Source organism: Epinephelus lanceolatus, chromosome 5, assembly GCF_041903045.1.
Source record: "Epinephelus lanceolatus isolate andai-2023 chromosome 5, ASM4190304v1, whole genome shotgun sequence".
Classification (NCBI taxonomy): domain Eukaryota; kingdom Metazoa; phylum Chordata; class Actinopteri; order Perciformes; family Serranidae; genus Epinephelus; species Epinephelus lanceolatus.
In genome coordinates, this window is record NC_135738.1 from 18,233,103 (window position 1) to 18,287,625 (window position 54,523).

A 54,523-nucleotide genomic window follows, 5' to 3' on the forward strand; every position below is an offset into this window, starting at 1 on the left:
TGTCTGTCTTTCTGTCATATCCACTGTGAAGTCCTCCACAATCTGCTTAAACCAGTCCACTCGGCCTCTCTGTCCCATTGTGCTACTCAAAGTCAAAAAGTTCGAGCTGAATTAGGCTCAACAGTCACAAACAGCACAAAGGCTGAGCACAGTAGAATTTATTGAAGGCAGAATGTAGAAGTCACAGCTGAAGCATTTTAACATTTAGTGTTTTAGCTTGACCCAGCATGCACCTGTTCACCTGTGGATCTTGGGTGCGTTTGATTGGGTCACCCAGCATGCTCACCGGGTGGTGCTTTCAATTAGTCAACAGTGAATGTCACTGGTGGAATGGAGCCTACATTTACTGAACCATTGTACTTAAGTACAATTTTTAGGTACTTGTATTTGATTATTTCCATTTCCTTCTCCTTCATTCTTCTACTGCGCTACACTTCAGAGGCAAGTTGGCCAAACTACTCTTACTTAGGCTAATAGTCACTTTGCAGGTTCATATTATTAAAACAAAATATAAATTAACTAATTAAATAGGATGTTTTGTTATCTTTTATCATGGAAAGCTACCCTGCTGAAAATTAAGTAGCTGAGATCAGCTCAGTGGCGCAAGGAAGTTACACTATTATGACAGGCCTCAGTGCACACTATCATGCATGCACTGTCTTGACACAAATAGAGACTTGACACTGGACAACATCAACATACTACCCAGCATTCATCATTGCATATATAACAAAAATATCAAAGAAAGTAAGAAAGTAATCATTTAATTGAATTGTTTTTATTATATATTTATAGATTTTATATCTTATATAGAAAAAGCATATAATTTTGTTTATGATAGCTGCTGAATATTTTAAAAAAGCCAAAAGAAAATTACGTAAATAGGGTTCCCTTTTTGAGGACATATATAGCAAATGGCATCATCTTTAAAATAATAAAAACATTTTTTTAATCATTTATCTTATATTTCCCGGGTGGCACGGTGGTGTGGTGGTTAGCACTGTCGCCTCACAGCAAGAGGGTTGCCGGTTCGATCCCGGGTGTGGGAGCCCTTCTGTTTGCATGTTCTCCCCATGTCAGCGTGGGTTCTCCCCGGGCACTCCGGCTTCCTCCCACAGTCCAAAGGCATGCAGATTGGGGACTAGGTTAATTGATAACTCTAAGAGGCCGTTTACACGTACACGGTGATTTTGATAAACGGAGACATCTTCCTTCGTTTGTGCCCTTCGTGTACACGCAAACGGAGATTTCTCCTCTGAAAACGAGTCTTTCTAAAAACTCCGGCCAGAGTGGAGATTTTGGAAAACTCCGGTTGCGCGTTTGCATGTAAATTGAGATAAACAGAGATAAACGGAGTTATAGGCAGCCGACGTCACAGTATGCGCCGGAACTTGCGCCTGTGTCAAAAGTGCGACCTATGTTGCTATGGTGACAATGGATACATGGAAGGCTTGAGCCTCTCGTTACGCTGCCACCTACAGGTTTGGCATGCTCTTGTGTATATATACACGGGTAAGTGTAAACGAAGATCTTTTTGAAAACGGAGACGGTGAAATGTCCGTTTATGAAAATAGCCGGCAACGTGTAAACGGCCTCTAAATTGTCCATAGGTGTGAATGTGAGCGTGAATGGTTGTCTGTCTCTATGTGTCAGCCCTGCGATAGTCTGGTGACCTGTCCAGGGTGTACCCTGCCTCTCGCCCGATGTCAGCTGGGATAGGCTCCAGCCCCCCCCGCGACCCTCAAGAGGATGAAGCGGTTAGAAGATGAATGAATGAATGAATCTTATATTTCCAAGGTGGCAATCTGAATCACTTGCAAGGGCCAACTCTCTCTATGGGCCCCTCCACCCCAGGGGCACTGCTTGCACTGTCTATATTTACACCCCTGGATTACACCCCATAATGCGTGTGTTCACTTCTGCCACTTTAAGTGTATTTTGATGAAAAAACTTGCGTACTTTACTACTTGTCACAGGGTATTTACACTACACTGTTAAATATTTTACTTCTTTTACCATCACTACTTTTGAGTCTTTTTTGAAGTTTTGAAACGAGCATTTGTTTTCACTGCAGACATTAACGGTCTACTGCTACCTCATGTATTACGGTATAGAGAATTTAACGTGCGCCTCGGTGTGAGCTCAGGTCATTACGGTACAGTCCAGCTCCCTTGAATTGTTTGCTGCTCCGACTGAAAGCACGGAGCGCTGCGATGAGCCTCAGCACTATCTGCCCTGCTCAATCACTGTTATAACGGCTGAAACAAACTCCGGAGACCTCTCCGCTTCCTGCTGTAAGTTTTCTGCTTTTAAATACCTTTAATACTGTCTGTCTCGCGAAGTACAATTTTACTTTAAGGCGCTTCAAGGCGTGTTTTTGTGTCTGTTAACGTCTTCAGAGAGTTAACGTGAACGTTAGGTTAACTGCTAGCTTGAATATAAGTCATTTCGGGCTACAGTACGTGAGTGGAAGAGGTTATCGACTGTTGCTGTGAGAGGTGTTTTATTGAAGTTGTTTTGTTGTAGTTAATGTGAATTTTCTTAAAAGTGTTTTAACATATAAAAAAGCCGGGGAAGCGAAGTTGAGCGTGGCGGTGAGCTCTGTCAAATAAAACAAATTATTTCCCTTCGTGTCAATGGCATGTAACGTCAACGTCAAGTGAAATCCTTATCTTCAATAGAGGAGTAACCCCTTGATATATATATTTATTTATCTTTCAGTTAGCTCCATAACCGCATTAACGGTTGAGCTGCTACACCCCACCCAATAACTGTGGAGTTATTTAGCAGCCAGGGGTTATCATTAGCGAGTAACTAGTTAAAGCCTGATTCATTAATCAAAGTCACAGAGCTGAGCTTTTCCAGCTTTTTATTCCTATAACACATTTTACTTTTCATGTTTTGACATACAGTTTAACTCTTGAATAAATTAACTTTTCAAAAGGGGGTGGCAGAGTTAACTGCTTTACAGGTGAAAGTGGATTAACCGGTGTGGTAGGGCAGTGGGAGCCAAAATGTCTGTTTATTTTGGGGACAGAAATTGCACAATTAGGGCAGCACTAAGTATTGTGTCATGAAAAAAGCCAGTGAACTAGCTGTGTTTATCACAGGGAAGATGGGAGCACAGCTGAAATTTATTCTTTCGTCCTGATATTGTAATTGAGATTAAGTGCATTGATCAAATGTGGCTGACTGCAAAAGGAATAAGGTGTGTTGGAATAAGCTTCGGAGGGATAGATCATTCTGTGAGAGAGTTTGCTGAACACTTAATATTTCTCATCAGTGTTTGGTGTGTCAAGACTTGTCCCAAGTGGAATGAAGCAATGTTGCAGCACTGTCATGTTGTCTGTGTTTTGAACTGAGCTGTAGTTCACTGTTTAGCAGTCTGCAGGGGAAAGTCTAAACTGCATTTCCCCTTAACATTCCTCATTAGATGACTTAAATATAAGTAAGCCTTATTCCCCACCTTCAACAGCTAATCTGAGTGATTTAAAAAGGAAGACAGACATTGAACAGACACAGCTGCTCGGTGCATGCGTGTGCATTCACATGCCCACTTTTGTATTGCTTCAAACATTTCAACACACAACAAAAGCTCACCCAAGATGCTGGCTTGAGTCAAATGGAAGCCCACAACATGAGGGAAGTGACATGGTGGCTATTGCATTCCTTAACCTACATCTCAAAATGGGAAAAAAAAGTGACGTCAAATAAGGAGACAGATGAGTGATATTAAAGTGCTTACTTGGTTTGTCTTTTTGATGAATCAAGATTTTATTCCCATGGCAGCAGTCGCACAGTTTTTCTCTAATCGCCTTGTGATTAGGAATCAACATGTCATCCAGCCTCCGTGGGCGGGCGGGGGATTCTAATTGGCCGAGGAAATAGGAAAGATGAAACAGGGCTTCCTTCTCTGTTCTTTGTGCCCATGGTGACAAAGTTTTCAGCTTTGTGGAAAATGAATCAAATTAATGTGAAGTAGGCAGCAGCAGTGGATGTCTGTTTAAGATTACTGTGGCCGTGTTGCTGTAGCCATCAGCATTTTCCCTGCCTGTTCAACAGCATCTCTGTTCTTTTTAAACAATGCAATCAGACCATTAGATGGTCTCACTGTTGACACAGTAGCACCCTACTCTCTGAATTCAGAAGTGGCTCTGGTAAATGGGTCAGATCTGGCCCCATGATGACCTTTAGGATTGTTTTCTTTCTCCATGAACGCTTGTGACTGCAGGATATTGTCACCTCAGCCAACCCTCAAAGACTCTTCCATTTTTTTGCTGCAATTTTTCCTCACTAATGGCTCTAAAGCAGAACAATGGCACAGCTCTCTGTGTCATAGAGGTGGCACACGTCATCTAACAACTGTGCTTAATACCTGCCTGACCAATGGAAATATTACATTACATCATGACCATCCTATTCAGGGGCACAGATTCACAGTGGGGTTACTGTTGGTGGAAACAGTTCTATATTTACCACAAAAACAAGTGGAAAAATAATCGTTTCTCTCTGCAAGATTTGCATGGGTCCCTGTGCACCCCATTGGACATGGACATAGACAGAGTTAACCTGGTCTCAGTGGATTCGGGCTGTGAGGCTGCCTGAAAAATACCCATAGAAGGTTTAGCAGTATGTAGATGGATGTGGGTTTCTGAGTAGGTTTTGTGAAGAGGCACTGGGACAGGCAGCGCCACCGAGCACATCCCTGGGCACTCCCACAGGTCTTCACACACTCTTGGCATGCTGCATGCTGGGTAGCCAAAGCAGATGGTGACCCCTTTTTTGTTTTAACCCCTCAGTGATTAATTAACATGTATGTTCACAATACAGTCCTCCAGTTACACAACAAACTGTAATTATTATAATTTTAATGGTTATTTTGAGTGTACACGTGCAAATGTGCAGGCCATTGAAAGTGTTAGGGTAGTATTTATGCCGCCTGAGGCACTCGTCCCTGATGGATCAGATACAGCAGCACAAAGTGATCTCTCTTTAAACAGTGGCTGTAAAAGAACCTCTGCCTGAAGACTTTGTTTTTTATTACTACATTTTTGATCCAGAGAATGTAGAAAAAGCTCAGCCTTATCAGTCACAGCTCTTAACTTGGAACGCTGCTGCTCACGTTGTTTTGGTAATTGTGGCCTTAGATGCGTTCTTAAAATAGCAACAAATATAATTTACCTCAGTAAAATGGTGGTAAGCTATATTTAGTTTCATCTCTCTGACTTCTGGTCTGTCTCTAGGGACGACTGTGTGCAATATATTTCTGCCAATGAGGATGGCTTTCTTCTTGGCATCTTTGCTTTTTAATTTCCTACTGCCTGGTGTGACAGTGGGTTTGCCATAGGCTTTAATAATGAGACTACAGCAGCTGTGCCTCTGTTTATTTCCAGTGGACAAGATTAGAGAAGCTAAGACCATATGTTGCTTTTCAGACTTTGCTGTTTTATGGCAGCGATAGGCTGCTCAACTCATTGATTACATCTGGGGAAGACAGAAAAGCAATTCCTTTGTTGAGTGGTGTCAAAACACTGGACAATCTCTGTGTAGATTTCTTGGCAAGTCATTTCCCTCAGGCGTTTTCCAGCTGTCTGCATAAACTGAGGAAAATCGCATTTTGGGTTCATTATCTTTGATAATCCCATTACTTCATATTCCAGTGTTGTACAACATGTGATGCCATCCTTTGTTTGACTTTCTTGCTCTGTCTTTTGTTTACTTGAAAATATTTGTGGCTTTTATGCGACTACTCTAGTCTTTGTAATTTGCTGAAGACATATTGAAGAAAAGACTTAATTTTTAAAACATGTGCTGTAATTTTCATTCACAGGTAAACTTTAGGGGACCCTGCAGGATATTAGGAAGAGCGGAGTAGTGGAGCAGCAGCATCATCTTCTTCAACTGGGGTTAGGAGTAAGGTGCAAACTCCACATCTAACAGTATCTGTATTTGGTAAGTAAAAGTTTGGTATCTCTTCTCTGATTTAAAATAGTTTATAATAGTGATTGATTTGTCCGTGGTTAAAGATCTGCAGTCACCCGAAATGAGGACTATACCAGGCTGTGCTGGTCAGCTGTTCAGAGAGTTGCGCTGTGCAGAGTGGTTGTTTGGAGTTTGTATATATGTATTCATGCTCACAGTGGAGCATTGTGATTGTTTTGGCTGCCTGTGTGTGTGCGTGCTTTGAGTTTGTTTTTGTTTTTTGTTTTTTTTAACATGGTTTCACATTTCCCCCTTGCCATTTGGACAGTCACCTTTCAGTTCTCCTCAGCAGCACTCATGCATCTCGTCTAACATTTTCAACACTTGCATAGTACGTCTGGTCACCCACTGATTCTGTTTAACAGCAGCAGTTCATCACTGAACATGTGGTTTCCACATAACTGACAACTGTTGCTAGTGTGCTGCATTATTGATCACTTAACAAGCTGGGTTCATTGAGAGGCTGCTTCATTTAAAGTTACAATGTATAATTTATGTGGTTGTTTATTAGCAAATATCAACACTTGCTTTCATAAATATATATTTACTAAAGTGTAATGCAGTTCACATACAAATGGAAGCTTTATCATAGGCTTATAATGATTCCTCTATGTATACACAGGCAGGGCGCGGTCTGCTGGAGGCTGCCCTCTTGCATCGCCATATTTGAATACAGTGGCCGAAAGGGATATACGTGTTTCGCCTTTCACGTTTACCTAGAACTTGCCGTCACTGGAGACAGAGAAGGTGAAGCTTAATCCGGGGCGCTTCTGCGTGAACCTGCTTTGTACTTTTATGATTCTGTCGCACCTTAAATGGAGGACCACACATATGTTTTGCCCCGTAAGAGGGAAACCACGCCACCAAATGAAAGGAAAAGATCAGATAAGTGAGGACGGGACAAAATGCGAGTGAATATCGGCGTTGCTTATTCCAGGTGGAAAGAACTCCTGTGGAAGAACAGGTACCAACCTATATTTGCCGCACTGTGCCGTGACTATCACATAAAACGTGTTATTTTAGCATTACTGTGCTAACTTGAAAAACTTGTGGATGATGCCATCTCTGTCTGCGCAAGGCTTTTTGTCCTACAAGGCCACCATCACTTACCCGATGGGAGGGGTGAGTGAGTGAGCGCGAGTGAGCCATACAATCTAGAATTTGATCGCTGATGTCACTGTTACTCACCATTTTTACACACTGAGGCTTTAAGTATTTTCTCTGTGGTTGTAATAGAAAACTACTTATTTGGATAATGTCTTCATTTTGAAAAATGTGATTCTAGTAAGGAATGCAGAGCTGCAGTTGATGATTGTTTTAATTTTGATTAATAGGTTGATTATTTTATTTGGTTTTAGAAAATGTCATTTTCCCAGAGCCAAAGTTTAGATATTCACATCGCATCTTTTAGCCATTTAACATTCCAAAACCCAAATATGGTCAATTAATATCATACATCATAAATTCAGTGACAGCTGTTTTTGTCACCAGAATAGATGTCCTTGGTCCAACTTGGCTGACCTTTGTTCAACAATGTCTTTTAAGTGACTTTTCCTGTTGTGATGGTGCAGATACGGATGGGAATCTAATTCTTATGACGCAGCTGCCACATAATTGTCGTCTGGATTTTTGCCCATGTGGTACAATCATGCACTCAGACCCTTCCAGGCCAAAATGGCATAGTACAAACATAAGTGGTCAGACTGATTGCCAGTGCTCTCTCAGCCAGTGGTGCTCAGAATATGCAGGTTTCCCTCCAAGAAACAGTATCAGCTGACTTTGCTAATAATTGATTGTTCTTCCTCTCCCATTTGGACTGTGACAACCAGCCAGCAAACAATTTCATGCTGAAATTAGACCTTATCCAAACTCTTTAAGAATGTTCTAACAATACTGCATTTAAAAAGCTAAAGAAAACACAAGCACACTGGAACGACTAATAGTGTTAGTGCTGTGTAAACTGTTCTGTATGCAATTAATAGAATTCAGACACAGCAACACAATAACAGGTGCTCCTGTTTTATACCTTTTCACACCTGAAGTGCTTTGAAGCATGACGTATGCTGGTGGTTTAATACATCCATACCTCCAACACATACAGTCTGTACAAACACTACCACTTGCTGGCATTGGACTCTCCCATATTTGCATTATGTATCTATTGATAGAAGCATGCAAGATTGGCTTGATTTTAATTCACTGTAAAAGTTTTTACTTCAAACATGCTCAATTATTGCATAAATGAAGTAGTAATAAATCACACTTACTGAAGGATGAATGAATGCAAATGTATGCAAATGCATGCTAACAACTGAGCGCCCTTGTGCAAAAATTATTGAAACCCAAGGTAAAATATAATTTAGCCGTGAGGCCAACAATCGCCTGCACACAACACTCACACTCAGCCACATGTATTCACACACACACACACACACACACACACACACACACACACACACACGTGGGTGTGTTGCTTTGATAGAGCCACAATTACTTTTACTTGACATTGCTAGAAAAAAAATCCTCTTCCTGTCCTAATGTGGCACCTTTGACGCCCAACTTCCTTTGCTCAGTGTTTGAGCACAAACAGACACTGTAACACTGAAACTCTACTGTCTAAGGCCGAGTGTAATCATCAAAACATCATGCAGTGGTTATGACTCGCATATAGTACCCGATGTAACATTTCCCCCCCCACTGGCCCCCCCAGGGCCAGTAGATCAGAGTTTTACTGGCGCCTTCTATATTTTCACTGGTCTGACAAAATATTAAAATAATTAAATTTTTAATTTTTCTATAATTTTGGTGATTTATTATAAATGATATACAACAGCGAAGTTCCCCACAACTTTGGGTGTGTACCTTTAGTTGTTGATTTGTAATGTCGAGCTACAAAACTGTTCAAAACATACCACAGTCGCTGTATTCCATGTTTTCATGTCATTACAGATAACATTTAAATTTACTATAGACACAAAATGGTGTGTGCTCAATTGTAAATAAATATTACAAAAGCTTTGTGTTAACAAATGAAGATATTCTACCCACAAAAACACTAGAAGGCTTTCTTTTTGTTATTTTTTAAGATTATTTTTTAAGGCTTTTGCCTTTGTTATAGCAAAGATGAAGAGTGACAGGAAAGGAGGGAGAAAGGGGATAACACACAGCAAAGGGCCACAGGTTGGAATCAAACCTAGGACACTGCAAAGGACTTAGTCTACATGGTGGACACGCTCTACCAGGTGAGCTAGAGGTTGTCCCACGCTCTAGGTGTGGAGATAGAAATAAATATTTACATTCTTTTTCATGATTGTGACATATTCTACAAAAACAGAAATTGTAACTGTTGTTAAAGGTGTTACATTGCTGTCATCATTTGAGTAGAGGTGCTGCTGGGTCTTTGTTGTCATCACTTAAAGGTGCTTTTTGGATATTTCTGGTGTACTGTGCTGGTGTAATGTTTCTGGTATGATGACAAAATGGCCATCAACAGATCATTTTCACTGTCTATTTTTGCTGAGAACGAAGTGCGTCATGATAAAAAAAATAGGCGACGAGCTGAACCCAAAATAAGGCACAGCCAAGCTGCGCAGCTCAGTGCGGGCTGTGTTGAAATGAAAAATGAGGTTCCGGGATGTGCACATGCCGCTCAGGTAGGCGGTAGGTAGAATGCTTGCAACAATGGAGCAAAGATGCTCCATCTCTGTCACAGGCCAGTGGGTGAAGAGTGTATCCAATAATGCATTTCGCCATTCGTCCATGTGCATTTCATTGATCATGTGTTTTGAAAATAACGACATCACTCACATTGCAGACTCCATTGCGTAGGGCCAGTGGGTGGCCAATCAACTTGTTTGGCATAAGTGTTGACTGGCCCCGGGCCATTGGTTATGTCAAACCCTGCTCACATGTCCCGCAGAGTGAAAGTACTTTTTGACTAACATTTTGTCTAATGATGCTCCTAATATGTACTCACTTCCTTCAGTCTAACACAAGAACTTTGATGTGTTGTGATGCCTATTTCTGAACTTTTAAAACTGCCCCATTGAATTTTTTAATGAGTCAAATACCACTGCCTCAAGGAAAAAGTCTTCAGTACTCAGTGTAGCAGTGCTTTACAGGGTTTTCCTAAATGTTTTATTGTGAAGAAGCCACAAAAGCCACAAATCTAATGAATCCGAACCCCAATTAGTAACAGCATTTATAATAAGATAAGATAAGTATATGATTCACAGTAGGGGTGTAACGGTACACAAAAATCACGGTTCGGTACGTACCTTGGTACACAAGTCACGGTTCGTTTTTTTTCGGTACAGTAATGAAAAAAATAGACAGATAAATATCTTTTACTTATTGGTAACCTTATTAAAACATACCACCACAGCAGTTAACTCTTTTTACACAATTTTTGAATGAAACAAATATATAAAATCCTGCTTTTTCACATTGTTTGAATGAAAATAGAAATATAAAAGTGAAAAATAAAATCGTGCTGGTTTTTAACACATTTTTTGAATGAAAAATATAAATATAAATTTCTGCTTAAACAATTTTACTCAATTAAAATAAAAAGTATAGTGCAGCTGGTCAGCTTTAAAGCCTGCTCAGATTCAGTTTTACTAGGAACTTACTTAGCTTTCCCACTTTGTTAAAGTGCAGTAAACAAAACATGCTTATATCTAAAGTGCAGCTTAAATAATTTTACTCAACTCCAATGGCGTTGGTTATTTCTTTAGCGTGATGGTCAGGGAAACGCTCTTTCTTTTTAAATGATGATGATATCGTAGTTTGAACCAGATTGCTTTTTCTAGTTGTGCCGGTTAATGTTCAAACTCGGGTGGTGTCGCTTTAGATGCGTTAGCATGTTAGACGTGTTTCCAAGTACATACCCGAGTGTCGGCACACTGCTTTTGTCTTGTCAACTTGTTTATTTCGATCTTCGTATTTTACCCTGAAACCAAAGTGTTCCCAAACGGAGGACTTAAGGTTTGCGGGTGGGTCTTCAGGTTCGTTTCATCAGGCTCACTTGCCATGTTGTCAAGATGCGAGAATGCGCTGCACAAAGTGAAAGCGGAGATTTACAGTTGGACTCGGTCCGTCACTCAATTATGTCCGTCGGAAAACTAGATATTTTAAATGGTTCGGCTCGCAAAAACGGAATTAAAATAAAACAAAATAAAATAAAATAATATCCTGCGCCCAATAATTCGGTACAGGGTCGTGCCGAACCGAAAGTTGCGTACCGAACGGTTCGACACAAATACATGTACCGTTACAGCCCTAATTCTCAGTAATTAATTGGAACAGCATGTTATAATGTTGGGGATAAAAGTAAACCTTTTCGGCTTTTACAAATTTGGAAAAGTAGAGACAGACAACCCAGTTGGTCACAACCAGTTGCTGATGTTTGAGAAGAAAAACAAGAAGAAATTTTGGGGACTGGATGGTCCATCACCTATCATTTATGTGTTTGAACAAAAATGGCAGTGTTATTTGTACCTGTAGAGTGTGCATGCTGCTCTGAATGTATGTTGATGATGGTATTCTGTATGCTTACTAGCCATTATCATGGCATGTCAAAGCAGACAGACTGTAAATATATTATGTCTTCAGGACTGGACGATAAGTCAGTCTTATAGTTTATTGACTTTCAGTGGAATCATATCTTGATGTTATCATATTGTGTTGTTGTTATACAGAATTCTGTTGTCCAAATTAATGATTCTTAGCAAATTATTATTAAAGCTAATGAACCAATTTACTTAAAAGTTTCGAATTAAATTAACGCTTGATCCCAAAAGCAGTAGAAAATCATTAATTGCATTGAAATATTTTTATTTGTCCAATGTTTTTCACAGCTATATTGCCCAGCCTTAATAGTGTTTTACATCTGTTGACGTTTTATTTGGATGACTGCTGGCTCTGATAGGATTTCCGACATTAATGAGGCAGAGAAAATGAACAACTTCTCTGCTGCTGAAAAGTTTAATTTTCTTCTAAATAGATTAAAATCATGCAGTCACAAACAGGCTCTTGCCGAGGGAATAAACTGAAGCTAATAGGGCCAGGAGACGAATGCAACCTTTTTCCCCGATTAGATATTTACCTCATCATGCTTGTTCATCAGCCACCCTGTGCAGGCATTGATTTGCCACTGGCTAAGGTTGATTCCCTCATTTGTTTCTGTGTAAACTCAGCTGAGCCCTCATGGCATTTGTGGTGCTCAGTGAAAACCTGATTAGCAAGCTGCGTGGGTGTATTCACATTTACCAAGAGGTGGCTTTGGCATATGGGAAGATGAGTTAACAATATAGACTGTGACAAAAATTGGCAGTAATGGCTCTGTGGTAGAAAACCTTTTTTAAGGACAAAATATGGACATTTTTAAGTTCTAGCCGTGGAAATACTCAGAGAAAACATCAAATACATGAACACAAACATATTATTCAGCAACAGTTTTATTCACTGCCCATAGCCTTTCTTTTTATTCTGTTTTCCCCTCTGTGGAAGTGAAAAGTGATCCAATTAGCTTCAGGTCTTCACAGATTGCTGCGGCTGTTGAGCAAATTCTGCCCATGGTTTTAGTGACAAGCTGTCTGACCTTTTCTGGTAGTTTAAATATGGCTTGAATGCGTTTGGGGTAAAAGGGTGATTTTCCCTACATCAAACACCTTACACTCACACACGCAGACACACACCAGACAGAGTTTGGGAGTTGTTTTGAAGAGCAAAAAAAAATCTGCTGCAAGCTTTGGTCCAGACAAAACTAGTACCCACTGACCAACAAAGACATTACTAAGGCCTGTCTTCCTATTGGTAAAGTGGGCTCTGTCTAAAACTCCTGGTGTGCTGTGAGCCGTATCCCACCTCCTGAGCAAGTACATAACATTTCCAAGAAGTGATGTAATGACTTCTCAAATGAAATGACTGAAATTCTGTTGTGTGTCAACTGATTATTTTGCACAATTCGTCACTGTCCTTCATTAACTAAGATTAAATTATTGCTGTGTTATCTGTGCTACCTGATGTTGAATCGCATGCCTTTTAACTGAACTTTATTATTGTTTGAGAATGCCTCATATTTTGTGCAGACAAGAGGAAGGTTGAACTCCTGGTGAGGCTGTAACATGCAATGTTCCAAGTATTGATTTTCTGTCACAGAGAGCCTTTATTATTTGCACTCTGTCTGCAGCTTGGGAGAATGATGGACAAACCAATCATGGAGTCTGAATAGTAACAAGAATGGTATGTGCTCGTGTCGATTTGGATGCTGCTGTGTGTGCTGCACGGTTTGTGGAAGGTGCTCTGCTTACTGATCGGGGGGCTCTGCTTACTGATGGGGGGGTCTGTCATTGCATCAGAGTAACACAGAAACAATGACAGTCTGATGAAATGGTAAAATGAGGTTCTTTGTTTTAGACAGAGGGATAGCAGGTTTGGAGACAAGGGTTGTCTCTGATAGAGTGGGACTCATGAGAGAAGACAACCATGACCTGTGGCAACCAATTAACTTGAATGTATGTTTCTGCACAATGTGTAAAATGATTTAGCTGTCTCTTGAGTCATACTTGTGGCTGGCAGGGTATCAAACTTAAATACTTGAGCACCAGCCAAATTGTGTCTGTAATGTTATGTCTCTCTGCCCGCACCCTGTCTGTCTTAACGTGGTCAGAGACTTGTTTACTTTTCAAATATTTCCTAATTGACATGTTGTAAATAAAGACTATATTTTGTTTAGGCAGAGTTTTACATTTAGCAATGGTACACTGGTCAGTTTGGTGTATTTTAAAGTTCTTATTTTGATTTTTTATATTTATTCAAAACATGTTTGTATTCCCCAAACAAAGGCTATGAAAAATGTAGGGCTGCCCCCGGCTAAGAATTTTCCTAGTCAACCAGTAGTCGTCATTTAGGGCCATTAGTTGACTAGTCGGCTCCATGTTAACAATATTAATTTAATTATTAAATAATATATTTTGCTGTTTATTTTGCTGGGCTGTACACGTGCTAAATCTTTAATTGCCTGGAGAACACGAGGTCGGGAAGTGGCCACTGCTGTTGTGCCTTTTCTGTGCCAGCTTTCAAGAGCGTGGTTGCAGATTGCGTCCGAAGTTGCTGGGAAACCTTAACAAGCACCATATAGCCTATTTACCTGAAATCCTGAGTGCAGAGCTGATCTTCTTCCAGGTGCTGTTTATAAGTGTGTACACCTATCATCCGTGGGACAGATGTAAAGCTCTGAGTAGCCCTGCACTAGCATGATCAATCTTTCCGTGTTTATCACAGACTGAATATTTACGGGAGAAGGGAATGATATGTGTCGGCTGTGATTGGTTTGTAACTGACTCTGTCTGACTGCTGAGTGTGGCCACTTCCTGTGTCTGTCATTTCAAATTAAATTCCCACATGGTTCAGTCATGTAGGTTTTGATTTATTTTGACAAGGAGCAGCTCCTAATGGAGTTCATATTTGTGTTTTTTTTTTTCCCTGCAGCTAAGCAACCAATGATATCTTGCCGACTAATGACCTTTTTGGTCGACCATTAGGGGGAAGCCCCGTTGGCATTGATACTAACACTTATCACCTGGTACCTAGTTACAGGTATGACCATGGTTAGGCAAGGTGGCTTAGCATGTAGAATTAGTAGAGAAAAAAAGACAGCAATGTCTCATCAGTGCCGTAGAAGTGCTTCAGTTTAGCAGATTTCAGACACTGAGCAAACTGCTGTGGTGTGCAAAGTAGACAATGGCAAGAAATTAGCAGCACAACACACCTGCTGCAGCAGCTGAGACACAAACATGCAGTAGAAGCAGTGTGTGGCATTGGTACACTACTTGGTATTGGTGACAAAATGATGGCCTTTTCCACCCCTCTGTCTTGGATGATTTAGATGACCTGTCCAAAGTCGATACTAGTCTTCTGTCTGCTAAAGTCTGAGGGAGGTAGCACATCCAGGATAACTGCTGTCCCATATGTTTTCGATTTTTTCTTCATTGCTCTTGTAGTATGAGCTGCGGAACAAGGTGATTTGTCACACTGGCCAACCGGCAAATTAAATGTCAACATCATCAATCCTTGTTGTTCTTGGAACTAGTGTTGTCAAAAATATTGGTTTATTGATACATTATGATTCAGAATATTTGAAACCGTTTCAATACTCATTTTCCGCAATATCGACTAGCCCTGTCACAATGTTATCCACTTAATGAACAATATATATAGATATGACCTCAATCATTTTCCTGACTTCGATCATGCCTGTTGTGTTTAGATGTGTGTTTCATGCCAGAATAAAAAGTATATAAATAGCATGGTTTTCCTGACCATTATAGTAATTATAAGACCATTATAAGTCCCAGAAAAAATGAAACAACACTTTAAGATGACACAGCAGAGCTTACCAGTAGTCTGTAGCTACACTTATGGAGTGGAAGAAGCACATGCCAGATAGTTGTTAGGTTACCAACAGACACAAAAAGTCTATAGTTTGTGGTTTTACAACTTCATACTCAACTCCATAAATCATCAGCAAACTGATCGGCTCACAGGCCCGTCTGTTCCCAGGGGCCAACTGAAGCATACTAGCCAATTATGAGGTAACTACAGTGTTATCACACATTTCCTGCTTGTCTATTATGCACAAGAGGCAGCACCTGATTTTGTTTTTGTTGGACAAATTTTGTATGAAGTCTCAAACTAAGTCACTCTGGGCGGGGAGTAAAGAAATACTGGTGGAGATGTTTTAAGATTTTTTTAATTTGTGTTAGAGGTTAAAAAATGTAGAACATTATCATTTTATTTAAATGAGTTTAGGATGTCTTTTACCATTTAGCACAAACACTATTTCCTAACTTTATTGTTAGGGTTTACTACAGTCATCCTGCCGTCCTGCTACTAACCAAGAAAAGAGAAGTTGTTGTTTTCTTATTATAGCCTTGTTGTATTTATCTTTTTATTAAAAATTCACTTTGGATGTCCTCAATGTCACATTTTCCCTGTGGTATTGAAAATAGCACAGATTATCGATATTTTCAAGGTGTTGTATCCAAGTTAGAAATTCCTGTATCGTGGCAACGCTACTTGGAACACACAGCTTTAAAATTCTGTTAAAAAGAGTGAAAAAAGAGAGTTAAAAATCAGAGTTTGACATTGCTGTTATCGTTAATCGACCAGGTGAACAGATTGTCAGTGTTTGGTGGATCATTAACACAAGTCTAACTTGTGAAAACATGTCCCTTTCTTTCTGTGTTTGTATATGTGTCATCGCAGTAATGTTAAAATGTAAACTACAGTTTTTTTTCTGAATGCAGATACCTTGTTATGTATACACAGTCACTTATCATGTAGAGACTGAGCCCACGTTGTTGCCCAATCTTCAAGTGTGTGACAACAAGACGGACGGTGTTGTTCTTGGCCTGGTGTGCTTCTGGCCTAATATGGGAAAAGCCTGCCAGCACTGACACATACTAATGTTGATGCTGTAACTATGGGACCTTATTGTTGGCTCATTTGAAACTTTATAGGCAATGGAAGTGTGCTTATTGCTGTGCACACCCCTTATGTGTGTGTATGTGTGTGTGTTAGGGGTGTAACGGTACACAAAAATCACGGTTCGGTACGTACCTCGGTACACAAGTCACAACTATTAAATATCTTTTACTTATTGGTAACCTTATTAAAACATACCACCACAGCAGTTAACTCTTTTTACACAATTTTTGAATGAAACAAATATATAAAATCCTGCTTTTTCACATTGTTTGAATGAAAATAGAAATATAAAAGTGAAAAATAAAATCGTGCTGTTTTTTTAACACATTTTTTGAATGAAAAATATAAATATAAATTTCTGCTTAAACAGTTTTACTCAATTAAAATAAAAAGTATAGTGCAGCTGGTCAGCTTTAAAGCCTGCTCAGATTCAGTTTTACTAGGAACTTACTTAGCTTTCCCACTTTGTTAAAGTGCAGTAAACAAAACATGCTTATATCTAAAGTGCAGCTTAAACAATTTTACTCAACTCCAATGGCGTTGGTTATTTCTTTAGCGTGATGGTCAGGGAAATGCTCTTTCTTTTTAAACGACGACGATATCGTAGTTTGCACCAGATTGCTTTATCTAGTCATGCTGGTTAACGTTCAAACTCGGGTGATGTCGCTTTAGATGCGTTAGCATGTTAGACGTGTTTCCAAGTACATACCCGACTGCTGTTCTGCAGTGTCGGCACACTGCTTTTGTCTTGTCAACTTGTTTATTTCCATCTTCGTATTTTACCCTGAAACCAAAGCGTTCCCAAACGGAGGACTTAAGGTTTGCGGGTGGGTCTTCAGGTTCGTCAGGCTCACTTGCCATGTTGTCAAAATGTGAGAATGCGCTGCACAAAGTGAAGGCGGAGATTTACGGTCAGACTTGGTCTGTCACTCAATTATGTCCGTCGTGGAACTAGATATTTTAAATGATTCGGCTCGCAAAAACGGAATTAAAATAAAACAAAATAAAATAAAATAATATCCTGCGCCCAATAATTCGGAACAGGGTCGTGCCGAACCAAAAGTCGTGTACCGAATGGTTCGACACAAATACATGTACCGTTACAGCCCTAGTGTGTGTGTGTGTGTGTGTGTGTGTGTGTGTGTGTGTGCGTGTGTGTGCATCCATTACCGCTATTGTGCCTGGAATTATGAGCAAGTGATTACCGGTATATGACAAACTCTCTCAGACACCTTCAGGCGAGAAAGTCAGATGGCAGATGATAAAACTGCAAATATTTATTCACATGAACCACATGTTACTGGGTGGCAATATAAATGACAATATGTTGGACATTTTAAGGATCTGGTTTTGACCTTTACTTAGCAATTACTTCCCAGTGAAGAGATCCTTTAGTGACGCAGGTTGAGCCCTCAAATGAGTACTTGTTGTCATCCAGCAGGGCTGCCTAGCAACCAGGTAGCGCTTCAATAAGCAAGACAAGCTGTGCAAGGAGGGAAAGAGTGGAGGGCTTGAAATAGTCATATTGTCACACTTAGGAATCAATCAGCTGTGCAATTAACTTTGCTTTGTGTATTGTTAAAGGGACATCTATTGATATGGGTTAACAAAAAAGCAATTGTCCTCGGTGGCAAATATTCAAGTATTTTGCATTTGAAATACTGCGTTACTTCAAAATTCATTAACAGAGGGTATTTCCATTCTATTGCTGTTCACAGTCGGGGGGATCCAAGGGGGTGAGCAGCCAGAAAGCTGTTTAATTTGCTTTAACATTCACTTATTGACAGGGAGAGAAAGTAATTGTTCCCAGCCCTATGGGTTTCCCCAGGAACACAGAAACATGTCTGCCCCACTTTCACAAATTACAAATTATCACACTGCTTTTTTAGCTCTTTGGCACAATGGTCAACGAGATCAGAAAAGCAGAAGAATATAAACAGTAAAGATATGAAAAATGGCATATAGTTAAAAAGACAGTGAGCTTGATAGAGAACAAACAATGTTTTGCTTACATTGCTGCTCTAAATAATATGTGTAGTTCTTTGAGTCATAGTAGTGGAGTATCAATATCACCCTGGAGGCCCAAATGCACTGAAAGCATCTGACACTCGCATTTTGTAGTACAGCTATTGTTTTAAATGGCAGAATACGCACAGAAAACATTTTGAGGTGTATTAAACTGCTTTGATGACCCTACTCTGACCTGGTTTAATTCTGGAGCATCAAATGAGGCTCCAAATTCAGTGAGGCAGAGTGGAGACAGAGAGACAGAGAGGTGGTCATGCAGCGAGAGTGCACAACAGTTTCAGATAGCTGACGTTAGCGTTATTAGCTTAGCTTTAAACTTAATGAACAAGTACATTAAACAAAAACAACTACCACTGCCAACAGCTATAGCCTACTACTAAAACCCTAAACCGTTGTGTCGTCACATACTGAGAATAAGATCAATAAATCCTTGGTAGTTATGTTAGCACAACGGACCCACCCTGTGTCATCTATTATCAACATTTACTGACATCTACTGCTCATAAATCTGAACTTGCTAAATAAACCTAACAACAGCATTTGATCAACATACTATAGAGGTTTGATTGGCTGTGCTTTAAGTGACTTTCACCCAGTAAAATGTAAAGATGAAATGAGATGGCTGGTCCCCAGTGGCTTTACTGGTGTTCTCCTTACAACCAAAGCAGCAGTACGCACCCAACAGCTGTGTTCATGCTTTATTATAGGCTACTCAAAGATAGAAATATGTATAGAAAATTAATAAGGGTATCTACAGCATAGAACTTGTCCCTTGAAATTTAAAATCTGATGCCTGCAGTGCACCATAAGAGCATCAACTGATGTGCGTCCAATGAGGCATGTTGGTTATCGCTTTCAGTGGGTTTGGACCTTTAGGCCCAGATTTTAGCGTCAGAAACCCAGAGTGTGCAGTTAATCTCAACCTCTAAAAACTAATCCTACTATACACCTCTGCAGCAGATTCATGTGCAGTGCTTTATTCCTCTTAATCATTCCTGAAAAACTGAGAATATATCCACACAGTGGGTTGTAATTTCAAAAATACGCCTGACAAACTAATTGATACAATCTTCAAATGATTTTTAGTTTTGAAGCCAACATTCAAATCCTTTTAACAACTGCACTAGCCCCTGGGATTTACAAAACAATCCATTGTTTTGTTGATTATGAAACTGCATAGTGCCTATTTTTGACTTTTTTCTCCTCACTGCAGGAGAAACAATCATTACCCGTTGAAATCCATTTATTAAACAGCTCCTCAGATTTCTCACAGCTCTCACCAAAATGTAGAACAGCCCCATAATCATAGTAATAATGTTGTTATTCTTCCAAGCAAAATGCATTTCACAGGACTCTAAAAGGCTCCACCATGTGTTTCACTGTGTTCATTTAAGCAAGTTATAATTCTTATTGTTACCCACAAGCAAAACAGTGCAGCGTTCTCTCTGTTTACCATGATCTTGTAGTGAAACGTAGTTCACTGTAATCTACCAAGTGCAGAAACATGACCCTCTTTTACTGTGATGGTGTTTTGTGTGGTGGAGGGTCTGTGGTTACCCTTGAGATGCTTAAAAGTCTCCTGTAATATGCCAGGAGTCTTGAGGGGGAAATAATTGGGCGCGCATAGTTTTATCCACTAATAACCATTTATTGTGTGTCATTAAAGCCTGCCTCATTAGATCATTTAATTAGTCTTGGATAACAGTTTCCCTGGACAACACGTGTGTGACATCTGGTATTTCCAGCTACCTGTGACTCCACTCCACTTTATTTCTGCCAATTTAACTCTGCAGAGGCATGCACATTTTGCACACTCAGTTATCAGCTCATTAGGTACAAGTAGTCAAAACTTATGCAGTCTAACGCAAAAGTCCTGTAATAAATCCTACGTTCATGAATGTTACAATGTTCTGTTTTTGGTGAAACTTTTTTAGAGTGTTGTTGATTCATCTGTGTAATCATTTTGACGGTTGCATTTAGTAATGCTGCTGAATTGTGGTGAATTCAACACCACCACAAGCTACAACCTCTAAAATGATAATACAATATGAATGAATTTTTATGATCATAAAATTTCATAGCTCTCTTCAGGTTTGGCACAATTTTAAATCCTCTTTGAAAGTTTTGTTTCATTATACAATGAAAAGGAAATCCGCCTTTGCTTTCTAACCGGTGCAGTTGTAATTACTGCATATCTTGCAGGTGCTTTATGTAACTCTGGAGAAAAATAGTTAATTGTTGAGTCTCATTGCCGTCGTCAAATACGGATGCTTTGGGTTGTTAGTCAGACCGAACCACACACTCAAAGCATCTTTGTCATGTAAATGACTCTTCTTTTTCACCCTTAGACATTTGTTGTCTTCCGGTTCCACGTGAGTTTCATGACAGAAACGTCATCACCCACTCATTCGCAGTTATTCTCCGGACAGTTACCTGGTCTATCACACATGGGCCCAGTCGGATATAACATGGATTTGTGTTAGGAAACTGGCAGGACAAACGCTGGTTAATGTCTGACTCAACTGAATCGGACATTTGTGTTCTCATATACAGCTTATCGTAACGCCTAGATGATTTCAGGTTTGCAGTGCATGTGTGAAAGGGGCTTTAGATACACCATGTTTTAAATTATAGTGAGATGAGCAGAGGTGAGGAGAGCAGCAACAACCATAACTATTACGCACTGCATAACAGTAATAATGATAATTATATATTAGTTGTAATAATTACTGGTTGGGTGTTTCTCAGTGTGTCACAGCACAGAAGCAACAGTGTATTGTGTCAGCTCTGTTGGTGTATACGTTTAGAGGCCAGGCCTAATTTGCGTCCTCTTTTCTCCACGTGTGATGGATCCCTGCTGAGCTCTGATGGTTTTTCTCTGTGGAGGAGCTCATTCACCTTCCAGCTGCCTGTGTGCACTAACTGTCAGCTCTGCTTTACCTCACCATGTCTTTACTGCTTCTGCGTTGGCTTCACAGCAAGCCTGCCGTGTCAAGATGGCTCCATAGATAGAAACACCAAACAATCACTGGCACCCCCCTGCCCCTCCTCAGCTCGCCATACCATGCCCCACATGGGCCCTATGTAACAGATGGTAAAAATAACCACCTCTTTCTTTTACACACCATTAAATTATGCATTGTGTTTGTGTGTTTGAGTATGAATCAGTGTCAAGTCAAGCTACAGTCCCTCGCTGTGATTTGTTTTTGTGCTTCAAATATAAGACAATGTTTGTTTCCCTGAAAATTAAGTTTGAATAAATGGGGGTATTATATTTGAGGGCTAGACATTAATATATTCACAACACATCACTTTTAATGGAACAAGTGGCTCCTACTGCTTCTGCAGAGCGAGCCTGTTACTGGGGAGTGTCGCATTATGGGTTGTTGGTTGGTTGCCTTATTGTTATTATGCTGGTGAGTTTCTTTAATTTCATGTACAGAGTTTAGGTTAGGGTTAACACAACAGTGCTCAAACCAGCATTGAAAAAGTATTACAGTTCTTTTATTTTTTTCTTCTTCTTGTATTTGAATCATGAAGGAGTAGCTGTAGTACAAAGAGGAGGAGGGATGGAGGGCGGCCTCCACTGAGACACAGCTGGACCACTGTTATGTGAACTAAGTCATTATCCACAATCCCTACAGCTGAATTCAAAGGACAGTGCTTAAAATTGTTACTCAGAAATGCACATTCTTGAGTGATATCTCACTTTATAAGGAGGGCAGTTGTGTAGCATTCAAATCTTACAATCTTGAAACTTTTCAACAGATTTGCATTGTTAAAAACCTTACCCGAACAGATGTAGTTGTTCCATCTCATTACAGTAACAATGACCACTGGGATACTCGGCTTTGTATGTAGTTGTGACTCTAAAAGATCCCCAGTAAACACTCGAAGAACACTTCTTACATAATCACGTTAGAATAAGTCAGCCAACAGGACGGTGATTTCCCTTGCTGCAATGTGATGTAATAACTGGATATTAGGCAGGGAAACTCCAAATCCCAGGAATCATTACGACTGTTTAATTCCGTGGTAACTGTCCCCAGATGATTCAACAGTATTAATCTGTTGGACTCGGCACAATAATCCATTGATAGTAACTGAGGAGTAGTTCTCTCCGCAGACTGACTGTGTGCACAGATCTTCACTGTGTTGTATAGAGTACAGTTTCCAGGGTATGCATTGGTGGTCTGTTCTAACTCAAGATAGGAATTCACTGCCTTCGCTATTGTCCTTTGTTTATCACCAGCTGTCATAGGCACTGCTTTCTGTCCTCATTTGTTTTCTCTGCCCTTTTGCCACAACTGAACCTCATTTGTAATTTCCCCCACGTCAGAGCCAGCATCTGTTAGGCAATGAGACCATTACTTAAGGTGATTTGAAGAAATCTGGGATTTGACACCCGTGGATGACTTGATACATCTTCATATCCGTCTCTTCACCAACACAATATAATGTGCAGATTGCTGTTGCCTGTGCCTACCCTCGACTGAGCTGTACTGATGTCACGGTCAACTGGATGTGTCAAATGTGTGATTACTCAGGCCACGCGAAGAGAGGAGGCACAATTTTAGACTTGTCATGTGTCAGTAGTTTTCTTACCTCTGCACAACATGGTGTGAGAGGTTTTGTCTCCTGTGTTTTTGCTCCTGATGCTACAAGTAATCTAGCACACAGGAGGTTACCACAATATTTTGAACACCTGCACTGTTTACTGTTTATTACAGTATAATTGCAACTAATCCTAGCAGTGTTCAGTTTTTATTCTGAATGACTACATTTACATGCACATGAATATTCCACTTGAATTTGATGTGGGTCATGTAAGCAGCATATTCTGTTGGGATGTTATGAATAAGGTCTTTTTCCAAATGTAGCATTTTCTGATTAAGACTTGTAGGATATGCTGATACTATTCAGGCTTTAGGAGCATTCTTTGAACAGCACATTCAGAATATGTGTCTCAGTTGGGGATTTTACTGCAGTTTGCCATGCATCTGTCGTACACAAACCAACTTGCCAACAGTTTACTAGGCTGGGGTACAGATGCCCACATCTCCTGTCAGAAGAAGAGACACACCTACTTTTAAAAATTGTGAAAGATTCGGATGTCAGCAGGTTTTTGGATATGCACGAATATCTTAATGCTGACTTTTTCCAGAAGGAGGTTGACGGATAAAAGAGGGAGGCTGTGTCTGCATAGTTGAACAAGTGACAAATCTTGAATGCCGAACACATCGTCTAGGTGAACAATGCTTTTTCCTCATGCTGTTCCCGTTCCATCTAAGCACTTTTGACACCTTCTGTTCTGATCACAATTGCTCGTGGTGCTGCATGCTGCAGTTATCTATCCAGAAAGGATGTTGTAAACATTTCTTGGAGGTAGTGGGAATGAATCAGTTTGTCACTGTAAAGTAGATATCTGAGGTTGTTGTGGAAATGCGAAGCACTCACAGACTTCAAAGTGGAGTCCCACAGTTACCAAGCTTCTCTTGCCTTAGGGCACCAGACAGTCATGTTGGCATGCGTCAGGGAAGACTTGTGCCTCAGTTTCTCTCAGTTATTGGATGTTGTCACACATAATCAGAGATATAATGATTAGATAACATGACTACAAATAATCATCAGAAGAATTTCCCATTACTTTTGCTATCAACAACCCAACACAGGTCAAATGCAGATGCATTTTAGTCATCACATAGTACTGATGCAGGGATAATGCTGAGAATGAAAGGACCAGACATCTTAAAGGAATAAATCAGCCCCCTAATGACCATTTGTATATCAGTTCTTCACTCCACGTTACGTTGACTTTGTGTAGAAAACTTTATTAATGAATAGTCATAGGTGATCACATTTAACAACAGCAGAATATATAAAAACATCCATTTACAAACTCACACGCAACTCATGCAGTATATTCCAAGTCTTGTGTAATCCATTTATATGCTCAGTACTTACCAAACAGACAACCCTTTCTGATGGGAAACTGAGCTATAAGTGAAACTTTTCAGAACAAGACTCCAGACAAGACAGCTGCTGGTCTACCTCTGCCTCCATCAGTAGTTTGTTTGTGATATTTTGTGATCATGGTAAATCTGAACTAACCCTTTAAAACACCAAAGTCACTAGGGATGGGTACCGAGTTCGGTACTTTTATTGGTACCGACCAAATTAGGCCTGTAATCCCGAGTATTGATTCACGTAAAATCAAACGGTACCGCATTTCGGTACCTGAATGCATCCTAGGGACTTCGAGAGTGGAGGAGTGACGTTTTCACTGCCTATCATGAATGCAGCATTGTACGCACGAGAGCGTGATCACATCAGTGGCAGCTATCAACAAAGCAGCATGGCTGAGAGAAAGAGGTCGAAGGTGTGGCTCCATATCTCAAAGTTTGATGCAGACTGCGCTCGCTGCAATATTTGCGACTTAAGGCCAGCTACGGAAATATCTCAAACCTGAGGAAGCACCTGGTCAAGCACAAGGTGTTTTTAAAGGCTGACGACTGCACAGTATTTGACCCCCGTGAACAGAACAGAGCAGCATTTGTGACAAACAGAAATGACACTGATAAGTCAAACACAACATGAAAAGGAGGAGCTGGGGTGGAGGAAGTGGCTTATAGAGGAAGCAGCAACAGTAGGCAGGCCAGAGCAGTTTAAACAGGGCGCCCTGAATGAGATTTTCCAATTGGTTGCATAGAGAGGAATCATCATATCAGCTGACTCCCTTGCATCAATCAGCTGTTCCATCAGTTGACTGGGCTGTTTGACATCAGCAGATGTAACTTGGATATGAACTGAGCTTGACATTGTGTCCTGCCTGAACTAACGATATGCCCAATTTTATTTCAGTGGAGTCTGGCTTTGAAGAGACCATAGATAAGTTTCCCAATTAGTTCAGTTCCCCGTCAGAAAGAGCTGTCTGTTTGGAATGTACTCATCACATTAAAAAATCGACATGGCTGCATATGACTTTAATTCATCAAGAATTTCCTCCATTTCTGGATTCTTCGTTCACCGGATCATTGCAAGAAAAACAAAGTTTTCATCAACCTCATGGCAGCATTAAATGAAAAGTCAGAGTATCATCAGAGTCAGTATGATGCAGTGACTAGGAGCTATGAATGTCTGTGCCAATTCATCTTGTACACGAGATAATTCACTGGATATGAGAAAATCTTGACCAAACTCTCTGACTCTTGTCAAAAGGATTCATCAGAGATATATGTACCAAATTTAATGGCAATATTCAGCTCAGTAGGAGTTCTCCATATCTCCAGATTCCTCTTCTTGGTTTACAGCTCCAACCTCAGCGGCAGTGGGGGCAGCTAGGCTGTTGCATCAGTGAGACAACATAGAGAAGCACCTCAACACCATTAGGACATCTGGAATCCAATAATAGTCAACGTTACTTGTGTTTCTTTCCCATCAGATCACAGGAGACTGGATCTTCCTGTTGTCAGCTTAAAGTTTTACTGTGCTGAAGCTCCAGTATTCCTCAGGGCAATGATAAATCCATACCACCGACACTAAGTAACCATGAAAGGTAATAAATTGACTAAGGTCAGTAAATTATTCCGAGGACTCGAGAGACAGACATTTCATTGAGGATGAACTGCTCAGACTTGTTGCTTGAGTCTGTTGGGTAGAGGTGTTGTTTTGTGCGTTATCTTCTCCTGGCACTATATGATGCTGCAAGATATCCCAAACATGGTGGTGAGGGGATTTGGAGGCTACTGGGCAACTGTGTCTTATGTTATTTATGGAAAAGAGGAGGAGATGAGCAGGCTGTGGAGTCTGCTTTCTTATTTTGAGTAACACATTTGTTCACAGTTGCTCCTCCACACCCACACACTGCTTTGTTCATATGATACAATTATTTTTTACAGAACGTCTTTCTTGTCACTTACCAGAGATCTCTCAGGGAGTTCGCACATTTCCCACAATATCTTCTTTACGCCAAGCAGCTTTTCATTTCCACAGCACATGTTCTGTCACAAAACCCTGAAGACGGTACAAAGAGATTTTGTTGGTTACTCCTCCTATTGCTGATATTCCTCTGCACTTCAGGTGGACCAACCCGGCCTCTTCCCCACACACAGTGATTAATTGATATGGTCGTCTGTGATAAGACTCTGTCTCCTCTCTTTGTTTGTCCCACTGGGAGGTAAATGTATTGATATTCTGCAAAGACATGCACAATCACAGAAAGTGAAAGAAGCCTTATCTCTTTAGACTGCATCAGTAGCAGGGTTTGCAGCATACATTACTGATTCACCTTCCTCTTGAGGCTGCCTTGAGGGTATTATATGTATTTCATCATAACACATGCAATGTTTTTACGAATCTGTGGGTGTACCTGTTTTATTTTGTTGATTGGCTCCCTAACCACTCTCCTATTGCTGAAATTTGTCGAGTGGGTGTTTGCCTTTTTAATTTACCAGGTCTTTAATGTATGCCTAAAATGGGAAGTAGGATTTCCTGAATAGAAATAGCATTTCTTCATTAAACAGTTACTCCGGGAATATCTGAGTCTTCTCGAAAATGATCTCTATTATTACACAGCAGTGATTATTGAATGTTTGAGTTCCTTTATTGCTGAGATGTGAAGCGTTCTGGAGGGTTTTTTTGGATGTTGGCAAAGTTTTAAACGCTAGGTACTTTTTATATTAACGCATCTTAAGTTATGATTTCACCTGCTTTTCTTATGGTCTCATCAGTAATTTTGTTTCAATTGAATGCGTCTTAGTTGAATTGTTCCACAGAGGCAGAAACTGTAAAACTAGCAGGATTGAACATGGCTGTTTTCCCTTTCCTGGCATTTGAACACTGATTTTTATTTCAAATGAATCTAGATTTTGTAAAAGTAAAAAAAAGGCCACATATCCACATTAAACATAATTTATATTCAAAGGTAAATGAATTTAATCATAGTTGCAGTTTGAGCTTTAAGGTTTGGGGTTCACAAAAACAAAAATCCAGTGGAAATGGAAAGTGTTTCAAAGAGGCTTTGTTTACACAAAAAGTAATAAGCAGGATACCAGCAGGTACATTTTCATATCTTGCCAAATATGCCCAATGAGTGATGGAATATTGCCAGAATTAGCATTGAAACTGCATTTACACAAAATCCAAAACCCAACAGTAAACCACATACAGAGCCCAGCTATTAGCGTCGGAGCTCGACATTCATGCTTGCACGGGGCAAATAAACTACGTAATCAGGCAGGTGGAAGCCTCATGCAGTTGTTGGGTTCGTGAAAAATAAATTTGATGTCTGACTTTAATGTAATGTTATCTGAAAATAAATTGTGTACTGTATCGTTGAAGCGGAGGTTTTCCAGCTGAGCTGCATGCATCTGTCTCCCCAGAAAGCACTGAACAGGACTGATGAGAATAATCAGCCATACACTGTTGAAGTTAACTCTCAGGATGACAGTGCTATACAAGACATACATAATGTTATTAACGTGAAATATCTCAGGAATGCTACATGAGACTTGCTAATTTTTGCCCAGAAACTAACGTTAGCTGTCGTGCCGTTCCAGCGAGGTTTCTGGTGTGCTCATATTCCTTTGTGATCAGCCTTGAACTGTGGTGTCATTTTGGAGACTTTAATGATAAATCCAACACTGAACGTCTACTGTGATAAATGATCCATGTTTGAAACCGTTATTGTTGTTGTTAGCCATCCACTAGCCATCTATGATACCATGGGTTGAGTCTGTTGACCAATCAGAGGCTGTGTTTCTGACTGTGTGGGCTAAGTTTAAGTTAAAATCAACCCAACAATGTAATTGTTACCTGTATGGTTGTTTTGTATGTTAAGAAATTATAATAATTGTTCACATTCCTTTATCTTTTTAAGACATTACACTAAATGATTAGTTCTCTGTTATAAATAATATAGATACTATTAAATCCCTACATGCAGTTTTGGTTATGGCCACAATGAGTTTTGGTGAGCCCCCTGAACACTGCACCTGTGTATTTAATGCATCAAAGGCCAATTAGAAACAAAACTTTAGGGTAACATAGTGAGACCACCCTTCACCTGGATGAGCAGCATCAGCGCTCTATAATGCATAGCAACCTCCTCACTGAAGTGTTGTAGAGCACCTAATTGCTTTAACACTGCAGGGACACTTGTAATCTCACTGGGGAAAAACATATCTTCAGGTATCTGTGTAGAGATGTCAAGATTTTGTCAGTGGAGCTCTAAGCCATTTAAAACTGTACTATGATAAACAAAACCACACTTGAAGACAGCTCCTTGTCTTTTGCACACCTTTGTTTTCAATCTTTACAGCATCTCAATACACACTTTGTGCATGTTGAAATTTTACTCTGGGGTGCCTGAAAAAGGACTCAGTAGATCTGCTCTTAAATTCAGCTTTTCTTTCTTTTTACTTAATTATGTATGGCTGCTTATAACATCCAGATCAGATGTGGTTTGATTCACAGCTTAAGTAAATATGTAGCTAGAATTTTGAAGGAGTGAGGTGCGGCAGAAGTTAGTCCCTCTTCAAGTCTTTCATGCTGACAAGAAGCCACTCATTAGGAGAGTGTGTCTTTCCTCCTGTTGACTGAGCAGAGATCACAGTCTCTCAGTTAATCCTAAAATATCACCTTCGACAGCGAAGAGAGTGACGGCGTGGTCAATGGCGGTTCTCAGCAGAGACCTCATCATCAAAAGCGGTTTCAATCACGGAAGGTGCTCACAATAATTAAGAAGCTATTTGTCCATCGGCAGTTGCTAGGCAACTGCATCAGCATTACTCTGGCAAGTCAAGGAGCACTGGTAGGGAGATTCAAATGGGGGAGACATGCAATGGTATTTTAGCGTGTGGAGAGATGTGTGATTTATCAATGCAGGCGGTGAAGTGTGTCGTATTTAGGGCTTTGTCGCAAATTTTGATGGTGGTGGAGAAGATCAACATTCAGGGGGCCACAATGCCATTGATCTAGTTTTGCATCATTTGCAGCGATGCATAGTTTCTCTTTGCGCCTCAGACAAGCACCATTATGTAGCGATGGCAGCAGGGTGGGTGTTTGCTTGTTTACTTCTCTGTGAATGGGAAGGTTGTAGAATACAATTGGTCTCTTTTATGCATGAAATGTGAAAGGAATTTAAAGAAGCTAAAGAATATATTGTCTCAGTCTTATTATACAGTAGCAATATATGCAATGCCTATTCTCTTGTCACACTGAAAAGATGCAGAGTACGAAGGCAAATTGGGTAAAATTAGTTTTTTAATTACTCATCTAAAAGACAGCCGATTTCATCTGTTAATTAACATAATTTAGCCTGAAGCAAATGTCTCCTCACAATAATTCTGAGCGCACAATGACTCATTGAGCATAGAAAAACAAGCTTACATGAGTCTTGTGTATTTTCATTTCAAACTTTACATTTAGCAAAGAAGGGGAAAGATGTCTTTTGTAATTGGAGCGACCAGATTTTAAAACTGCATACTGTATATCTGGTCAAATTAGGCAACTTCTTATTTTTTCTTATCTTATTTTTTTCTACCAAGTGTCAGCCCTTGCACATCCTGTCATCAGATTCCCTGTCCCAGTTATGACAAATAGGTTTGCCCATTAGTTCCAAATTTTTGCTTCTCCTGTCTTATTTCCCTTCAGTGGTGCCTCTTCTTGCTGATAGTTGCAAAAACAGAAAGTGTAGTGCCTCATGCTCTGTGTGGGAGTCCAAGTGGAATGTTTGACAACAGAAGCCTGAACACATGCTGTGTAACCTTCACTGACCATTGCAAGCCTATGTATGCATGCCAATACAAGACAGTGCTGTTAAGCCTTGCCATATGCATCACAGACAGAAATGCACTCAGATTAACCCACTTTCAAGTTCTGGCCAAACATCATAAGGAGGAAATGAGGGGTGAGGAGAACAAAGTTTTAGAAAGACCTTAGTCCAATGGTGTCAAAGTACAGTATGGCTGCAGCATGTGTTTTATGTACATCATCAGTAAAGCTAGTTTATATTTAACTTTATCAAAACAAGATGTGAAACTGAATGAGAAGCAGCAAATCATCACATTTGAGATACTTGAACCAGCCACTGCTTTGTATTTTCTATTCGATAATTGACAAGATTGTTTAATCAACTGGAACAATTAAGAATAATTAAACTGGCAGTTAATTAAGCCACCAATTCTTTCAGGCCAAATTCCATTACAACATCCAATAAAACTGCACAGCCGTTTAATGAAAATGTTGTGAATCGACACCTCTGTGACTGGGCTATTACTGAAATGGAATATATTCCACAGAAACAGCCCCTGGGTTAATGCATCGGAGTGCTGCAACGTGTTTGGTGTTCATGATATTGTGTCCACTTGCAATCTGTTCTCCAACACAGCCTCGCTGCGCCATTTGGCCTCAGTAAGACTGTATTTGTTTATATTTACTTGATACCCATTATGTGCCTCTGACTCTGATGACACACTTTCTAATTGGTGGAATACTGAGCACTTTGTGTTGTTTCCTCGTAGCACTGTTTGTTTGTTGTTTTCCTTTCCTGGGAACAAACCTCTCTGTTCACGGCGGTGTCTTCATCCTTGAGAGTAGTTCAATAATTCCTCTTGTTTTACTCCTCTAGAGAATCGCCCCATGAAGCAGCCATCAATTTTTAGGCAGTCTGTTCCCTGTGTGCATGTGCACACATTTGTTATTGTCTTTTTGCCTCCAGTTGGACTGGTGGAGGTTACACTACTGAGTCGATGATGATCTCACTTGATTTGACTATTGCTTGTCCCCATTAAATCCACAGGCACTATTCATTAAAACTGATCAATAGAACCACTGCAGTGCATCCTGCTATCACAGTCAGCTGCCAACATATGCAGAAAATTACAAATAAATGGCTCATGAAAGAAATGATTGAATGTGCAGATCAGAAATTTTATTTGTTGATAATAATGGACAAATTGAAATATTAAAAGTCCAAGTTATTAACACTGGAAGACCATTTTGACTCAAACATATGCAGGAGAATGCATGAATCACTGTTTTATTCTTAATGTGACAAACTTTCTGACTTCTAAAGGGTATGCAGAGTTCATTTTTCACAAGTTTCTTATTTGTGAAATACATTTTTTATTACTTGGAAAAACTAACAAAGCTGTCTGTCAGCAGTGTAGCTTTAGTCTGTTTAAATCACAGCAGCATTTGGGGATAAAAATGAGTCATGCTGAGAGCTTTAAACAAAAACAAATGTGCTAAACTTTAAAAAAAAACAGAAGGAAGAAAGTAGACTGTTGGAATAGAGGTCACTGACTATTCATTAGGGCTGTACGTCAATATGAGGTAAATATGCATTAACGTTGAATATCGCAATAAGTATATTACTTGAAACAAATAAAAAGTATTGAAGTTTACTCAGTTCTGCCTTTCTTTTAATATGCTGCTAAAATACAACAAATTGCTTGTTAAATTAGAAAAATCAAAGGGAATTATGCTCAAAATTATTTTATTGAATTCATTTAACTGAGCCCAAAAGGCACCAATAATAAAAATAATTAAAATTGCAGTTTTCTATTGAAATGCTCTCCCATCTGCGGCGTCGGTGGCTTAGTGGTAGAGCAGGTGCCCCATGTACAAGGCTGTTGCCACAGCGGCCCGGGTTCGACTCCAGCCTGTGGCCCTTTGCTGCATGTCACTGCCTCTCTCTCTCCCCCTTCACACTTGTCTGTCCTGTCAAATAAAGGCTAAAAATGCCCAAAAATATCTTTAAAAAAGAAATGCTCTCCCATCTAACTCAAAACAATCCCTGAGTGCAATGTCACGGTCTTTCACACAGTGTTTATCACACAAGGTGATTAAAAACATTATATTTTGCAGCCCTATAATTCATTTTATGTGACATATAAATATATCTGTAGCGGAAATTAGGGTATATTTCTGTATAGACGATACAAGCCACCACCTTTCACCATCAGAGGACCTTTATTGATGTGGACAGCAAGACCCTCAATCCTCAGAAAGCCCAGACTCCATTTACACCTGTGTGTGTGTGTGCGTGTGCCTGTGTACCCTGTGTCAATATTAAATCCATTGGCTCTTTGAGCAGGCACCTGCATCTGTTGGCCTTCTGGCAGACCTAGAGGACATCTGGCTCTGTCTACAGTCTGACTTAAGAGGAAGGTTTTATGGGTTGCCTGTATTTGCGAGACCCGTGTTATGTAATTGTGTTGCATAAAGTCCTCGAGGGGATTATTGGTAGATTGGTAGATACCTCTTCCTGCCTGTGCCGCAGAGAGGTGTCCTCTTCGGAGTGAGGGTCACTAACAGAGGAAAAGCTTTTCTTCTCTCTCTCCTGGTCTTCCTCTATTTCATGTATTGCCTCTAACAGTACTGCCACACACACACACACACACACACTGCTTGCTGTCTTACTTCTCTAACTGTGAATCTCTCTTTTCACTTCTTTGTCAGGTGTGTGCACCATGGCGTCTAAACCTCACCCTCCTCTGATGAAGAAGCACAGTCAGACAGATCTGATAAGCCGCCTGAAGAGCCGGAAGATCCTTGGAGTCGGCGGGGAGGATGATGATGGCGAAGTGCACCGCTCAAAGGTCAGATTAAGTCACATGATTTGTCTTTTTGTTATTCAATATGGGCAGTGATGCAGGCACTTAGCCCTCGCTTAGTTATAAATGTAAGCGCATGTAAAGCCATCATCGGTCAAATGCATAATATTGCAGTTATGCACAAGTAAAAATGGCACTCAACCACAGATGCATTCATTAACACCAAGAGAAGCTATGGATTCCTTTTAAAAGCCACAATGGACTGCTAATTGGTTCATCACTCTCATTGTTTCCTGTTGTGTGCATTTGCTCCTCATGCTTCAATGAATCTGGATCACGTAATCCCATGAGCTCCCGCAACTCCACTGAGATGTGACCGGCTCCCCTGAGAGATTCCCTGCCTCTTGCATCGTGTGTATTATATCCCTGCCTCATGTATGTGCACACTCATATAGACAGTTTACAGTGATGTGTATACCAAAACACAACAGCACACACGGTTCATGCCAGGAGATGCGAAACACTTGTTTATTCATGCATGCAGAGCACAGTTGCAGATTGACAATAAAGTCTTGTTCCGTTTCAGGGGGCTCAGATATCAAGATCCTAATGATTATTTTTTATCAGATTGCATTGAAATGAGCAGAGGCAGAGCTGACTGTTCCCCACTGAAATATTAATCAGGCAAGTGGGAGAAGGGAACAGAACAGAAGGGAGCAGGCATACGGTGGTGGCTGATAGCTCATGATGAGATGTCGCCCCCCTTTTCTCAGCCCTTCTGAGTGTTTGTTTTCTCTCTCAATGTTTTAGCGAGGAGCCTAACCCAGACATCTGCCACTCAGATCCCTTTCACAAAGCCCACTGATAGAGAAAGAGAAACACTTAATGCCTCCACACCCATGCCAATAAAGCTTATTTGATCTGAGCAAGATTATTTAGGTTAGATACGGGCTGTAACACTTGAATGGTGATCCAGCAACAGTCAAGGTAAAGTACAGTAATACAATACTCTGGCTGATGTGGTCTCTTGTACGTGCTGTTCTGAAGAGCAGGTTTCCCTATTTAGCCGTGGCATTGACCCTAATTTAGAAATTAAACTGTTGCTCGTACAATGAACTGCATTGTGCTGTTACTCTTGAGTAGTTCAATTTATCCTTGCTGCAAGTGTTTGTGGTAAAGAGACCCATGGGACCTCACAGTTAGCTGAATAACAAGAGTTGGTTTGGCGGTCCCTGTAAACAAAGGAGGGAAGTGCTCCTGTAGTCCGCAGACTGTCTCTTCCTGCCTCTTTCATTGCTGAGAGATAAAAATACTGTTCCTATTACTTATACGTCAGTAAGAGATAGGCTTTGGATTTGTGCTGCCACATGCAGTGATGTTGCTGGGTATACTTCCTACATCTCTGATGCAATCAATGTGTCCAGGGGATGCATCCTTTTTTTTTTTTTCTTATAGCCCTACATTCTGAACAACAAATCCGTGACTAAAGAAATGGTGCTGTCAGAAAAACAAAACAAACAATGATTCATCAGTCACCATTTTCTCACTGTTTGTCATTATGCACAAACGAGATCCTGTGTTCATGGTCTCAGTCATCATGGGTGAGACTAAATCGCTACCTCGCTGCAACAAGACTAATCCTTGGCGCACAGAATTCAACAATTAAGGCTACAAACTTGGTGTTGGTAAATAAACTCACATAGCCACTGATTAATGTACTCACTCATGTAGATGATGACCCAGTGATGCTCTACAGTCCAAGAGACGCGTTGTGTTGAAAAATATTTTCTCTGGCAACCGCAATATTCTTACCATCTGAGCATGCATCTTGTGCAAGACGAGATCCTGTTTTGTTCATATTCTCAATGAGTAAAAGGAAGACGTTAAAACTTATCAGAACAAAAATGAATATTTCTCAAAATGTTAAACCATTAATTTATACAGTAGTTTATTTAGATTTTCATGGATTCAGTCACAATTTCAAATGTTAGCAATATCAGAGGAGAGGGAGTGGTGATGTATTAAATATCACCCTACGGTCTTGTGCCTATGACCGAATCACAGCTGTGCCGATATGCAATACAACAGCACTCTCGCTTGTGTGATATTACTAACATTTAAAAGTATGATTCAGTCCATGAGTGTGATATTGCTTTTATAAGTCCCTCCAGGATCTCGCGGCAAAAAACTCTTGAATTTGCGGCCAATTTTGTCAAAAATTTCAATAAAAATTGCGGCATTTGTTTTGCGGGAAATTACCGCAAATGACAAATATTGCAGCTGATGACAAAAGGAGAAAAAAAAAAAAATTTGCTTGCTATATAATCTCTCAAGACAGATTCTGCAATTTACATTGTAGAATCTGTCGGCAGCCCTGTGTGAAAGACAACTACGGGGGGGGGGGGGGGGTGTCCCCAGGAAATGTGTACCTACAGAAACTGCAAGCTCTGCGTCCATGGCAACCGCTCCACCCAAAATGCCGTCTCATCAACGTGAAAAACATGGACAACAGCACAACTTACAAGCGTTGTGCATCCACTAGCACACCTTCCACTCCTCACGACAGGAAAAAAGGGCATTAGCGGCAACGTTTTTACCATTGTTTGGTTCGAGTTGCAGGTAGGAGTGTAACACTGGGGGTGCCACCGGAAGTGAAGGGGGTGAGCGATCCCCGAGGCCCCTGCACTTCCGTTAGTCGAAAAACTACGGGCAGTGCCTCCAGAGGTAAAGGAAGAAAAAAGTTTTATTTATTTATGTATTTATTTATTTATTTATTTATTTTACCAATGGATTTCCAGATTGCTTGTTATAATAATCATATTGAATATTATAAAAATAGCTGCAATTTTTTTTTTATAGTTCTCTTCTTTAGTTTTATTTAATTAGTTTTAAAACATGGATTCCAATAATAAAAAATCCTGAGTGAATATTGTAGCTCTCAGACCAGACAATGTGACTGTAAAACAACATGCACATCTTCTGTAAACATAATATTTTAATAAATTCAACACAAATTGTATGCATTTAAACACTGCAGATACTTCTCAACACAGAGCGTTTCTCCATACTGCAATGTAGCGTGATTTGATGACACATCTGATGAGGTTTCAAATGACGTCGGATGCGCGACGACTTCCAGTCAGCCGAAAAATGCAGAAAATAGAGGGACTTTTGAAAAATTGCAAGCCCCCACAAATATTGCGGACTTTTGTTGAATTTGTGTTAATTATTATGATCGCGATTTTCTGGATAGACTGTTTTATACAACAGCTCTACAAGCGTCATTCATTAGTTAGCAATAATGAGCGATAGATTTGTTTTGTTTATTTAGTAATAACAGGCTCCGCCAACACAATTAGTTCTGCAACTTGACTGGGACTGGACTGTTGCCAAGCAACGTAAACATTACTGCACGCTAGTTTACTGTGTAAGCTAGGTCTTTACGTTACCACATGCCAGCTACTTTGTATCCTGTATCGTCTGTATGTTTCCATCTGTGCTATCAGTGAAATAAGAGTCTGCTGACAGTTGCTTTGGGGCATGTGTGAATTTCAATAAGTTAACAGCTTGATCAAACAGAATCGTGGAAAGTTTGTTACGATGACTGTTAATATAGGTCAACTAACAGTTAATGAACAGTTTGGAAAATTTGTAAATCTGAGTATTACATTCATAGTTAAAAGTCACAGTGCTTTTGTGTCAGCAATTGTGAAATGGCTCTTGTCCACTTGTTACTGGGGTGGAACTAACTACTGAAAAATAGTAATTGTATATACATGACAAAATTTTGATGGAAAAAAAGTTATTTTTAAATGATATGTGAATCTGATTTAGGGAAATGTGTGGTAGACTGAAAGGGGAAGCCTTTTACAATGGTTTGGGGTTGTATTTAGTACATTTTTGGATACTTTTTCAACATAGCCTACATAAATGTAACCACAGATATAACCATATTAAATCAAACACAGTGTAAAAGTTGTTTCGCAGTCATGACTAACATGTTCTCGTTCAATTGTAACAGACTTTATCGACACAGTTTAACACTACAGTTTCTAAAAAATTACAGAACAGTAATTCTATTGGGGATCCACTCAAATGACCATCTGTAGGTCTCGGGGACTCACTATTGAAAAGCCTTTCAACATCACTGCATATATGAGTGTACGTGTGCCAAGAAATATGGCCCCCCTTGCCTCTTACGTCACTGTCAGCATCTTCAGCCCACTGTTACACTACTTCAGCTCAGGTCATGAAGCAGCAACCAAGCTTGAGCCCAGGCCTTTATAGATAAGACAAACCCTAATGGTGTATGTTATGTATCCCAGAGGATTCCCACTGAGACTCATGAAAGGGTGATCATTATCTTCTTAATGTGACTGCACAAACTGACAACATCCATCAAATGAGAAGCCAAGTTTTAGTTTGGTGGATAAGAGATTGCACTTCTGCTGCTCCCGAATATTTTTCATGCTCTCTTGCTGACAAGTTGCCCTTTGTTTACTGAGTGCAGCTGACTGAGTGACTGATGACAAGGCCAGGCCATAGCAGCTGTGATTAAACGTCTCTCCACAAACAGCATTGTGTATTTCTTCCTTTTCCTGTTTCTCCCTCTCTCCCCGACTCTCTTCCGCTCTATTCCACCCCAAGCCAACCCTGTGCCATCAGTTGACGCTCATTTCCCTTCGAGTATTTCTCATGCCAGTCATGAATATTTATGTGTTCCTGTCAAAAAACAGCCCCTGAAACCATGGCACAGGAAGGCTGATTCACCTGGTCATGTGATCACAGCTGCACAGATGGATTTGTGTAAAGGCACTCCAGCCTACAGTGCAGTCTTTAACTCTTTATCTTAATATTTTTAGGAGTTCAACTTCAAGGGTGTTTTTTTCTTGAGGGCTCTGCTGTGATCTCAAAGCAGCAGCAGCCGTGGGGAAGAGGAAATGTTTAAGAAACTAAAAAAAAAAATCAGTAACACAAAGATTCTTTTTTTTTCCATTTCAGTTATGACATCATATATTACTCTTCTATTTTTGACTTAAAAAAATGCTAGTTCTGTGAAGCTATCTGAGAGGCTTTTGGTATCACTCCAGTTCTTGGAATAACAAGTAATATGGGATACAGAAATGTGCAAAACAGAAGCATGATAAGTCACATTTGATGACATGTCTTGCAAGTATCTCCTGCAAGTTTTAGGTCTCATTGATGATATTGTCATAGTTTTTTATATTAAATTCATGAGGATATTTCTCATGACGTTATTTGACGGAGCAACTACTGCAGATGGAATAGAGTTGGACATGAAAATGTTCCAGATGTAGTGCTCAGTAACACTTAAGCCAGATTTATGGTCGGCGCCCGACACTTTTGATGAGTGTGTCGCTTCACGGCAAAAGAAGAATGGTGCAACATTTTGAATTTACGCTTCTGCGAAAGGTTTCAGTCATCTCCATGGTAACCACATGCTGTCCTCTTGCTGGTGTGTTAAGTTACATCATCCTGATCAGTAGGCTATCCTTCTGACAGCTGTTTGTTTTGTATGTTTTGTACCTGTTTGCATTTTGAGGGATTTGATGAATTCAGTGAGTTGAATTGTAGAGAAAGAGATTTAACAACTGAGAAGACAATGAGAACCGCTAAAAAAGGATGTGGTCATGCATGTGTCCACTGAACCAAACAAGCGAGCTACAGGGTGAATATGTTTTGGTCTAACAAATGCCGATGCAGGACACGGATGAGGATGTGCACTTACGGTGTTTTCGAATGTCTGCCAACTGTTTTGATGATCTGGTTAATCAGATCTGGCCCTTTAAGTTGCTCATGCAGGGACACACCAAAGTCCAGTAGATGTGTCAAAAAGGCTTGTCAAGACTACCCAGTCACATTGCGCAACAATATATGGAGGTGTCTGTGACATAACAAAACTCTCCAGGTGAGCAACATGAAAGGAAAGTGTTGAATGACACTCTTTCTGTAGAAAATTATGTCATTTCCCTCAAGCAACACTCATCAAAAGTGTCAGGCGCCCTCCTATAAATCAGGCTTTACAGTACTTGGTCAGGAAAGATAGAGGGCAAAACCCTTGATTAATCTTTCTAGTATATGACACGAATCCTTTTGTTTCATTCACTCTGACATTTCACAGGCGCATCAAGCAGAAAACTACTTTCCAATAGATAGTGAGTTCCCTGTAAACACCGCTAGCCAGAAAAAAAATTCATCTTCTCCGCTTTAGTGGTTTTCACGGTTCAGTGTATTTTTAGTTTCGGTGATCCCATGTCTCACTGCAGCAGAGCAGTTTTTGAGGGTAGAGTTGTTAAATGATGAAGGAACTCATTGATGTTAGTGTAAGTAATAAGACCTGAAGGCTTCGGGTGAAGGAATTCGACTGCACAGCCAAACAACAGTTGTAATTTCTCTGTCGGTTACTGTCTGTTCAGGCAGAACACTGGGTTTATTTTTTCTCTTGCCCTCATATGGTTTTATCCGGGGCAGTTTGTTTACCCCCATGTCCTTGTATATTTTACATTTTTAAAATGAAGACCATGTGAATTTTTCAGCAATATTTCTAAACTGATATCCTCACATGCAAAAGGAATCACTGCCCCCGCTCTTTCAAAACCACCTCCTTTGTTTTTCACACATTTTAATACACATACACACAGATACACATACATTCTCTTTTTCCATCTCAGGTAATTTGCAGAGACTGCAGTGTAAACATTGCATATTTTATCGTGCTCTAGCTCCCTGATTATTGCTTGTTACCAGAGATCTTGCCCATTTGCGTCCTCTGAACAATTCTTGTCTTATCAGTTAATCTGCTATTTTTTTTGTTTATTAATCTATTCAACTTCTTAGCCGACAAAATGACGGAAAAATGTGAAAAATGTCCATCATCATTTCCCAGAGCCCAAGGTCACGTCTTCAGATTGTTTGTTTTGTCTGACTAACAGTCTGTAACACAAAGATATTCCACCTGACAGAACACACAAAAGCAGAAAATCTCTCATTTTAGAAACTGAAGCCCGCAAGTGTTTGTCATTTTGTTTGATAAATGATTTTAATTATTAATTGATTATCAGATGTGTTATTAATACTGTGTGCAGATGATGATTTAATTGACTTCAGTCAGATAACTCATGAAATGTTTATTACCACAGCAGAACATAGTTAGAGTTTGGCGTCTAGACTCCGACCTCATTACTCCCTGCACATGTGTCTACATGAGAGATTGGGGAATGATGATGCAGGTGTTTGCTGGGGTGGAGGTGGAGGTGCAGGTGGGGCTGAAGGAGCAGGCAGTAATACTGATGCAGGGCAGCGGTGGCACTGACAAGGCAGAAGGAGAGCTGGGAAATCAGCTTAGTGTGTGCTTAGTGTTTGGTGGATTATATGGAGAGTGAGGCATGTCATGTGCGTATGAATGGCTGCAGCTCGAGTTGACTGCCTGAACTCGCTCGCAGTAATTGCTTCATTTGTTGTTCTATCACCACATCATCCTAGGAATACTTTACCCACAAAATGACTACTTGTATAGCAGTTGCTCACCTCATGTTACATTGAATTCATGCAGAAAAGTGTTTTTCTTGTGTGCCTCCACAGTGAACCATGAATCTAAAAACAGAGCAAATTCTGGTCATATCAGACTGAAGGGAAATGGAGTCACGGAGTATTCTTGCTTGCTTTGTATTTGTGTTTTTCAGAGACATTTCATGAACACATCAGTGTCTGATGGAGCAAAGTTAGAAAAACAAGTTGCCAGTTATTCGTCTTCCAGCATCTGATAAGAGATGTTTATCTTAACAGATATTACCACTGAAATGCTTGGGTGTGTCCTCTCAATATTGCCGTGTGATGAGATTCATTCTGAATGACATTTAATGAAATATTAACAGTTTTTTATTCAACAGGAATAAACAATTGCTTTCAATTTGTCCAAATATTCTCCCACTAACTGCTCCAGGCTCTCAGGATTATAAATTGTGTGGTACTTGTGTCGCTAGGATTAAGTTAATTTATAGCAAAAAGGTTTTTCTTCTGGCATAGACTTGGTAGTTGGTTAATCATCCAGAATTCACTGCAAGATGTTGTTATGACATACCCTCTTAATCTTCAGGGGGTGATTAAGGAGGTGAAGACATTCACAGCCTCTAATTAACATCTTAATAAGTCCTTCTTGACACTCAGCCTCTCTTCTTTTCTCTTCAGTGCTTTGTTTAATATGCTACAGTACAGACGTGTTGGCAACATGAAATGCACCTGCACGGAGAGCACTTTGTTCTTGGTCATGTGATGCTTCGTTGAGGGCTGTCATAATATACAGTACAGGCCAAAAGTTTGGACACACCTTCTCATTCAATGCGTTTTCTTTATTTTCATGACTATTTACATTGTAGATTCTCACTGAAGGCATCAAAACTATGAATGAACACATGTGGAGTTATGTACTTAACAAAAAAAGGTGAAATAACTGAAAACATGTTTTATATTCTAGTTTCTTCAAAATAGCCACCCTTTGCTCTGATTACTGCTTTGCACACTCTTGGCATTCTCTCCATGAGCTTCAAGAGGTAGTCACCTGAAATGGTTTTCCAACAGTCTTGAAGGAGTTCCCAGAGGTGTTTAGCACTTGTTGGCCCCTTTGCCTTCACTCTGCGGTCCAGCTCACCCCAAACCATCTCGATTGGGTTCAGGTCCGGTGACTGTGGAGGCCAGGTCATCTGCCGCAGCACTCCATCACTCTCCTTCTTGGTCAAATAGCCCTTACACAGCCTGGAGGTGTGTTTGGGGTCATTGTCCTGTTGAAAAATAAATGATCGTCCAACTAAACGCAAACCGGATGGGATGGCATGTCGCTGCAGGATGCTGTGGTAGCCATGCTGGTTCAGTGTGCCTTCAATTTTGAATAAATCCCCAACAGTGTCACCAGCAAAACACCCCCACACCATCACACCTCCTCCTCCATGCTTCACAGTGGGAACCAGGCATGTGGAATCCATCCGTTCACCTTTTCTGTGTCTCACAAAGACACGGTGGTTGGAACCAAAGATCTCAAATTTGGACTCATCAAACCAAAGCACAGATTTCCACTGGTCTAATGTCCATTCCTTGTGTTTCTTGGCCCAAACAAATCTGTTCTGCTTGTTGCCTCTCCTTAGCAGTGGTTTCCTAGCAGCTATTTGACCATGAAGGCCTGATTGGCGCAGTCTCCTCTTAACAGTTGTTCTAGAGATGGGTCTGCTGCTAGAACTCTGTGTGGCATTCATCTGGTCTCTGATCTGAGCTGCTGTTAACTTGCGATTTCTGAGGCTGGTGACTCGGATGAACTTATCCTCAGAAGCAGAGGTGACTCTTGGTCTTCCTTTCCTGGGTCGGTCCTCATGTGTGCCAGTTTCGTTGTAGCGCTTGATGGTTTTTGCGACTCCACTTGGGGACACATTTAAAGTTTTTGCAATTTTCTGGACTGACTGACCTTCATTTCTTAAAGTAATGATGGCCACTCGTTTTTCTTTAGTTAGCTGATTGGTTCTTGCCATAATATGAATTTTAACAGTTGTCCAATAGGGCTGTCGGCTGTGTATTAACCTGACTTCTGCACAACACAACTGATGGTCCCAACCCCATTGATAAAGCAAGAAATTCCACTAATTAACCCTGATAAGGCACACCTGTGAAGTGGAAACCATTTCAGGTGACTACCTCTTGAAGCTCATGGAGAGAATGCCAAGAGTGTGCAAAGCAGTAATCAGAGCAAAGGGTGGCTATTTTGAAGAAACTAGAATATAAAACATGTTTTCAGTTATTTCACCTTTTTTTGTTAAGTACATAACTCCACATGTGTTCATTCATAGTTTTGATGCCTTCAGTGAGAATCTACAATGTAAATAGTCATGAAAATAAAGAAAACACATTGAATGAGAAGGTGTGTCCAAACTTTTGGCCTGTACTGTATATCTGTTAAGATGGTATGACATCCTTCTCTTTACTCATTTCCTTTCTCTTTTGTCTCGCCTTATTCGCTCACAGATCAGTCAGATGCTTGGAAATGAGCTGAAGTTCGCAGTGCGAGAGCCCATCGGGTTGAGGTGAGATCCCAGCTGCTCAGGCCAGCTCACAGTTAACACAACAGACTGTGTAGAGTCATTTGTGTGTCACTTCCAGCAAAGCTCAACATCTCTGAGAAAAGAGATGTTGAGCTTTGCTGGAAGTGACACAATCGGTATTAGTTACAGGAAGTGTGCAGTACGTCATGTCATGTCATGTCATGTCTTTCTTCTCAGGGTGTGGATACTCATTTCTGCAATTGGTTTCACAGTCATGGCCTTGATGGTAAGTGTTACGTAAATCATCATCACAGTGTAAATGTTGTTTCACAGTCATGACTAAAATGTTCTTGTTCAATTTTAATAGACTTTATCGATATAGAGACTTCTGTACAGTTACCGGAGGAGAAAGAAAACTCATTTTAGAAATAGGAAAAGTCATGTTCAACCCCAGCAGTGAGTTACTTTAGGTTCTTTCCCAGCTTATCAGTGAGGGACATCTGGATAAACAGCTCCATCATTGTCAGCTGGAGCACCTAAATACTCAATATTCTCAGTGTTCAGGGCATGCACACTGACTCTTACTCACAGACAGGAAGACTTTGTCATTGCTGCTGCACTTTGGGGACATTTCGGGGGACAGAATGCTGTTGTGTTGAAATGACAGAGTTGTGTTGTTTCTTTGTTTTCCTACACAGGCCCTGGTGTTTCCCAACCAGCTATATGAGCTTGTTCTTGAGGAAGAGCTCTCCGCGACTAGCATCCCCGTTCGCCTTTATGGAGGAGCACTACTTAGTAAGTTTTCTCTTGTATTTGTGTTTTCTCATGCATAGCTGCAGCACTGGGAATATACTGCAACACGTGGGAGTACATTCACTATGCACACACAGCATTTTAATATTTATTTACACACATACATTCACAAAAATGTACACTATGTAGTTGCACATGGTCTCTTGTGATAATGCCTTCTATTGCATTCATTACAGCTCACACACGTACATTCAGATGACGTACAAAAAGCTCTCTTCTTGCTGCAAAATCACCCCTCTGGGCGACAAACAGAGGCTGTATAACTTGATTCAGTTCTGTGTATCTGCAGTTCACTATGAGGACTTGATAGAAGTACAGAGCGCAATTCTCCTAAATACTCACAGCAAAGGCTCCAGTCTCTGTTTCTGTGGCCTCATATATCAGATCTAAATCCGGTGGGAACACAGTGAGGGATGGCAGGACAGTGTATGCACTGTATGAATGTGTGTGTGGGTTGGCGTGGAACTCAGAGAGGAGCCAGTGTGTTATTCTACATTCAAATTTAGCAGCTTGCTCACTCAATCACACATTAAATTGAGGTTTTTTGGGGTTTTTTTGTTCTTCTGTCACACGCCATTCACAGGAGACAATCAGTGCTCATAAATATGCCAGTCAATTATGGCATTTGTGATTATTTTAATGGTCTTCTCAGACATGTCAGTGAGTCAGTCATTCAGTAAGTGATTAGAGGGTTTGTGAAGAGGCACAATGTTACTGTGGCAGAGAGGCAGGTAGCACACAGGTTGCTCCTTGATGTAAATGTAAGCATGGAAATTAAGGAGGATGAGAGCAAGGGCTTAGCATACATACAGTATGTGCAAGGTTGTCATTTTCAGTCAAGTCAGGCTATATAACATATGTCAGAACGTCAGCACCAGGACCTTATACAGACATTTTATATAATATGTTCCTTCCTCAGACTCGCTGTGTCAGCTGTAGAAAAAGGTCTGGAAGCTCGCATTATTACACATTCTGCTATAGGGGAAAAATGCTCTCGGTTGTTTGTATTTCTTGAAACCATTACAATCGTTTTGGATAGCGCTAAGCCTGGCATACAGTGATAGTGCCCTTGCAAAATATTGTCGTGGTTTGAACTTGTTCTGGTGGAACATTTGCACGTGGGCAGCGAGCACTGTTGTAAAAATGGCAAATTCTCCGCTAAAGGAAATGCAACAAAAGACAGTAACATGTTGACTGTGTGATTCAACTTTTAGTGATAAAAAGACAATTATTTGATAATATTTTAGCTCTGGAGGAGCTCACTCAGCCCCTGTAGATGATTTGCGAGCTGTAAGTGGCTCTTGCAGAACATAATTACAACAATATCACAGATGTTTATCTGAAGTTGACATTGGTGAAGTCACTGGCACTGGCGCATGCCTCTAACAGGGTAAAAACAGAGCAGGCGTCTCTTATAGCTTCTTTGAATATGATGTCATACATTGGTGTGCTCTCCAGATGGAGGACAGGCCACAGGAGACAAAGACTATATTGCACAAATGCCTGTGATTTGAGCTGTAAAAAGATGTTCCAATAAAGCAAATTGGGAGAAAACAAATGCCACCTCAGTCCCAAAATTAGTAAAACGTAAAGGAGAGAGAAAAAAAACAAAATTTTTAGCAACAGTCATGTCCACAGCGGGCAAATCCATCAAGTTATGGGAAAAATCACTTTTCTTTGTTTCAATTTTCTGATGATACCTGCTGCCTGTAGGTTCATCCAACCATATTATGTAGTCACGTTCCTTCCATTCCCGTTCATGCATTATATGGATTTACCACTTCCTGCTCTCCATCTGAATTTCACGCGTCATTACAGTCACATGATTGCAAAGAAGCTCTTGCATGATAAAAATCTTCATTAAAGCTTGCCATTTGCAGCGTGTAGGTTATTAGTGTGAAGCTTGTTGTTTGCCATGGCCAAGGGGATTTTGAAAATGGTAACACGCAGATGGCGGAAGGGGAGAGAATGCTGGCCTAAATAGCCGGCCACTAGCTAGGTTTAAAGCCAGTCTATGCCTGGTGAGTCAGACTACCTCCTTCTTCCTCACAAGACATTTATGGGAATACTAAGGCGAAACCTTATTCTGCACTCTTAACACATTGTATGCATTACTTGATAAATCAATGTGAAATCTGAACAAATCAAAGATAACCCTCTGGATGATTACTGCGTTGCCTGTGGAAAGATAAAACGCTGAACATATGACACTGTGGAGGAATATATGAATGGAACAGCTCCCAATCTCGTAAGGCCAACAAAAGAGGGGCTCCTTTAGTTTAAATGTCAGCAGGACCGAGGGGATTAGCGAAGGAAAAGGGTGATGTCTAACAAGACAAGAAGCAGGAAACAGGGTGAAGGAGGGGGTCTCATCTGCCACACAGATGGAACCTGGCAGGGAGAGGATACAGTCCATCAGCCCTCCTACCTTTCTGCCCACCCATGCTCATTTCTATCGCCTCACTTTGTGTGTGTGTGTGTGTGTGTGTGTGTGTGTGTGGGTGGGTGGGAGTGAAATATAGGAAAATGAACTGGAAGAATGGCAGAGAATGATATGATTGAGCACAGGCTTTTATCAGAATCAATGAGTCACAGCATTTAGCGGAATCAATAGTCCAGTTATCATCATGTGCACATTGCATCACAGATTGCAGTTGAAGCACAGCTGCAAGTAAACTGTTCTCATAGTAGTTTTGTTGGTTGAATCGCTCTTGGATGTGTTCGAGTCTTCTTTTCTGAGCTTCCTGTTTTTTTTCTGTTTCTTTTATTCCCATTCCCCCAATCCCTTTTCATTCCCTTTTATCACATCCGTCTCCAGGCCTGTCCCTCATCATGTGGAACGGTCTCTACACAGCAGAGAAGATCGTCATCCAGTGGACTCTGCTCAGTGAAGCCTGCTACTTTGCGATCCAGTTTCTTGGTGATTACATTTTCCAGTACACTGTTAACAGTTCTCTTAATGTGCTTTTGTTACTGGCTGTTATAACCACTGACTCACTTTGATAGTGAGACAAAGGTAAGACAAACCATAAATCTGAACTACAATGTTGTGTTTGTGATGTGTTTGGTGATACTGCCCCCTTGTGTTCAGAGTGTGGAGTCACACCTTGAGTTATTTTAAAGGATATGTTCACATGTTTTCAAGTCTTCCCTAAAACAACACTCACATGTCTATATGTGCATTGAAACAGTCCTGTGGTCTTTAATCCATTCCTCCTGTCCATACTGGACCAAAAGAGACCCCCTCCAAAGCAATTTCAATACAAGTGATGGGGGACAAAATCCTATCCTGGGTCTGTAGAAAAATATACTTGTAAAGGTCAGGAGACACCCACATGATTTGTCTGGGACAGACTGACAGTTGTAGAAAGAGATAATTCTTTCAATTTACATATGGACATGTGAGTATTGTTTTACAGAGTATATATTGTTTTACAATCCAACTCCTACACAGAAAGTTGTACGACAGTCTGCCCAAAGAGGAAGTACACCAGCCAGTGCTACCTACACTTGTCGCATTTTCCCCTAGTATATTGACTGAATAATATTATATTGTTGTGCCCCATATTTTTTTAGTCCATTTTAGAAATAAGAACTGAAAAAGAGCTGAAAAAAGTGAAATAATTACATTTTCACAGCATCTTCGAGCCTTGTTTATTCACTGTGTTCATGTAAACAATGATGAGCGCAGCCATCAAGGTTCCCTTACACTGAAAAGATAGTCAGCTTACTTTTCTGATCACTACATCACTGCATTGCTCATAAATGTTAATTATGTGTAGTCGTAACTGATACTTCTTGCCTTGCTTTTGCTGCTTGTAGTATCAATTTATTTTGAGAAGTTCTGAATTCTGTATTTTAGAAAACAGAAAAGGGCCAATCGTCTAGAAACACAAATATTTTTACAAACTCTCTTTTCTTTTTTCTGTATTTATCCAGACCTTGAAATTACTAAAATCAAATTCCATGCTTTTCCTTACTCTGAAGGAACCCTGGTTTTGAGACAGCTTTGAAAAAATGTGAACCTCTCCTCCTTTACGATCACTTTCCAGATGTTTGTAATGTTTAAAAAATCATGTATATTGTGAAGTTTACTCATTAAGAGAATCCTATTCTGATACTAAATGCTGTTCCGTGGTTTCAGTGACATCGGTCACCTTAATAGAGATTGGCATTCTGCCCAACGCTGCCATGATCCTGCTCCTCAGTCGCGTCCTCTTCCTGGTGGTCACCATGGCTTACTACTACCACCTGGGCCGTAAGCCGAAGAAGATCTGAGCTGACCGTTGGATACTTTGGGGGAGCAGACAAGCCGAGTACAGATCACAAGCGAGGGGTCAGAAGGTTCGGAATTTTATTGACTGGGGCTTGGAGCATTACGTTGCCAATGGATGCCCCCTGCCCCCGTCCATGGGACCTAGCCTATTGAAACCCCCAGAATTCAACAGATGAGCACAGTCTCACATTCCAGACTCTACATCAAGAACGAGAAACCTCATAGTGAAAGTGAATTGCTCTTTCCCTGGGCTGTGAGGTCAAGCCCCTCTTGACACACATTCCTCTTTTGTGCAGTTCTGAGTGCTGTTATAAAAGAGGAGCTAGCAGTTTGTAGTGCATTGTGTTCTTGTGTCTCCTACTTATATGATTTGATTTGTACAGTACATCTGGCTGTGCTGTTCATGTACAGCCACATGGTTTCCACATTCAGTATTTAGTGATATCTAAAGTTGCATTTTGACACCGCTTTTTAATCACACTCAAAGACCAAGAGTTTGTACTCCAGTTTGTTTCCTGTTTGATGCTGTTGATGTTAACTCACACTGTATGTATGTTAAAGTGAAGTCTGAATATCTGCTCTTGCATGCTTCTCTGACAGTTCTCCGTTGAACACACTGAATGGAAAAAGCATCAGCTGTGCTTAATGTAAGATTCAGGTGCAGTTAGATAAGCTAAATGCTGGATGAGGGACAATGGACCTTTTCTTAAACTGGTGACAGTTTTCTGGGTCAAAGTCAGTTTTTACTCTCAATCACGCCCATCACCCATATTCAGATACCCAAAAAGAAATGCTGAAACATTTTTCAGGGACAAAGTGATTTTTTTATTCCTCGAGGTGTCGGTCAAGAAGTTCTACCAAAGTGAACAGAATTGTTTTGTACAGAATATTTACACTGCTGAAATTAATACATGTAATGTGGAGAAATGTCCGTGTGAACCGACTCGTAGAAGAGAAGCAGTGTCTCCTTGTTGTGTGTGCGCTGGTAGGCAGGGCTTTAGCCGGAGCGATCTTACAGTACAGCTAGTGTCACAAGCCGAGCAGGTCAATGTGCAGAGCAAACAAACCTGAGCTGGTTCCTCTTTAGAGATGTAGCACAGTTTTTTACATACACCTTATCCTTAGCCTTAAAATTACTAAACAGTCATCAACACTGCATCCTACGTCTTGTATATATGTAAATAAAAGTATTTACTATTACGTGGTGTTCTTGTGAAGCGAACAGGGAACTTGTTCAGTATTAGTTAAATGACTTTCAAAGATTGATCTTTCTCTCGGTGTGTCTTATTTTGTACCTATTTAAGTGACATTTGTGTTTTTGACATTATGCATGCAATATAATCCACCAAAAGACATAACTGTGTAGCAAGCTGCCACCAACGAGAATGCAAAGCTGATAAATAAATGGCGGTGAATGGATGCAGTAGTTAAATATAGCAAAAAAGCCTTTAAAAAGGAAATTTGATTGGTAAGACAGTTTAACTATATATGTTTTAAAACACACAACTCAAAACATGACATTTTTTACCCAAACGAATACATGTTCTACCTCCCAATTCTTGGCACGCCTTCAGGTACGCGTCATCCTAGCTCACTGTTTAAGAGCCATGCCAATAATACCAATTTGTCAACTCTGATCTGCAACTCAAAAAGGCCAGTCGAAAAGACACTTAAAATAGCCGAATCTTTTAGACATTTATTTTGAGTCGAACACAAAACATACAGTAGGTCTCTTCACCAAAGGTGGTCCATATTGTTGCAAATGACCACGTTGAGTCCTGCCCTAGAAGGGAGTGGTCCTGAGGTCAGAGTGATTGTGGGTTTGCAGTTGTGAGTCCAGTGCTGAAGGCAGATGTGCTTGTTACTTGGGTGAGCTCTCAGTTCAGATAGGGAAAACATGAAACATGGGTGAGGTCTCCCGTACTCCTGAAAAGTTGTAATTATCCTTTTTCCAGTGTTTAATTACATGCAGCTCTCCCGAGTGACATTGTGTGCCCCAACCTACTGCTCCGTCCTGACTAGCATGGTAATTATGGAGTTCAAGAAAAATGTCATTCCATTTCCGTCGATACTACAGGCCTCAAATCATCAGCCCTGTGAAATGTTCAAAGGTCTGTGAAGCAGGTTATTTCAGGAGAGATGGGCTGTTTTGAGGGGGCGGGCAGAAGAAGAAGAAGAAGAAGAAGAAGAGGCAAAGAAATGGCTCTTTCATCCTCCTGGTTGTCTGACGTAAATTAGTCCAAATATTACATTGCTAAGTTGTGTCCTTGACATTTTAGAGGAATGGTAAATTGAGCGGTTCATTCCCTCTGATGTAGATCTAACATATATTGTACTGTTGTGAATAGCATACCAGGTCAAACTGTTTCAAGTTGTAGCATTGTGTTTTTATGTATATATATGCTATATTGTACCTCAAAAATGAATTGTTGTGGATTTCCACTATTTAGTTTGAAATAAAGGACACTACTGTTTATTTTGAAGACTTCAAAAGTGATGTGATCATCTTTGTTCCTTGTCCTTACTGATGAAATACATTGTGCTGCGACAAACTTGTCTTTATCCATTAATCTGAGGATTATTTTCTCAAGCCTTTGGTCTTTTTTGTAAATATGCTTCTTTCATTCTGACTAACAGTCTCAGGCCGTTTCTACAGGTATATGGATTTTTTGTAGACGGGTATTTTCCTCAACGTTTTGGCCTCTCGTCCACGGGCAAATGGAGCTTTAGGTCGCTAAAATAGAAATACTTTAAAACACCTTCTAATGTGTAGATTTTTTAAAACTCACATTTTTTTGTGGATGCATAAAATGGAGCTTTTGGGAAACCGTGACATAATCTCTCCAATTTGTGCATTCCCATTGATGCTTTGTGTAATGAGCATATGCTAGAAAGAGTAACAATGGAGGACTACCAGTTTGCTTAAGTTTTGTCTACACTGCTTGGTCTAATGACTACTTTAGACGTAACTTAGTATTGTTGCACCACTTCCTGGACGAACAAAGGCATCTGCTGTGCCCAGTGACCTGCCTCACCTCAACGCCTGTGATTTGAAGTCCACCAGAAGCAAAGTTTTTTGATCAGACCTGATCAAACCAGCAGATGTGGGACAATTTCCAGAATGGGATTCTTGTTGATAAGGAATGGGAGGAAAACTTTTGCACGTCCAGAGAATCACTTGTATATTTGAGTGAGCTCCTTCTTCTTTATATCGAATGGAAATCAATAGTAATGAGGTCTCTAGTAGGGGTTTTGAAAAAAGTAACATTAGTCTGTACACTTTAATACCTAATCTGATAAGGGGAGACTGCTGAGAACAGCTAACGCCTGCAAGTGTTCGGAGGTGATTTTTTTTTATTCTAGTATGGACGGCATATTTTATAAAAACAACAGTCGTATGGACAGAATTATTTTTTAAAATGGAAGGGAGAAATATCAGTCTTCGAAAATATCTGTCTACATGTCGGCTGGGCCTGAAACTCAAAGGTGTTCCGTTCAGTGTCACGTGATAAAAGAAAGCAGCAAATCCTCACTTTTGGGAAGCTGAAACTGGTAATTGTTCGGCAAAATTTGACTTCTGCTGATCAACTTATCGATTTATTGACTGATCGTGTCAGCTTTACTGCTACTCACTTGAGCCTACAGCTTCAAATCATGCAAAATCTAATGGCGATGTAAGGATGCTGTGATGTCTGATGTAAATTGTGTAACTTATTGAGCAGCTACACCTCAGTTGTCTACTGGAATGATAATTTATTCATTTTATTTTGAAGCTAACCACTTGAAACATACTGAAATACCAGAGGTACCTCACTCACACATTGGGAATCATGGGGTTCAGAAAAGCTTTCCACTCAATCAAGACTTCCAGAGTAACTCCACTCATGTTCTCTCTGTGAGATGAGCCTGAGAACTTTAATATAAAGATGTATCACTGATGCCCAGCAGCGAGGGTGGGACTTTGAGCACAGATACACCATATCATTAATTTGATAGCTGACAGCCTACAACAGGATACCTTCCCACTACCCGCAGTAACCTTTAAAATACAGATCCTTCAGGAAAATGTCCTGTATAATTCAACAAAACACATCGAAAAACAAACCCAACAACTTTGTTCTGACGTGTTGTAACAAAGGAAAGAGAGCTGTTATGTAAGATCACCTTTTTGTTTAGGGTTTTCTGTTTGGGAGGTTTTAAACATGTCATAACATGACCATCCTCAGGTCTGCATAAAGATCCTCTCTGTGAACTGAAATGAATCCACCTGGTGTAGCCTACCACATATTCCTGCCTAACCTTTCCCATCCCCAGCACTCTCGCACAGGGTGAAAAGAAGGATTGTGTGGCACAGGAAATGTGTGTGTGGTTAGGGTTGTTTATAGGCAAAAAGCTCCCATGTGTCCCTGTGTATGCATTCTCCCCATACTTTCCACTTAATATATTGAGTCCTGGTTTGTTTCTTAAGGCATGGTGTTAAACAGTAAGTGAGAATGGCTTACAATGGATCATTTAAAAGACAGTCTGCAACATTTCTGTTTTGCTTATGATCAACATACATGTAAATATAACAGGTTTATCATCTTCTGGTATAATTTGCATGATGTTACAGTGGACAGGACAGGCAGTGGATGCAAATATTTTTATGCTGTATTTTCTCATGAGCAAACAATACCAACAATTTTGGATAATCTCAGCAAAACCCAAACTGTCTTTGTGCAAAAGTTCTTGGTTCAATATCTGCTGAAAGGAACTGTGTGTGAGATTCAGGCGGATTTAATGGCACTTAGTGTCAAGGTTTGCAGATTACAACCAGCTGAAACTTCTCCTAATTAAAGTTTCATCAGTCTTCTTTGTTCAGGAAGTTTGTACCGGGGGGCAAATTATCCACAGAGGTCTCATCTTCTTCAAAACAAACAGACTCTGTGATTTAAACTGGTAAAAGCACCTAATAAAGCAATTTCCCCTTACAATCGGTGTTTCTCCAACAGTTTTGGGTAATCAGAGACTGGCTGGTGGCCTAGCATCTGCTAATGTGTGCTTATCTTTTTTCTCTGATAACTTAAGATCCAAAAATTCAGGAGGTTTTTACCAGGAGCTGAATTATCTGCAGAGGTGTCATCCTCTCTAAAACAAACAGACCCTGTGATTTAAAATGGTAAAAACACTGAATAAAGCAGTTACATGTTAAAAAACAAGTGTTTTTGAGACACTCTTGTCTTGAAGAGCGAGCCAGTGTTTGGTTGGTTCATTCTGAGCTACTGTAGAAACATGGTGTTCTCCATAGACAAGGACCCGCTCCCTATGTACGTATAAACTGCTCATTCTAAGGTAACGAAAACACACGGGTGATTAATATACTTATTATACTTCTGTCAATATATCCCCCTAAATCCTACACATTGGACCTTTGAGTAGGCCTACCAAAAGTAAAAAGTCATCATTCTGCAAAATGGCCCTTTTCAGAATGATATTATATTGCTGAATTATAACTACTTATGAATTAATGTGTACATCACTTTATTTATATTTTTTATACTTCACTTTTTTCAAAACCCAGAGTCAGAGTTAAAGGGAAAATAAATGGAGAAAAATATAAAAGAAGTTCGACCAATACATTAACAGTATAATAGCAATAGAGAAAAAAAGTACACATTATTATACATTAAATACAATGACAGTATAGTTACAGTCTTCTATAAGCCACCTTTTCTCAAACACATCTTCCCTATTCCTTATTTTGTGAGTCATGTTCTCCATGAATTTTACTTCTTAAATCATACATTTCAATTTTATTAAATCTGGGAGGTTAGTTTTTTCCACCCTTTGATTATCCATTGATAATGTGTCATCACTTTAATTACACTTTAAGTTAGTTAAGGTGGGGCAGATTTATACTAGGCAACTTCACGTACTGGCTAGGCGATCATTGAAGTACAAAGGAATTTATTTGTTTGTTTTCACTTAAATCTTTATTAAAACAATGTTTGTGCCATTGACATGTCAGTTACAACAGCATAATAAAATAATACAAGCTAACAAAACAAAAACTGTGGGTAAATACACATTTTTACAGCCTTTTTCTTAAATTAAATTAAAATTAAATTAGAAATTAATTAAATTAAATTAAATTAAATTAAATCAGTGTGTATCTATTGATTATTATTCCAGTCCAGTGTCATCTTTCTGAGTCTTGCATAGAGTCCATTTTCCCATTTTCTCTCTAGTTGTGCTTCTTGTAGTCTCAGTATGTGTGTTAAAAACATTTCTTCCACAGCTGTCAGCCACTGGTCCTTCACTGGTGGTGTTTCTTTATCCCACTTCCTAGTGAT

At 40.1% G+C, this 54,523-nt stretch overlaps 1 protein-coding gene across 1 annotated transcript; it reads left to right on the forward strand.

Moving 5' to 3' along the window:
• Window positions 1-2,161: 2,161 nt before the first annotated feature.
• Window positions 2,162-50,684, forward strand: tp53i11b (tumor protein p53 inducible protein 11b). Its single transcript, XM_033635594.2, has 8 exons — window positions 2,162-2,294; window positions 5,831-5,952; window positions 32,965-33,104; window positions 43,086-43,144; window positions 43,340-43,388; window positions 43,801-43,897; window positions 46,734-46,835; window positions 48,060-50,684. Exons 3-8 carry the CDS (start codon window positions 32,976-32,978, stop codon window positions 48,191-48,193), a joined length of 570 nt encoding a protein of 189 aa, XP_033491485.2. The 5' UTR covers window positions 2,162-2,294; window positions 5,831-5,952; window positions 32,965-32,975; the 3' UTR covers window positions 48,194-50,684.
• Window positions 50,685-54,523: the final 3,839 nt, after the last annotated feature.

What these genes read in the sequence shown, in the direction of transcription:
- tp53i11b (XM_033635594.2), top strand. Translation starts at nt 32,976, where the DNA reads ATGGCGTCTAAACCTCACCCTCCTCTGATGAAGAAGCACAGTCAGACA. An exon ending in TTATGGAGGAGCACTACTTA is followed by an intron (nt 43,898 to 46,733) that starts GTAAGTTTTCTC and finishes ATCCGTCTCCAG; the next exon opens with GCCTGTCCCTCATCATGTGG. An exon ending in CTTTGCGATCCAGTTTCTTG is followed by an intron (nt 46,836 to 48,059) that starts GTGATTACATTT and finishes CCGTGGTTTCAG; the next exon opens with TGACATCGGTCACCTTAATA.